We start from the raw sequence: 63261 nt of genomic DNA, 5'->3' as shown, positions 1-63261 counted from the left end.
TTTACCTAAATTTCAGTTTAACCCTTATTTTTTCAAAATTACACTTCGACCCCTGTACTTTCTAGAATTTCCATTTTTACCTTATAATGTTTGAGATTCTCATTTTTCCCTTATACTTTTCAAAATTCCCATTCTACCCCTAAATTCTTTCAACATTTTCATTTGCTCCTCAATCTTTCCCCATTATTACCTACCCTTAATTCACCAAATTTCCCATTTATCCTGATTTTTCTCAAAAATGCCTCTAAGACACAATAGTGTGCATGAGGTTGAGATGGAAGAGATGAGACGCAGGATACAAGAGTTGGAAGCTATTGTGAAAATGCAGCGAACTCTATTAAATAATAACGGAGAAAACTAGAAGTAGATTCGGGGAGCAGCAGTTTGTTATCCATTGACAACCGCCGCCGTCTATGACAACAATAATCTCGCCCTAATGACATCAAGGTAGACATTTCTAAATTCGAAAGAAGACTCCAGCCAGATAAGTTCGTAGACTGGCTTTAAACTGTTAAGTGAGTATTTGAATACAAGAAGATTCCAGATGCACAGAAAGTCAAGATTGTCGCCCTCAAACTTAAGAAACATGCTTTTATTTAGTGGGAAAACCTCATACAGAAGCGAGAACGTGAGAGAAAGTGCAATATGAGACCTGATAGAAAATGAGACGCTAGCTCATCAGGAAATTTCTGCCAGATCATTACCACCAAGATAACTTTCTCCAGTTATAAAATCTTTGATAGAGGTCTTTATCTATAGAAGAATATACTAGAGAATTTGAACAACTCATAATGAAGTGTGACATTAGGAGAGAATAAGGAGTAAACAATAGCTTGGTACCTTGCAGGCTTAAACACGAATATCAGCCGTCCAGTCCAGCTTCAGTAGTATTGAACTTTGGATGATGTAATCTGTCTAGCCATGCGTGTTGAGAAGCAGATGCCTAAAAGATTCTCTTTCTAGCCTTCTTCTTCCATGGGTTATCCAAAGCCCATAAAGTAAAATTTAGCAGACCAACCCCTTAAACAAGCCGTAATCTAGCGCTATATGCAAACCATCACCCAATGCTACTAAGGAATCTGGCTCTAAACCAATCAAATGCTTTAATGTGAAGGATTTGGCTACATTGCTGTAGATTGTCCTATTCGAGGGGTTGTCACTATTAAGGAAGGACAAGAGTATGAAGCACCTAAAGAAGATGAGGAGGAGACTGAGTTTTATGGCGCTGATCCTGTATATGACAAAGAGAGTATGCTTGCTGATCAGGGAGAAGTATTGGTGCTTAAACAAAGTTTGCATACAACTATAGTCAAAGAAGAACTTTAACTACAACGCAACATTTTTCACACTCATTGCATGACCTAAAAAAAGTTTGTAATGTCATCATTAACAGTAAAAGCTGTAAAAATGTAGTATTTGACTACATTGTAGAGAAATTAAAGTTACCAACACAAGATCATCTACAACCTTACAAGCTTCACTAGCTCATAAGGGGAATGAGGTAAAAGTTTCTAAACAATGTCTTATGACTTTTTATATTTAAAAACTGATATTATGATGAAGTTTTTGTGTGATGTCGTTCCTATGGATGCATGCTACCTTTTCTTAGGGAGTTTATGGTAGTATGATCAATATACTATGCATAATGGGCGAGCGAACACCTATTCTTTTACTAAAGATGGTGTTAAGTTCATATTAGTACCTCTATTGCCTAATGAGAATAGCCAATCTTTGAGGAAATCTAGTGCATCTAAGCTATTGGTGTCTCTGATGACTAAGGAGGAATTCAAGGTGTTGAAGTTCAAAGCCTAAATGACAATCCTTCCTATAGGATGAGTTCCCAGGAACATGTTAAAGTCTAACAGCAAGTTGAAGAGCTATTGAAGAAAGGGTTGGTTCAAAAAAGTGTCAGCCCCTGTACTATACCTATTCTTCTAACACCTAAGAGGATGGGAGTTGGAAAATGTGCATTGACTGCCGAGCTGTCAATAAGATCATGATTAAATATCAATTTTTGATACCTTAACTCAGTGATATGTTAGACCAGTTGCATTGTGCTGCTACCTTTTAAAATTAACCTTTATGGTAGATACCACCAAAATCAGAATTTGGCTAGGAGATGAGTAGAAGACTACTTTCAAGACCAGAGATGGCTTGTCTGAGTGGAATGTGATGCTTTTTGGATTAACAAATGCCCCTAGCACATTTTGATAAATTAGGTATTGAGATCCTTTATTAAAAAATTTGTTGTTGTATACTTTGATAATTATCTTATTTATAACAAAAGTCAAGAAGAACACTTAAATCATTGCAGCAGGTTTACGAGCCTTACAAGAACAGAAGCTTTATGCCAATCTCAAGAAGTGCACATTCCTCACTAGTAAAGTTGTGTTCTTGGGATACATCATTATCATAGAGGGTGTTCAAGTTGATCCAAGCAAAGTCGCAACTATTAACAGGTGGCTAATTCCAAAATCTATCCAGGAGGTTCGAAACTTCCATGGATTAGCTTCTTTCTACAGGAGGTTCATCCATAATTTAGCTCTATTACTACACTACTTATAGATTGCACCAAAAAGAGAGAAATTTAAATAAAACAAGTTCAGAAAAGCTTTGAGGAGATTAAAAAAAATTGATCGAAGCTCCAGTCTTTGCTCTTCCTAATTTGACCAAGTATTTAAAGGTAGTTATAATGCTTTTAATACTGGCATTAGTGCTATCTTAAGCTAGGAGGGCTATCCCATTGCCTTTTTCAGTTACAAGCTCAACGATGCCAGGCTTAGGTATTCTATTTATGAAAAAGAATTTTTATAATATTGTTCGAGCTCTTTAACATTGGCATCACTATCTCCCAAGCAAGAAAAAGTTTATACTCTTTTCTAATCATGAAGCCATCAAGTATTTGAATTCTCAGCAGAAGATCAATCGTAGACATGGCCATTAGAGTAAACTCTTACAATCTTATCCATTCCTTATCAAACATAAGGCTGGAACTTTGAACTATGTAGTTGATGCTCTTAGCTGTTGACATGTGCTGCTCATAACACTGCAGACCAAAGTTGTTGGGTTTGACCTTATCAAAAAGTTGTATCAGGATGATCTTTATTTTTGAGAAGTGTGGGAAGCAACTGCAAATCAACCTTTCCACCAATTCTACAAACATGACGGGTTTCTATTTCGAGGGAAAGCCTTATACATTCCATAGGGTTCCATAAGAGAAGCCATAATTTGAGAAGCTATATGATGGTAGATTAGCTGGACATTTCAGATGAGATAAAACAATTAACCTAGTGAAGAGAACTTCTACTAGCCTCGATTTGAATGGAATGTCAACAGGCATATATAAGATGTAAAATTTGCCACTTGGGCAAATCCAAGGGTTAGAATATTGGGTTATACATGCCTTTATCAATTCCATAAGCACCTTGGAAAGATGTGAGCATGAATTTTGTTTTAGGTTTATCACAAACTCAAAGGCAAAAAGATTCTATTATGGTAGTTGTGGATTGTTTCTAAAAAATAGCCCATTTCATTCCATGCCAGAAGACCAACAATATTGTTCAAGTAGTAGACTTGTACTTAAGGAGATTGTGTATCTTTATGACATTCTCAAGACTATCACTTCTGACTGTGATGTAAAGTTACTCAGCTATTTTTGGCGGATACTATGGAAGAAGATGAAAACTAAGCTCCAATTTAGCAACACTAGTCATCCCCAAATAGACTATCAAACTGAAGTTTTAAACAAGATTCGTGATAATCTTCTTTGCAGTTTTGTGAGGAAGAATTTAAAACAGTGGGATTTCTTCCTTGCTCAAATTAAATTTGCCTACAATAACCCTATCAACTAAACGACTAGGAAGTGTCCGTTCAAAGTTATTTACGGCACTCATCCCCTTAGTCTGCTAGACTTGACCCCTTTACTTGATAAGCAGCAATATAATTCTGATGCTGACCAAAAAGGACTAAGGAAGAATCAAGAAGTTGCATAAACAAGTTCATACACGAATACAGAAGCAGAACTTGAAATACAATACTCAACGTGACAAGAATTGAAAGTATCAAACTTTTAACGTGGGCGACTAGGTTTGGATACATCTATAAAAGAAACGGACTAAGGAAATCAAGAAGTTGCATAAACAAGTTCATACACGAATACAGAAGCAGAACTTGAAATACAATACTCAACGTGACAAGAATTGAAAGTATCAAACTTTTAACGTGGGCGACTAGGTTTGGATACATCTATAAAAGAACGATTTTCTAAATAACCAAATGCCAAGCTATCCTCGAGAGCTGATGGTCTGTTCAAAATAGTGCAAAAGATTAACAACAATGCTTATAAGGTGGAATTGCCTAGTTTTTATGGTATATCTGCCACCTGTAATGTTGCTGATCTATCTCCTTACATTAACGATGATGATGAATTTGACTTGAGAGCAAGTTTTATCCAACTTTGAGAGGTTGAAATGGAAAAAGAAAAGAGCAGAAATGGAAGTCATATAATGGAGCACAATAAACTCTTGTAACCTCCATAACCTTTCCTTAATTCTTGTAACCTCCCTTTTACCTCGTTTGCTTCAGTTTCAGGCTCATAACACTATAAATAAGATCTTTGTTGCCCATGTAAAGCATCTCAGATTGAAAAGAATAAACAAGAGATTGTTTCCCATTCAATTTCTAAGCCAGTAGGTTTATAGCATGTAGCTATATTTTGAAGATGAGCAATCAAGCCATGTATGTGTGTTAACTTGGTTGTGAAATGCTTATCTTTGTTCTTAATATACAAGAAAGAGTAGTTCATGCTCTTTATAGAATATACCCTATTACCCCACTAAAAAGATTTAAAACATACATGGTCAAAATTGGATATCAAATCCACACTTTACAAGAGAATAAAGAATGAAGGAAGCTTCCAGGTAACAAAATAGGCAAAGTGAAATTCACCAACATGCCAGATATAACAAAAGAAACTAGTTCTTCATAATATAATAAACTAAGATCCAAATCCTAAATTTAAAAAAGTGTCTACGTTTATTGGCTAATAGTATATAGAATAAATTGCTTCTAATAAAAAGACATAGTTAGCAATAAAAAAAGCCACCAAATAGGATTTGATCAAGTTGGATTACTGATTGAATTTCAATCCTGGAACTGAATCAAAAACAAAGACAAGCAATGCCCTCTTGAAAGCTCTCGAAGGTATGTGACAGATATATTAGCCAATCAACCATTTACCTCTTAGGACAACATTGACGTCCTCGGAACTTGCCATTCCAGTGACTAGACTATGCCCTGCTTGCCATGATTTCACATGTCACACTTTGTGGCAGACACACATCAGTGAACAATTTTGCAGGTTTCCTGGGATTCCCTTTATATCTGCCATTTTTATTTTCCTGAATGTTTAACACCTAAAAACTTTAAACCAATCAGAATAGATAAATCAGTTGAATATGCTTGTGTGTGTGTGTGTGTAAATATATAACCCTTTATGGTAAATTAGTAGGCCCAATAAACAAAGGGCAGCATCCATTAATAATCCGTATAGCCTGCCATATATGGTTGAGTATCATTTTGTTGGTATATATATAAATATAAGCTAGGGTTTATCACACTTACCATCGCTTGCCCATAAAAAAAAATCCAAAGAACATTGCTAAAAAGATGCACTCTTTTGCTATATATAGAATCTTCACAGCAAAGACAATTTAACATGAAGTTGCAAAGTATATATACATTTTGTAACATCCCAAAAAATTTTAAGACTTGGATTTATTTTAAAAAAATAAAATAAAATATCTATAATTAAATTAAAATTTAGAATAATTTGATAGAGGTTCAGAGTTTGAATTTTTTTTAGCAAAAGTTTGATTTATTTGATTTTTAATAATGAAAAAAATTATCAAAGTTGACCCGGGGTTTTGTGTTATAATAAAAAATGTTGGGCCCTTTATTATAATTTTCCCTAAAGTCTAATATCAGCGATTTGGAAGGGAAAACAGACGCGTAGAAACTGAAAAGAAGGAAGGAAAGAAAGAAAACGAACGTGAGAGAGAGAGAGAGAGAGGAAGAAGAAAGGAGAAAGAAAGGGAGTTAGGCTAGGATCTAGGAGGCTCTGCGACCATTGTGAGCTCGGCTACGTGATAGGTAAACTCCCTACTTCAATCATCTTCCCTCCCTCTTTGTTTTTCTCAATTTTGAAAAGGAAATTTCTGAAATTTGATTCAAAATGCTTTATTTTTATAAGCTTTAGTTTCCTTGGGTTCTAGGGAGGATGTTTTGAGTTTCTATATGGTGTTCTAAATTTTGAGTTGATAATTGGATGAAAAGAGGTGTTTTGGACACAAATCAAACCCCAAGAGGTTGGGTTTTGCTCTTCAATGATTTAAGTCTATTGATTTAGTTATAATTTTACCATTTGAGTCTAATAAGATTTAAATTAAGGTTTGGTTTTCACTATAAGGGTCAATGGGTGAAAGTTGGTGACACTAGGTGAATGTTTTTAATTGATTAAAAATTATATAAATTGAAAATTAGCCTAATGATGGCTAATAAATGATTTTGGTAGTTAAGTGATACTATATGAATGGTTGATTTAATATATGGACCATTATGATGGATTATGACTCATTAACCTAAGTTGTGGGTATAAGTTATAGTCTTTATTAATGCTATTTGTCATGATAAGTGATGTGGATCACTTATATATTGTAGGGATTGTTGGTGGAATTTGTTCGGAAGTTAAGGAACAAGCTGAGTCCTATTTTATACAAGAGAAACCCTTTTGGTACTAAAGGGTTGAGGTAACAGGGAAATTTATATTTCTTTTTACTTTATTTTAGTTATTTTTGAATAAATATTACTAGTTATCATGCATTATATGTTTTAAAAGATTAAATGTGCTTTATAAGGGGTTATAGGATACTACTTTGATTATAGTGCAAATATGTTTTTTAATTGTTTAACAACAATGTTTTTATGAAAACAAGATTTGTTACATGTATTGTAAGCATAAAGAATAGAAGTTGCACTTAAGGAAGTGTAACTAAGTAAGGTATCTTAGATAGGCTAAGGAACCGTTTAAGGGAGTTTTATAAATGTTACACTATCTTAGAATATGAAGTGGTCAATACTTGAGAAAGGTAGACACGAATAAAAATGTAACTAAGTAAGGTATCTTAGATAGGCTAAGGAGAACCGTTTAAGGGAGTTTTATAAATGTTACACTATCTTAGAATATTGAAGTGGTCAATACTTGAGAAAGGTAGACACGAATAAAAAGCATGATCTTGGTAGGAGTTCACCAATAAGAAGGTGTGGACTTTTGATATTATGTGGCACACTGCCAGTATTCAGTGTTGCTTTACGTATTGTGGGCTCAGTGCACTAAAGTGATTAGTGTATTGAGTGTTCGACACCTCTCAGTGGGAGAGGGAGTCTGACATATGAAGTGTGAGGTTGAATGCCTAAGCCAAGGTAGCCCTCACATGGAGAGTAAGTCGGGCTGACTCTGGGAGGGAGTTAGTTTTGACTGCTCAGGATTCACGTCGAAAGGGCATAGGCGGTTCGGTGGATTAAATCATGCCTAAATTATGTTTTGTGCCTGTGGAGGTACAAGTAGGTATAAGGTTTACCTGTGAGTTAAAGAGTAACCAGGGAGCATTCGTTGGATTGTAGGCTTGTGTATGAATTTTTATCTATTTGTAGACTTATGATTAGGAACTTGACTATGGTGTGTGGTTTTGATAGATTTTTTAGTAGACTAAGTTTTCACTATAAGAAAATATTTATTTTGGTATATATGTGATTTCACAAGCAAATGCAAAATGATTGCATTGCAAATGGTGTGTTATGGGCAAACAAAAATATACCTTGGATAGAGAGAGTGGGTGTGTGGGCCCCACCGAGATCTCTGAGCCAAGTGAAAATATTTAGCATGTGTATTCATATGTGTATATGATATTTGGAATAGTTTTTGGCCACTTTTGTGTGATTTGTGCATTTTGAGGGTTTAGGTCCATTTTGGAAATGGTACCCGAGTGGTCAAATTTTGGTATAAAGGGTTTTCTACCATTTAAATATTCTATCACATGTTTTTAGTCCTATTTGACGTGTCCAAAGTGTTCTCACAAGTTTGTAACCATTAGGATGAGATTTGGACAATTTTGAAAATGGTTTTTACCAAAAACCTGCACTTTTACATACGGGTGTCCAAATCTTAATCCGACCGTTGGATTTGTCTAAAATTTGGGTCACACGTAAAAACTTTTATAAGCTTCATGTGGGCTTTGAAATCACATTGATCGGATGTCGGACGGAGAAATGGTGTAATCCGGAATTTGGTCCGGAGGAGCTATCATGACAGCAATAATTGATAATGTTACAACATACACGAAATTTAATCTGTCCGATAGATCTTTCTAAAATTTGGTATGCTAATAGTACTATTTAAAAGTGACATGTGGGATTTGGAATCGCTCCGATCGAAGGTCGGATGATGAAATGGTGTACCCAAAAGTTAGTCCAGAGATGCTGTCATTTAGCTGTCATGACAACAAAAATAATCAATATTTTAACATGTCTAATTTTTAATCTGATCGTTGAATCTTTTTGAAATTTAGTACACTTATAGTACCCTTTAAATGTGACGTGTAAGCTTTAAAATCACTTCGATCAGAGGTTGAATGACAGAACGGAACCTCCTAGAAGTTGGCCTAGGAGGGCTGTCATGACAGCAATTTAATGCTGTCATGACCGCATCTTTTATTCCACTTTCGTCTAGCTTGTTTTCGTGTGCTATAGGTAGAACCTATAATTTTTTTAGGTTTTAAATGATTTATTTCTTAAGTTAGTTAGAGGATCAACTCCTTAACCACACTTAGTTTATTTAAATTATGTAATTTTTGGATAACACTCGGGGTAAGTGTTACACATTTGCTTTTGCAGAATATGGCAGAATATTTAGACAGGTGCTGTATACATTATTAATTTCTTCGTTTGAAGGTCTCTACTCAAATGGGCAGCATAGCTGTTCGAAAAACCAGCTTTTGTTCATGAAATGAGAGAAGCTAGTGGTCAGGATTTTTAAAAACTCAGATTTGTGTTGATATATATATTGATGGTGAGATATCACATAACCGTTGAAGGACCCTCCAAATTCTTTAGGGAAAATTTTCTTAAAGACACTTCTGAGGTTTTGTTTGTTACTAACTCTTTTTTCTTTTCTTAAAACTTCTCTCTGATGAACCAAGCTGCTATAGCGGCTGAAATTGAATCAAATGCAGACATGCAATGCTACTCAAAGATTAGTTGGCTTGGAATAATGGAAAATCTTGTTAAAAAAATCATAGATAAAAATGACTCATGTTTTTAGCTTTACAATACATGTATTACATTACTTATAAATTATAAACAGTGTCATTTATCCTTTATACTTTGTACAATATTAGAGGACTCATAAATGTCTGAGTTGTTGAAAGCAGAATAAACATTATACTGCATAAATAATGCTTTTAAAGACTGGCAATTCAATTAAAGTGAACCAAGTTCCGCCTAAAGCATAAAGATGTGATCTGCTTTAAGACGTGAGTTTTGAAAGCATGATCAACATAAACCGTCCAATGCATGTTGAGTAAATCAACAGTATCCCAAATCCTAACTGAATAGATTTTTTTTTGGTTTTTTTCTAGATAAACCATTACAAGACATAAAAGAGCCAAGGAAATCAAGAGTAAGATTTCCCAGGCCAAACCAAAAGAACACAAGGACAGGAAACAAATAGAAAATGAAAATCAGGACACTAGCAGAAAGTAAAAAGGAAGAGCAGAAGTTTATTTGCTTCATAAGAATTTGTTGGATCAATAATATTCTTCTGCTCAATGTCAAAAATGTGTGCTGAGAGTGATGAGATACGATGCATGTTATGGGAATAATATGTACTTATATATATATATATATATATATGGCACGGCCATTCTCAGAGATTGCTAAAAATTTAAAACACCTCTGTTTATTATTTTTAATTGCTTGTGGAATATCCTATTTTCATAGTGTAAAAATTAATTTTTATTATGATTGGATAAAAATTTATTACTCAATTAAACCGTACAGTTCAAAAATTTTCCACAATTTTTTATTTCTGATGAAAAGGACTTAAATCATTCAAATTCATTAGATAACTGTGATTAATTGGAGAGAATGACTCCATTTAAGTTCAGGTCCACAAAATTAATTTAATTTGGGTCCATGATGTCAGGCCATTGTTTTGATTTTGCCACATTTTTTTTGAACCCAGCTTCTTTTCCATTTTTTCTCTCTCTACTTCCTTTCCACTTCCCATCTCAACCTTTAGATTCATTTTTGAACGGTTGAGATTTGATGTTTCATAAATTATTATTAAAATGTAAAATTTTATAAAAAATAAATATAATAATAATTTATGAAACATCAAATCTCACCGTTCATAAATAAATCTGAAAGTTAAGATGAGAAGTGGAAAGGAAGTAAAGAGAGAAAAAATGAAAAGAAGCCAAGTCCATTTTTCTCACAAGAGCACAAGCTAGCTGTAAAGCCCGGCCCAACTCTAAAACCTTTGATTTCGCCCCAAAAAACACAAAAACAAAGAAACGAGCCGCAAACAAACACATACTTTCCCTCTGTCCCTGTTTTTTCTTTCTTCCCACGACACCAGACAGCTTCAAGTATTGAAAGGTTCGTCCACTCCGTCTTCCACATTTGGCTATTCTCTTTAGCTTCCCTCCTCTCGATTCCAACTTCACTCAGTTCTAAACCGGCAGGGCACAAATCACGCCATACCTAGATCTTTCACGGTGCAATTTCGGTTTTGGTGTTCTTATTGTTTTTTATTTCTGCAATTCCTTTTGCTTTTATTGATCAATTTTAGGAAGTAAACGCGTAACAAGAATATATTCTTAACATTGCATAAGAATTATTGTTTTTGGATATTGCGTATTTTTTATAATGAAATGCTTTTGTTGAAGCTCTAGCTCGGCAATTAGGGCTTGTCCGATCTTCTGGCAGAGAGGCCTGACAGGCATCCTTTATCACTTCGTCTGCAGGTCAACCTGAATACAAAACATGTCTAAGTCAGTGGTAGATCTTCCTCCCAAGGGTGGATTTAATTTTTTGACCTCTGCCGAAAGAAATGATATGCTTGAAAAGAAGGGTCTCAAACCCCAATCTTTTCTGAAGACTGGAACTACTATTGTTGGTTTAATTTTCCAGGTATCAATGCTTTCTTGTACCCGGGTTATTATTTATCTGGCCATTTTTGCTGTTATTTATTCCTACATTGGATATCTAGTAGTAAATAGTTTTCCATTGCTTCTATGTGTAATTGAATAGAGTCATGTGTTATATAGTTGTGTAAATTATATTACTGAAACCGCGACCTTCCATAATTCCATATCTCTCATTCAGAAACATCGTTAGGCTCTAGAACCTGGTCCTGATTTTGAGGGAAAGCAAAAGACATGTTTGAACTTGGAACCTAGAAGGGCTTACATCTGTGCATCTGCAAATTTAGAAATTGGTTATGGTAACTTTGAAATGCAACGTGCACTTTTCTGTATGCAGATTGAAATTGAGATTTTTGTTTTCCTTCTTTGTATTGGTACTAGGTGCCACTAGGAGTAAAGTGGCTATAATAAGTACGTGTATGTCACGATTCATGAATTTTAAATCTAACATTTTTTCATTGATGGACTACTTCATCACTAAATAACCCATAAAATAAAGAAGTGAATCATGCATCTTCCATGTTCTTAATGATCAATTGACTGCTAAATTTTGCTGCACTACCACTGTTCTAAATGAATTTTTATACAACTTTATTTTACAATTTTCTCTTCCTAATGTCTTATTTACAAAAAATGTTTCGATGTATTTTCCAAACATATAATACAGTAATATTTCACTCCCCCCCCTTTTGATTGAACAGTACTTCATCTTTTGTTAAATCATCAGGATGGTGTCATTCTTGGAGCAGATACAAGGGCCACTGAAGGGCCCATAGTTGCTGATAAAAACTGTGAGAAGATTCATTATATGGCACCAAACATATATTGCTGTGGAGCAGGTACTGCTGCTGACACTGAAGCAGTAACAGGTATCTGTTTGGACCCTTTATGTGTTGTTGTTTACTTCCTCTCTTGAGTAATTGTGGTTTTTACTTTTGATTTTCTCTCATATTTGCGGTCCCATGGCTTCTGTCATATGGCTGGTGGTAATGTTTTCTCATCTTTAATATTGCATAACCACCTAAGATGAAACGTGTTTGCTCACTGTAGACATGGTTAGCTCACAACTGCAACTGCATCGGTACCATACTGGTCGAGAATCAAGAGTTGTTACAGCACTAACCCTTCTGAAGAAACATCTTTTCAAGTTGAGTTTCAGGACATTCTTCTTCAAGTGATTTTATACTGTCAATCAGGCTATCAATCTGACTTTTTAACAAAAAAAAAAAAAAATTTGTCCAGTTACCAAGGTTATGTCCAGGCTGCTTTAGTCCTCGGTGGGGTGGATGTTACTGGACCTCATTTGCATACTGTGAGTCCATTGCTTAGAGCCTTTTACTTTTCAATGCATTTGATTTGATTTTCGTGTGACTTTTGATAATGTTTTGCTTTTTTCCCCAGATTTATCCGCATGGATCAACTGATCACTCCCCTTTGCAACAATGGGATCAGGTTCACTTGCTGCAATGTCTCTATTTGAGTCTAAATACAAGGAAGGCTTGACGGTATGCATATTATGGTTCAGAAGTCATGTTCTGTTCAATAGAGCTTTTTGTTATGACACCCTTTAAACCTGTTACGCTATCTTTGATGGTTCTGGCAAGTGGTGTATATAATTTAGCATGATTTTAAATGGTATTGGCATTACGTCCCAGAAAAGTGGAAAAAGTTATTGGAGATTTACATCTATGCTGTTATTATCAATTCTAGGTGCAGTCATTTTGCTGGCTTTTAATTTTGCATTGCCATTTTTATTTGGTGCAGAGGGATGAAGGGGTACAGCTAGTGGTTGAGGCAATATGTGCTGGTATATTTAATGACTTGGGAAGTGGAAGTAATGTTGACGTTTGCGTGATAACAAAGGTTAGATCTTTGATCCCAGATCCTACAAGTTATACTTCGAGATGGTTTTAAGTAATTTTCATTTCATTGTACATACTTCGAGATGGTTTTAAGTAATTTCATTTCATGTACACTTCTATTTGATACTGCACAGGGTCATAAAGAGTATCTCAGGAACCATCTCCTGCCAAATCCTCGTACATATGTGAACCCAAAAGGCTTCACCTTCCCTAAAAAGACCGGTTAGTGGCACATTTTACTCATTTATTGATAAATATACTTGAAGCTTCAATTAATAAATCAACGGTACTGTTCTGGGATGTGTTTCTTGGCTAGTCAGACTATCGGGGATTGGGCTGTGGACTTTAGGGGCAAGGTTTTGTGAAGTGCTGCTTGTGTTTTTACTCCATGCATAAGCAAGATAGATGTTATAGATTAGTGAAATCACTTGGATACGATAAAGTTGTTTTTATAGCTCGGGGTTGCCAATATTCAAAGATTGATTCTCAATTGTCTTCTGTGCATGCTTTTCTGTTAGCTTTGGTTTAATCCCATTTGGATTAAGGAAATATGCGGTCTCTAAAATACTTCTATCTTATTCTATCTGGTACAGAGGTCTTTTAACAAAGATTACTCCCTTGAAGGAGGCGGTGGAAGTGATTGAAGGAGGAGATGCTATGGAAGAGTAGCTTTCACTTACACAGGAACTTAACGTATCAGGCTGAAACTCGGAACGGTGGAATGTTGATGTAATTTGTATGCTTATGGAACCTTGAGCTGTTGCTTTTATCCCCTCAGATGATTTTTCATTAGTAGGGTTTAGTTGGGGCTATTTTTGCCAAAATTTCCATGATCTGGAAGGTGTCACTTTTTCCTAATAACATCGGCCACGAAATGCCTGACTGAACAAAATCATCAAGAAGCCAACTCGGCTGCTGCTGCATCATCACTTGGAATTGGAAAATGGGTTGAGCTTGCAGGCTAGCCTGTTTAACTTGTCAATTTTAATGGGTTGAATTGAAAAAATTAACTTATTTTATTTTTTAAATGCCCAATCCGTAAAATTGGCAAGTGAAAATGGGCTAGCTTGATGGCTAACCAGGCTGGCCTGTGGGCAAGCCTATTTTAATTAAAAAAATTAATTTATTTTTTAATTATGATATTTTTTTTAAATATATAATAATGATTATAGTTTTTAAATAGGTAATTTATGACTTTTAAATATGTTTTTGACATTTGAAAGATAATGTAAATTTTTTTATAATTGTAAATAAAATTATTATTATAGTTCGTAAATTAATGACTTATTAGTTTTTATAAAATATTATAAATATATATTATTTATTAATTTTATGAGATTAAATTAAAAAATTATATGTAATAATTTGTTGAAAAAAATATAAATTTATATTTAAATTTTTGTTTAAATAATAGTACATGTAGGTGAAAAAATAATTAATAGTAAAAATTGAATAATTTTTTAATGTTTTGGCTTTATTTTTTTATTTAATTCTCAATTCATAAAAGCAAATATAAATAATATTAAAATTACATTTAAATTTTTTGTGATACTGAAAATATTTTTAATTCTAATTTTTTTTTCTTTTATCAATTTCATATTCGTTTCTATTATTTAAGTTTACTTTTAGTGGAACATTTAAGGTGGAAAAAAAAAAGTTTGGATTCTAAATTTTTTTTTTTAAATACTGTGACTTTTCAAGAATGTACAATAGACCATTTAGATTTAAATAGGTGTTGAAAATAAATAAAGTTTATTGTGTGGGATTTGTCTAATTGAATTTAGATAGGGGTGATTCAATTTTTATGTGTCTATGTGTTGTTTATTATAAATTTAAATTATTTTAAAAAAAATTAAAAAAATAATTTTGCATTTTGTAGGCAAGCCCACGGGCTCACCAACTCACGGCGTGTGGATTTGATTGGGTTTTTCCAACCCATTTATCTTGGCGGGCTAGTCCAAACCAAGCCGCTAAAATTTTAACTCATGCGAGCTGGCCTGCATCTATTTGCACTGCTCTAATCACCATATGGTTTATAAACTTTCTCATGCGAAACCTAGTAAGTGTAAATTTGAATTATTTTATGTGGGTGGTACTCCCTAGTTCCTCTCTTCTTATATATGAGAAAAAAAATGTATTACATAATTTTAAAAAGTCAGTTAGCTATAATAATTACTTTCTCTATTCTTATATATAAGAATCTTTTAAATTTTTTATTCCTAAATATAAAATATTGTTAGTATTTTTTTTAATAAATGGATCATTATACCTTTATTAATTGAAAGAGAAAAAGAATAAGTATTTTCATTAATTTACTTTGAAAAAATATTTTTTTTTTATTTCAACACAATTAAAGTAAAATTGAAATGTTGTGCTTTAATTAGATGACAAACTTTTATTAATTTATATGATTTGGCTTAAAATATCTATATATAAAGGCCATGGAGTATGTCTAAAAGTAAAATAAGTGAACTAAAATATCATGTATTAATTAACATAAGTGTACCTTAATTTTTTTCATTGATGTAAATCATGAAGAATGATTTAAAAGATATATAATACTTATTGAAATTGATAATCGTACTTATAAAAAATATAATTAAAAGTGATTTTTTTTTTAATGAAAAAAATGAGGGAGTATAAGTGAAAGTATCGTGCAAGACATTTGCCTTGTGAAATTTGCAAAATGCAAATTCCCTATCATGCATAAGTGTTAAACACTCAAGTTTATTTATGAGTTTAACGTTTTTATGTGTTCAGCTTATAAAATCGTGTCAACTTACTCATAAATTCAACTAAATACAAACTTAGTTAAACTCGCAAGTTTACCTCTGAATTTATCATTTTTATAGTTTTAACTTATAAAATCATATCAACTAGTTTCATACTCAAACTAAATGCAATCTTAGTTAAATTTGTTAAACTCGTCATTTTTTTTTTGAATAAGTTAAGTATATATAGTTTGAAGAATTCAATTCATAAAAATTGTAAGACCTTATCCAAAGAAAAAAAATTAAAATATAAAAATAATATTAATAAAAAAGAAAACAAAATATTAAAAATAAATTGTCCTATTTTTTAAATTATTATGTCTTATATATGATAATTTATCAATGTAGATGGATTTAATTTCAATTATTCATATTTTTAATATATTTAAATTAAATTACAATAATATTTTAATGATTAATTATTAATAAAAGTATACTCTTATAATTATGATTTAAATTCATGATATGAATTTTATATTTTTGTCATAAATTTATTTAAATTTGTGAGTTTCACAATCTTATTTTTGACGTTTTATTTATAAGTTTACTTTCACATGGTTACGGTAATCACCGTTATTGTCCCAATGTCCAATGAGTTTTTAGCGCGGAATATTCGCATCGGCTATCGAATATGCGCAGGCGCAGCAGCCACCAGCCAGCTTTTTATTTGATGGACGAAGCACTAAATTCTCGCCAATAGCGCTTGTTCCTCGTCATTTGTCCCGGCCTCGTTTCAACCCTTTGTCCTTCGCCAATAGGTCTTTTCCACCGGTTTATAAAAGCAGCTGAACTGAACTGAACTTCGTGATTTCATTGGGTTTTTAAATCATTGTCCCCCATAACGTAAATCATGTTTTCTGGGCCCGTGATATGGCCTATGGGGTAGTTTATGTCAATGCTGGTTTTTCTTTTTCAGGCCAAAAACTTGTGCTCTTTTCCTAGCATGTCAAATTAGCTAAAAATCGTTTTTTCCTTCAAATAATTGCCCTTGATTAATTAACGAGATAAAAAGCTTAAGCTAATCAAAGGACCGACTTGTACCAATGTGATTGAGTTTAGCAAAAGTGACTATTGTTTCATAATGTAATAAATTTAAATTCAAATTTTTATTAATAAATGTATTCACATTTATATCTCACCTTTTCATAATAAAATATTTATAAAGAATAAAAAAAGAACTGTCTCATTTATCACTTGAAGAAGGAGTCAGCCCATATTGTGTCGGGAGTTGCATTCGGTGCTCATTGTTTGTGATGACCACCGCGTGCTCATCAGATCACGAGAAATCTCTATTTCAGCCCTTGTTTATCCTTGCTGTTTATTTAAATTAATTTTTTAAATATTTTTAATATTTCATTTATTAATATAAAAAATTAAAAAATTAAAAGTTTAATATATCTGTTTATTACCAATCTAGTCAGTACAGATTTAATCTAGCAATCTAATTTAATATGAAAAAATTATACTTTTACAATTTGATTATACAGATAGACTCTGTACAATTCAGATATAATTTAGATGACCTAATTTAATATTAAAAATTTATTAATTTTACAAATTAACCATTTAAATATATTTTAAATAGTCTAGATTTAATATTAAAATTTTTTTATATTTTTTATTTTAATAAATATAATGTTAAAAATATTTAAACATTAATTTAAATGAACGACAAGGATTAAATAAGGCTGAAATGAAGGGCCAACATTAGTCCTGGCCCTGATGAGCACACGGCTCATCGTTATGAGGAGTACTAAATGTGGACGCTATTGTGTTGATACGCGACAAAAAATTGAAAAATCAAAGCTGCAACCTCTTACTTCAGAGCAAAGAAGGAATTTAAATTTTCAAATATAATATTCCATCCGTCTCAAATTATAAGATACTTTTGAATGAGTTTTTTTATCTCAAATATAAACACTTTGAGTAAATTAATGTTTCATTAAATGTATCAATTTCAATATTACCCTTTTTTCCTCTATAATTAATTTACGTTTCTTCTCTTTTTAATATATTAAATTATGAGTGTTTTTGAATTTTATATTTTTGTTTTGAAAAGATAAAGTTGTTAATTGTATTTAATAATATTTATTGATATGTGAGATTTTATCTCTAAACTATCTTATAATTTAAAATGGAGGGAGTAATTAACTTTTTCCAACATAAAGTATGTGCAATTGTGTAAAAATATACCCTATGAAAAATTCACTGCCATATCTATCCTTATCGTATTGAGTATAACCTAAGGCATAGTATGTCGGTTTCATGTTTTTGTAGGATATAAAATAACTTGTATTATTCATTATTTATGAATAATATGGTTTTTTTAAGAAATTTTATATTATACATGGATATGGATGGATAGACGAATTAAAGGGTCACATAATAATTCACAAGTTAAATTAAAGGGTCACATAATAATTCACAAGTTATATAGAAAAATGTATTTCATCTGAGGTATGAACTTAAAATGTGGTAACAAAATTTTTCAACTTTAGAGTGAAAATTAATTTTCTGAAAGAGCTAGTTATAAAATATTTTTTATCAGAACCGAGTTGAAATGAAATACACATTCATAGAATAAAAATGATTTTATTTATCATAAAACAAAAAATTATTTTATTTTATTTTTGATACAAATAAAAATGATTTTATTCTTATTAGTCATTTCTTAAGATTTTCATTTTCTTGTAAATACAGCAATTAAGCTGATTAACGGTAACTAACTCTCCTTCCCCTTGTGTGTATATTTTTGGCTTGTATATTTGTAATTCAAATGTATAAATTATTGTTAACTGATTTACATTTAAAAAAAAATTTGTTAAAATTTTGACTAAAATTTTTTTTACATCTTTTTAATTGTATTATTGAGTATAATAAATATAATACTTAACTTATTTAAATATTCTCATTAATAAGTGTTTAACTAAATATATAAATATAATAACTACCAAGTGTCTGGGTTTTATACCTTAGACCAAATGTCTTTTGTAATTTAAATAATGAAAGTTTGGATCACCTTTTTGTCCCATGTAGTTTTACTAAAGCTTGTTACTTTGAGAGTTTTCTAAATTTTAGAATTAATTCTCAACCCTCTTGGAAGTTGGTCCAATGATTAAAAGCTTGATTAAATAATTTTTAAACTCATGAAAATAACCTAACTGTGTCTGATATTTTAATTTTTATACTTTCTTATTTAAAAATATAAGAGATTTTTAACTGAATCTCACCTCTTGATAAAATAGTTCCTTACTTTTAAATTAATCCTATCTTTTCATCTTTACTCTATTAAATACACTACAATTTGAAGAAATATTAACGAAGTTGATTTTTAAAGTTCAACTATTTTAAGAAGTTAGGATCCAAAAAATATATGTAAATAACAATACTTGAAAGCACCAATCATTCACTTTTAAAAACATTCCTTGTCTACCAAAATCGGGAAACTCGACCTTAGATGGAGGCATTCAAAAGACTTTCATTTTTTTGTTTACAAGAATATTTGGTTCTCAAATTAGCTATAGTGTTATTATGAGACTTGGCTTGTATAAATTATTTTGTACTTTCTCCAATTTCATTTATTTAAAATCACATTTTAAAAGATATATTTGATTTCATTTATAATTCACATTGCGGCTCTTTTAGATAATAATTTGAAAGATATTTCTAAATTTACTCTTGCGAGATAGAGAAAGTAATATGATATCACTTTTTTAAATTTATTATATAATGGCATATTTAAAAATTTTATATACTTTTATTTATTATTATTTTTTGCATGATATGATGAGGTTAGTAAAAACTGACTTGTAAAAAAGATTGGGGAAGTATTAAATTCAAAACTAAATTAGTAGAACAAAGTAACTTTACAATCTTTGAAAAAGACATAGGTGCTCTAGAGACAATATAGTGTAGTAGTTTTTATTTTTAATTTGAAGTTGTTTTTTTGATAAAAAAAATAAAAAACATTACATTTTGATTCTTACCCTTTGCCGGTGTTTTGTTATAAATACTTGCACTTTTTCTTATGTTTTATGTTCATCTAATGTCCTCATATTTTGTTAATTTAAGGACTTAAAACATTAAAAAATGAAAGTGTAGGGATCCAAATAGTGAAAAGTGCAAAGGATCTATAATTAAAATATGAGTAAAATTTAGGGACCAAAATGTATATTTTTTTCTAAAAAAATTACACCTTAGAGCAATCAAATTTTTAAAATGACTTATAAAGAGTAATTAGTATTCTCTTTATCCTAAATTATAGAATATTTTTAAAAATTTTTTTTTATTTTAAAATATAAGATACTTTAGTTAAATTAAATTTCGTTTTAAATGTACCAATACTTTTTTTCTCTATATAATTAATTTATGTCTCTTTTTTGTTAATATATTAAATGATGAGTATTTTTAAAAATTTATATTTTTATTTTAAAAAGATAAAATTATTAAAAGATATTTAATAAAATTTATTAATATATAAAATTTTTATTTAAAAATCTTTTATAATTTGATTACGGGCATAGTATTTAGTATTTAGTATTTAGCTACCACCGGACGTCAGCACATCCTTATGCTTTGAATTGAACGTCACACTAAGTCACCGACCGACGGCTTTGTCGTCTCTCGGCCCTTCTTGACGTGTGCAATTCTCGTTATCGTCCTCTTTACTCCACAGCTCGTTCTCCAATCTCTTGACTGCTTCGACCTCGGCTTTCCTCTTCTTCCTCTGCTCTTCACGGCGTCCTTTGTTCCTCATGTCCTCCGACTACCTCTTCAAGTATATTATTATTGGCGACACAGGTCTCCTCCTCTTCCTCTTCCAATCCCTAGTTCTTTTCTCAATTGCCTTCCTACTTTGAATCCCTGTTTTCGGATTTCTATCTGGCGCGACTCAGGTGTTGGCAAGTCATGCCTCCTCCTACAATTCACCGACAAGAGGTCCAGCCGGTTCATGATCTCACTATTGTGTCGAGTTCGGCGCTCGTATGGTCACCATCGATGGCCGACCCATTAAGCTCAGATTTGGGGACACTGTAAATCCATGCTGTCCTTCCCTCTCTTTTCTTTTTTTGATGAATTGAAGTCAGAATAAATTGAAAATATGTACTCATTGCCTAGCGTTAACCTTGGGACTCGGTGATCTCATCGTTTCTGAACTTGGAGCTTCAGGTAGTCCGTATTTTCGTCTTGGTTGCAATATGGAAAAATATTCTGCCTTTCTTTAAATGAAGAGGAGTGGGGACATTATTAGCCTGAAAGGTTCGTCCATTGAATATATTATCGAATTTGTGATCATTCGCCCAATTCAATTCAAATTCACAAATCTTAATAAAGCCACGTGTTGAATGCCATGAAATAATTGACCTTCAACAAACTTTTCGAGTTCCAAATATAGGGGAGTAATTTTAAGATTGAAACCTTATTAGAAGACGTCTCATAATCTATTATCTCTACCACATGCTCGGATTTTTTGGTCGATCTTTTTCTGCCGTGCTGTTTTTCTCTTCTCTTTCTTCTTTCCTTTTCCTTTGAAAACTTTGGAAACTACATAACCTTTTTTCTGATTTGAATACAATAAACAATCTTCAAGGCATTACGCATCTTTTGTTTGTTGTTTGTTTTTGTTTGGAACAGGTGAGAGCATCTTAATTTGATTAATTAGTTTCTTGGCTTTATAATCCCATATGTCGCAAGCTTCTCAAATCAATCTTTTTATTTTTTTTTTATTTTTGAACGAAACAGCTTCTCCAAATCATATCTGACACGTCTGTAGAATGATTCTAATTAAGAGATCTCTCTACAATTATACTTTATTAACGCCTAGTTTTCACGACCAAGAAAAGATGGCCTAGTTTGATATCACGCAACTTGTTCTTGTTGTAATTGTAATATTCTCTATATCGTGTCAAAGAAACCTCACATTTCCCAAGATTGAAGAAGCCTTTGTGTATAAATGCTAAGATGAGAATCGAGCAACTGAGATGAACCCCAAGAGAGAGTGACTGTGCTCATACATCGTACGTGAGTGAGACATGATATTGGGCTCTTTTATCAAATCAAAATATTTGCATTTTCAAAAATATTTTAAAGGACCAAATTCGATGTTCAAACCCTTAGAATTTGCAATTCATAATGCTGATTAATTATTCAAGTATTAATCTTTAGAACTTTGTAAGTAATTAATGATGACTTGTTCAAAACTCTAACCTTTCTAAATTTACAATTTACAATTTACAATGTCTATTGATGAGTTTCTTAATCTATTCAATGTTTAAGTGCTTACAAAACTCTAAAGGTTTTAATGGTGCCCAACCCAACATTCCTGTACATCTATTGCCCATGTAAGGCATGCTTGTGGAGTGTACAGAATAGATTGTCTTGAGCTTTTGAGCATGCCTCTTCCGTCTCCCAAGTTCTTCTTTTCCATGTGTGTATTTTTGTTGTTCTGGCACCCTCTTTTATATAGGAAGGGTTGTTTAATAGTTGCTGCATTCAACTTGTGTGGGGTAATAAGTCTCAAGGACAGTATCTTTAGGCACTACTTGAATCAGATTATCTAACAAATTCCCAACATTTCTTGCATGGCAGTAACTCTTAAAGGATGTGATAATGAGTGCTTTGATTGCATTTTTAGGACTGCCATGCAAAGTTGTCCTTTTTAGATTCCACTCACTAATTAACATATGAAACAGTCTTGATAGTGCTGAATATAGTTTTCTTTAGTTTCTATTTCCTCCAAGTTTCTGAAATTGTGATTATATATTTTGAGTGAACCAATTACAAACTGCCTGCAAACAAATTATTCTGTGCAGGGTGACGGTTTGATTTATTTGGTTATGTTGGGATCTACATGAATTACATTCTAACAGGTTGTGTAGGTAGCATGGTGTAACCCAAAATGATTTGCAATTACTTCAATGTATGTTTTTCTATGTGCTGAAGAAGGGTGTCTTGTTAAACTGTAGGCTGGGCAAGAGTCATTTAGATCCATCACTAGATCTTACTACAGAGGAGCAGCGGGAGCCCTCCTAGTTTATGACATCACAAGGTGGGGTGTTGATTTTATCACTTGAAATAAGGCATTCTCTGCATGCTGGAGGGTGATGCCATACTCATCACCCTTCCATATGCTCCCGTGTTGTGTGTTTTCCTCTTTGGAATCGCTAGCAGGATGCAGATTCTTCATTGCCTACAGGAGAAGTGAAATGCAGTGCAAATGTGCGGCATATGTTATTGTTAACAGACTTTTGGCAGCTGACCAAAGCTTTATGTTGCCTTTCCTTTTGCAATTGTTGATTCTCTTGTTCAAAAGTTCTTTTGCACTGAATCTAGAACATAGGTGCCTGTTGTCTGGTCATGCTTCTATTTGGACTATCTAAGATTATACATTCAAATTGCGCTGGTTATGCTCAAGCACTTGTGATTCAACATGCGTTTTATGATCTTCTGTATTTATGGACATCCAGAGCAGCACAATTTTATTCCATTTACAAAAACATGTGTAAATCACTATGCCCATTTGTGGGGGATATATATGAGGCTTTCTTTTTCTTTTGTTTTATTTCCTCTCTTATAGCACCAACTGACAACCAGAAGCTTGTTCTGTTGACCAGGAGGGAGACATTTAATCATTTAGCAAGTTGGCTGGAAGATGCCCGACAGCATGCCAGTCCTACCATGACTATCACGCTCATAGGAAACAAGGGTGATCTGTCTCACCGAAGGGCTGTGAGCAAAGAGGAGGGGGAGCAATTTGCAAAGGAAAATGGGCTTTTATTCTTGGAGACTTCTGCAAGGACAGCCCCAACACGTTGAAGAGGTGATATAATTTTGGTTACAAGTGCTATGAAGCCTCAAGATTATTGGCATTTTCCATTAGTGTACAATGTAACTTGAAGCATGTTCTGCAGGCTTTTATAAAAACTGCTGCTAAGATTCTTCAGAAAATTCAGGAAGGAGTCTTTGATGTCTCCAACGAGGTAATTATCAACGGTCGTTTTGATACCATGACTATCACGCTCATAGGAAACAAGGGTGATCTGTCTCACGAAGGGCTGTGAGCAAAGAGGAGGGGGAGCAATTTGCAAAGGAAAATGGGCTTTTATTCTTGGAGACTTCTGCAAGGACAGCCCAACACGTTGAAGAGGTGATATAATTTTGGTTACAAGTGCTATGAAGCCTCAAGATTATTGGCATTTCCCATTAGTGTACAATGTAACTTGAAGCATGTTCTGCAGGCTTTTATAAAAACTGCTGCTAAGATTCTTCAGAAAATTCAGGAAGAGTCTTTGATGTCTCCAACGAGGTAATTATCAACGGTCGTTTTGCATGTTTAAGTTTGTAGGATTTTATGAGTTGAGGTATAGGTTGGACCATTGACAATTTGACCATAACTAGCCCCATGTGGTATCGGTAATATAAATCTGAATGACATTATCAGACCGAAGATACTGACATTAGATTCTCTTAGTCGCTTCTTGAGAAAGCCAATTTTGTGCCCTTGTTTGAACTTCAATGGCTTATGGGAAGATGTGCCTATACGAAACTGGCTTCTTCTTTCTTTTCTTTTCTTTTTTTCCCTAATAATCAAACATTAGATGCATTGTGCTTCTGCTGATTTTCCTGGAAAAGAATGGTCATGGATGATCTTCAGCCGAAGGACCGTGTGAGTTGTGACTTGTGAGTGCTAATATTATTATGAATAATAATTCCATTACTGCAGTCAATCTGGCATAAAGGTTGGCTATGGACGTCCTCAGGGTTCATCAGGTGCTAGAGATGGAACAGTCAGTCAAACAGGTGGGTGTTTGCAACTGATTGGGAAGAAACTTTTATTGAATCATATCCCTGGTGTACATCCTTTTGTAACGTTACCATATTTGCTTGACTGGGACAGATTGGACTCCATATTTGCTTGACTGTAGTTCTAGGTAGAGACCGTTACGATATCTGTTCAATGCCCACATTTTCACTTACCTCTGTTGTTCCAGTATGATTTACCAGTTGCAATAGTAATATGCTTGTCAACCCTTTTACTTATCAAGAAGCAGCAGAAACATGTCCAATTTGCGCAGTGTTGGAATAATGGTTGAGTTTTGACTGGCAGTTATCAGTTTATTTTCTTGGCCTGTTAGGCTTTTGCGCCACCGTTCTACAATCTTTGCAATCATATCATATTCCAGAATCAATATTATAGTCATTTAGGAATATTGATTCATGGTTGCACTATTTTCACAATTTTTTATCATATCTGAATGGAATTAGATTACCATATGATTAGAAGATTAGGTCTTTATCTGCGCGGCTTCCTTTTTTTCTTTTTTCACTCCATGATTTTCGCGCACAGTGAAAATTTGAATTCAGATGTATGTACATCTGAAAATTGTCCTCGAGTCCTTGTAAAATGCTTATGTCAACGTTCTGTTTTATATGAATATCTGAGTAGATATATGGAGTATGAATTTAATAATAAACCAAATATTTTTCTATTAACGCATAACCAGGGGCAATAGGACCGAGGGTTAGATAGGGGGTGGTACAATTTTTTGAAAAATAAATAATTAAAAAATAATGGTTGGATCCTATTGCCTTATTGGATTTTGCTTGATGGGCTCCAACATAATAATGCCCTAAGTTGTGCATTGGCGTTGGGTTTTCATTCGTAGGAGGTTGCGAACTTAATCTCGCTGACTTTTTAACTGGTTTTAACTTGGCTCTTATGGAGAGGGAAAAAAGATATGGTGATTATGTGATCGCTTAATCAACCTAAACTATGAAAAAATAATTGTTTATAATCTATATATTTATATATAACATTTCTAGAATGTTTTATTGTTCATAAAGTACAGATATTGTAACGTATTTTAAATTCCGTGCAAAATGCATTGCTCTTTGTTTAATTACATTTTAATTTAAAAATGTATAAAATCTTAAAAAATAATTAACCATGAATAAAATAAAAAAAGAATTAATCATAATGAGAAATATTTATTAATAGAATAAAATAAAAAGTTTAATAATTAAATTATTTCACAATTATAAATTTTAAATAAATTTTATTGATATAGTAGGTACTTTTTTCATTAAAAAATGTAAGATATTTTTTAAGGAGTTAAATGTTAAAAAATAAAATAATTTTTAGTCTTTTGAAAAGTAAATCATTGTTTTTTTAAAAGTATTTTTATCAATAATAATTTTTATTTAATTATAAAGTGTTTAATAAGAATAAATATAAAAAATAATATTAATTTTAAATTTTAAAAATAGGTAATTAATTTATTAAAGGGTGAAATTTAATTAAAAATAATTTAATATTTTTAAAATGGAGGGAGTAAATATGGAACATTGGCAAAAGATGACACGACCCACATAATTTCAAACAAGAAATAGAAAACGACAACTAGGTTGGGGCGGGAAAAGGGGGGACAAGGCATGCGTTGCCTCGAATTTAAAAAAAAAAGAAGAAGAGAAAGTACAATGGATAAGGGCCAGCGTTGCGGATTAGCGTTTCATTTATTTTTGTGTCATTTTTTTTTTTTTTGTAAAATGAGACGTTCAATATCTTAGAAAACATTTGAATTCCCTTTAAAAATATGACTGCTACAATACTTACAACTTTTATATAAGATATAATTCTGCAAAATAATAATATAAAGACTTTGGGTCGTTCAGTTTTTATTTTCATTTATTATTTTTTAAAAATTATTTTGTAATACAGTTTTTTAAAATTATTTTTTAAAATAAAATAAAATAAAATTTGTTTAGTTATGTCAATTAAAAAATAATTTTTGAATCAAAAAATGAACTGATAGTGATAATTATAAACAGTTAATGATAATGATTAATATTTGTAAAGATAAGTATAATTTTTAATAATTAATATAGTATATTTTAAAAACAAGAAAAATAAATAAAAATATTTTAATTTTTTTTCTATTTTTGTTTTTAAACATAACCACTGAAAGTAATTTTGAAAATAATTCAATGAAAAACACTATTCCAATAAGTTTTTAAACCTTTTTGTTTTAAAAACAAAACATAATTCTTAAAAACAGAAAACAAACAAACCATGCTCTTTAATTCCATATTTACTATTGGTTATATTTTGTATAAATTTTATCAAAATTAACAAAACATAAATTTTAAAAACCCTAAAATACAATCAAAATTGCACTCTGAATTTGAAGAATTTAATTTTCCTCATATGATAAAAATTGTTAATCCAAAAAATCTAAATAAAAAAATATTTTTTTTGGGTCCTAAACAGTGACCTTCTTTCATGTCAATCTTGGGAGCATATGGGATAGAATCCCATTACGTCAGAACGAAAACTCTTGCATATGGAATTACGCAGTTGTTACCTAAAAAAAAATTGCGCAGTTTGCGTGTTTTGGTTGGATTTGGAGGCTTTGATCAATAAGCTCGTTTGTTTCAGATGCTCCTTCATTCCGATTCATAATCACTTTCTGACGTGATTTTTATCAGAAGGCTGAAATACTTTAAAGTTGGCATTCATCAGAATTACACTTTCAGTTCCTGGAACAATGGCGACTCGCATGATCCTTGGAGGTATCCGGAAACGCACCGTTTTGCTGTCTGCCTCACATTTTCAGTCACTCTCATCCGCTTTGACTTCTAGATATGTAATTTCTCAAACCACTTACTGGATTACATCTTCAAATAAGAATCTTTCGATTTATCTCTCTCTCTGTCTCTGTACTCAAATTCAATTTAGGTAAGTACACTGGTTTATAGCAGAGCACGAAGGTGGTGCTGTAAAAGCTCCTTCCATCAGCGCGGCGCGGTTGCGGCTGCCAAGTCGTTAGGTGATGATGCTTCAATTTCTGTGCTTTTGGCTGGTTCGGGTCCTTCCCTTCACGATGCTGCTTCGCATGCTGCTTCATGCCACCTTCAATCTCTCAGGCAAATCCCTTTGTTTTTCTTATTATCAATTTTACTCTGAAGTATCTGGTGTAGGATTTATGAATATGTTTGAAAAATGGGGAATACTGAAGACAATTTATTGGATATTTCTGGTATGCTACAAATGAGTATTTTTGATAAAGGAGATGGATCATTTGTCTGCAGAACGATATAGGAAGTGGAAAAAAGATTATGCTTTGGGATTTTGATGGTTGCTGGGTGCTATTTGTTGTTTAGGTGCTTGTGGCAGATTCAGATAAATTCAAGAACCCTCTAGCTGAGCCCTTGGCAAAATTAGTTCATTTGGCTCAGCAGAGTGGTGGTTACTCTCATATTATTGCCGCTTCAAATTCATTTGGGAAAAATGTGGTGCCACGGGCAGCGGCTCTTTTAGATGTTTCTCCAATCACTGATGTTATCGAAATTTCTGAATCTCATACTTTTGTGAGGTGCATTTTTTTCTATCTTCATTTTGTTTGATAGAAGAAAGTAATTGTTTACTGCACAAGTCGGTGCTACCTCCCTATCATGAATTGGAGCAAGCTAGATACTTAAGTGGCTCAGAATCACTATCAATTGTAACATACAACTAAATCGTTGTTGATATTATCATGCTCTCTCTCTCTCTCTCTCTCTCTCTCTCTAATAAACCAAGGTTCTCCACTGTGTCTAAATTTTTTGGGTTCTTATGCTATTTAACTGAGGGAGTCAATACTGCCTCTTCCAGCTTTTTCTTTCATAATTTTATGTTATGGATTTGTGGCTGATCTCTCATTTTCTGGGACCATAAAAACCCCCATCCCTGATTGCTTTATATTAAACTAATGAGATTGATCTTCGGGAATTTTTATGATGATAAAAAGTTTAACCATTGACAGATACAGTCATGATGTTGTCCTTTGGATTATGCAAGCTGTTGAGTCATTCCCCATGGACCTGCTTTCGACTTGGTCATGTCCTATAAAAATGTTAATTTCTTCATCTGACTGATAGCAAGGTTCTAATATCATATTGCAGGCCTATATATGCTGGAAATGCCCTTTCAACTGTTCGATATACTGGTGCTAACCCTTGTATATTGACAATTAGATCCACATCTTTTCCCATTTCCCAGAAAACAGTTGATTCAAAATCTAATCAGGCTACAATATCTCAGGTTGACCTTTCAACATTTGATGAAGGTCAGCTTTTTCTGTTTCTGATGCATAGAAATTTTTGTTTAATGGCAGTATGAAAATAGACAAGGATATAAAATCTGAAATGAACTTGCCCAATATTTGTTCATTGACTGCTGGATATTGTTAGAGACTTAAAAGAACTTGTTTAATATCATGGATAATTTTCTCGATCATTTTCATCTCTTAAATCAATTGTTAAACATCAGGTATTTGAAGTTATCCCAAATGGTGATTTTTTTTTTTTTGAGATTTTACAGATCTTGGCAAGTCTAGATACATATCTCATACATCTCAGGATTCAGAGAGGCCAGATCTTGGGAATGCACGTATCGTTGTTACTGGTGGTCGTGCGTTGAAAAGTGCTGAGAACTTTAAAATGATTGAAAAGTTAGCTAACAAGCTTGGTGCTGCTGGTATTTTCTCTGGATGATACTATTATACTGATTCATATGCATGGGGATTTTGTTTTTTCTCTTGTCACTGCATTTCCTATATGCTCACTGATTAAATAATCCAATGCCATTATCTCATAGTCAGATCAGACCAGCAAATCTTAGTCTCTAATTACATGCATTGACATTTTAGTGTGATTGAATATTTTAGAACCAGTAGGAAATTTTCGTTATTGTCACCTATACACCTATTATTTATTTTCTGAAAATCTAATTATTTAATTTTCTTTTGCTTAGTTGGGGCCACTCGAGCTGCTGTTGATGCTGGGTTTGTTCCCATGATCTCCAGGTGACAATTTACTTTCCTTTGAAATTGAAATTATTTTCAGGGGAATGACAAGTAAGGACCCCAGAAAAAAACTTAATGTCAAATTAAGACTTTTTTAACACTAAAATTCCCAAATTTAGTACCCCTTCTCCCATATTTCAGTATTTACATTCTTAATTTGACCTTAATTTTCTTACAAGGTCCGTACTTGTCATTCATCCATTATATTCCTCACCTCAACAGACAATGACATGCAAACAAACTGGAGAATGGGAGAAAAGTTTTTTTTTTTCCGGGCTATATTCTCTGGTCTTTACATCCTTTGCTTGACTACCTTTTTCTAAGAATATGTTCTAATTGCAATGTTGCTGGGTGAAAAGGGTACACGTTTTAAAAGCTAAGCCAAACAGCGACTCATTACTTAGTCAATTGGTGTAGAAGTTGAAGAAGCACATGAAAGTGAAACACAAATCATCAAAAATATTATCAATACCAATCTTCTATATTTTATGTAAATTTATAACAAGCTGTACTGTTTACAAATCACGAATAGTGCACATTGTCAATTCCCTATCTCCAGCACCAAAACTGATAACTCCAAATTAATCCTGAATTACCATGATATATTCTCATCTTGCATTGTTTATACTGTGATTTTTAGTCTACACAATCTTTTACATCTTCGGTAACATAGTTTGTATATGTCTCGCCAAAATAACATCAGATAAATTATGCTGGCAATGTCTGCCTGGTGCCGTATTAACACAATCTTTTTGGCCTTGGTATTGATTGCTCATTCAATGACATTTTTTTTTTCGGGTGGGTTGGGGGTTTTGGTCATGCATCTGATAGGCTTTGAAATGAATTTCAATATTATCCTCTTAAGCTGCATTTATTGATTCATCGAGTTAATACGTGATCCCACGCCTTTTTCCTTTTGTCATTTTGATGTGCATATATAGGTTGGGCAAACTGGGAAAATTGTTGCCCCAGAACTCTATATGGCATTTGGGGTGTCAGGAGCTATTCAACACTTGGCAGGGATGAGAGATTCCAAAGTCATTGTTGCTGTAAACAAAGATGCTGATGCTCCTATATTTCAGGTTATAGCTCTCTCTCGTTTTCAAGTAAATTTATGCTTCCATATTGATCCCTATCTTACTTTTGAAGTTTTTATTGTTAAGACAGAATAAACTTGTGTAGGCGTACATCCTATGGTTATCTTTACCATGTTTGCAATTGAATTTTACATTTTAATATGATATTGTTCATTGCAGGTTGCCGATTATGGACTAGTCGGAGATCTGTTTGAAGTGATCCCGGAGTTGCTAGAAAAGCTTCCTGAGAAAAATTAATCCAATAGCTTTCAATGATCAAAGTTGTATCGTTAGAACTTTGTTTACCTCATTTAAAAAAAAAATGAAAAAAGATATGTGGATACTAATTGGCGCTATACCAGTTAAAGCAATATATGACTTTAACTATCCAACAACGTAAACTATATATGCACAAAAAATCTCTCTTTTAAAGCTAAATTTACACCTTGAAAAATTCCAACTCCAATAAATTGTGGTTGAACGTACAACCTGCAATGACTCATGCCTGGGACCACTCCTACATGCCTAGAGGATCTATGATTAGCTGACTCATTTTAAGTTGGGTTAAAGGATAAAAATATTGCAAAATTTTTTTAAAAGGAGCAAAGTTTTTTTAAAAGGAGTATCCGATATCTTTGTTTTTCAATTGGTGTAATGTTGCTCAAAGCTTTTAAAATCAATTCAATCTCACTCTATCATTAAATTGTGGAGGGGGTCTCTTCTTTTTCTTCTCTCATTTTTCCTCCACTTCTTCAATCTTTACCATTTATTACTATTTTATTAAATATTTTTTTTTAAATTATAAATGAATGAAGGGTAAAAATTAGAGAAATGAAGGGAAAGGAGAGAAAGAAGAGGAGAGACTCCTCTCCCCATTAAATCTGGAGTTAGTTGATTGTTAAATATTTTTGGCTGACCAAAGATTTACGCAGCAACAAGTTTTAGGTTCGACATTTCTCCCCCCTCACTTCCTTGTCTTCTCCATTCAGACCCTTCTGCTTCCTCTTCTTCCTTTTCCTTCCATTGCTGGATAATTGACTTGGCCTTATCCAAAGCGAAATGTAAGCTTGGAGCATAGTGCCCGAACTGCTAACGCACAATTTGGCTGGGCAGATTCAATGGCTAACACAACTTGCGAAATTCTCTCAACAAAACTCCCAAGATCTAGACATATTGAACGATGCACCTGCACAAACAAGAAACCGGGCAATATATATATGTGTGTGTATATAATACAGTTTCATTTCATCAAATTCTCTCTTGAAGGTCTCTGCTCTGTGCTGTTTCTAAACCTAAATCGTAAAGTAGCTGAAGTTTAATGATTGAATAGAAGGCATCGATAGTAAAGGAAACATGATGGGGTACAGGGGACGAATCGATTAGAGTGTAAGTACCTTGACTTGAGAAGTAGGCGAAGGGTCCAAAGCTTTAGAGAGAGTAGTGTTGGCCATGGGAACTAAGAAAGCCGATGAATAAGCGAAGATGCTTCAACAATGGAGCAGAGTGGGAGATGCCTTATGATGAGTGCTCGTCTTCTGATTACCAACTTCCAACATTTCTGGCGCGCGCGAGAGAGAGAGTATCTTTTCTCTATTAAATAAATTGCGAAAAGAAGCCAATGAGTGCTGAAAATCCGGATCCGGTTTCGGTGCTAGCAGCTTGCTCAGCACCAACATGCTCATCGTTCAGGAAAAAATTTGCGCCATTTTAATTTAATTTGGATAGCTCAAATTTTTTAATTTTTATTTTTATATTTATAAAAATAAAATTTTATAAATTTTTTAATAATATATTCGACAGTATTAATTTAATTTAAATATTTAATTTAATATTATAATTTTTATAAATTAATTATCTAAATATATTTTGATAGTTCAGATTTAATATTAAATTTTTATTTATAAGATTAGATTTACAATTTTTTATTTTTATTTTAATTTAATTTAATATTTATTAAAATAAAAAATTATTAAAAAAATTATTATTAAATTTATTGTCCAGAGTGCATTTAAATAATAAATTTATAAAAATTATAATATTAAATTAAATTATTTATAATTTCGGATTGAATTAATAATATTCAGATTGATAATAAATATATTTATAAAAAAATTTACAAATTTTACTTTTATAAAATATAAAATTAAAATTAAAATTAAAAAATCTGAGCCATTCAAATAAAATTTAAATGGCTCAGATCTTCTTTGAGTGCTGAGCACCTCGGTGGTGAGCAAGCTGCTGAGCACCCAAATCGCATCCGCGAAAATGCACGAAGGAGGGAAAGTAGGAAACGAAAACCGGAGAGAATAGAAGCATTCGAAGCAGAGAAACGGAGGGGAAGTTTCTAAGCTCAACGTCCACGGGTCCTATTTTTGGGCCAAGGAAGTTTTTAACAATGAATTAATTTTAAAATTAACGGAGCGAGATTGCATTAATTTTAAAAATTCTGGATAACATTATTCTAACTAAAAGGTGAAGATATTCAGTACTCCTTTAACAAAATTTTGGAGATATTTTTAACTCTTAAACTTTTTAAGTGTACAAATACAAAGGACGTAGTGAGAATGACCCTAAAATATGATGTCGGGTCATATACTTTAATAATACTCGCTAAATTGTCTTCTCCCTATTTATATTCGAATTCACCATACGCTCATCCTTATTTTCCAAGCTTGTTTTTTTTACTTCACAGTATAAAATCAATAATCCCAAATATGAATAAAGTTGAATGGAATCTTTTTTTTTTTTTTGTCAAATGAATGGAAGCATGTTATGAGCAGCTGGGTTAGTTAAAATGAAACGAAATGAAGAATAATTGTTCGGATATAAAATATAATAAACATCATATATTCAAATTATTTTATACGAGAAAATAAATTTCAAAACATTTAGTTTTTATAATCTCAATTTTACTATAATTCAGTCTTTAAATTTTAACTTGACACAATTTAATTCTTATGATTTTTTAATTCAATTAAAACTTAATCTTTTAATTTTAACTCAATTCAACCCAATACTATAAATAGTTAAAACTATAAATAAAAATGATTGAATTATAAAGAATCAAGATTTAAGGATAATAAAATATATGGAGACTCAATTGGATTAAGTCAAGTTTAAAAGTTAAATTTTAATTAGGTCAAAACTCATCTCATGATTGATATTTTTTTTTTCTATAGGCTTTTCAACTTAATGTACCCGAAGTCCCGAACAAAGCTTCTTGAACGTCTGGCGAACATACTTACGTCATACCAAGTGGGGCAGATTTCAGAAGATATGTCCACACACTCTAAAGTCTCAACTTCATCAAAAATCACAAGTCAAAAAGTCTCTTATGACAGGTTTAATTTATAATTCTGTCCTGTAATTTCACTTTGTCTACGGACACGTAACAAAATCCTAAACAATAGGTAAATAAATGAAGGGTAGGTCCCACAATAGCTTATTATTAATAGGATCCATCACATTAAAAAGAAAATCCGTAATGGATCAACCTCAACACCCACCCACCCTTCTTTATTAGCATGCCACCTTCACAGGTAAGCTTTCAACTTCATTAGTTCTCACTCACACAACACTCACATCATTTTCCCCATCTCTTTCTTTTCTGCCTAATCTTATCTTCTCAAAACATCACTTAACCATCAAGCGAATCATCATGTTGCGAAAAATTCGGTCATTAATCTATTTTCAATTCCATGCACAGTGAGATTCAACCAGAGACTGGCTGTTTCTCTGTCATGAGATATATCTGGTTGAGAATTAAAGGCAAACCGCTATCTCAATGCTCGTCAATTACCCAACTCAATCTTTTATATTGATCAGTTTCTATGCAAAGACATATGGGTATCTTCTACATTCTCAGGTGAGGTTACATAGAGAAAAGAGATCATAACAGATGAAAGAGGAAACAAGGCATTAGCTTTTGATTTGGCAGGAATTATTCTATATAAATGTGATTGAAGAGTTCACACCAAAGCATGCCATGCCAAAAGAGAGAAATTAAACTAAACAGGAAAGAGTGATTTCCCTCTCAAGGTAGGCCAATGATGCGGGGTTGATCTGCATGAACAAGTAGTTGCCAGCAAATAGATCGCCAAAATGAACTTGACCCTCTTTCAATCTCTTCATCACTTTGGCACATGATCTTCTCATGGCAGACACCATCATGGCTTTCTTCCTCCACAGTCTCCTCAAGCTCGGAACTTTAAGCCTAAACCTTCTCCTGGTATGAATCCTTCTGAACCTGTGCCACTTCTTCGGCCTCACATTAATCACCGCTCTGTCTCTGGTTTCACCGTCAAACCCAGTTTCTGGTCTCAGCTTGTGGTAACGGAACTTGCCAGCAGAAGCCATTTCAATCAAAGACATGGTCGAGAGAAAGAAATGTTGCTGTATGTTCCTTCCTGATGATCTGAGAAATGGTAGGCCAAGGATATATATTAGAGAATGGAGAGAAGGTAATAAGGTTATTGGAGGAAGAAACTGTGGTTGAGTGCATTAAATGCAAGAGAGCGAGGTGACCACAACGCTGGTGGAAACGGTGGCATCACATTTATTGATATTTGCGATCTTTACATTTAGTAGAAAAGACGTTAATGAAGCACTCAATTTCTCGTCACATGGTTGGCAAGCTAGCAGTAATAACTTATAAACTGTCCACACCTAGTTGTAATCGATGTCGTTCCAAGGTAAGATTTTTTTTTTTTTTTTTTGGGTTAGGTCCTGCGTTTAATTAAATCATACTAGTATTTAGACTCTACATTTATTATAGCCTCTGCTAGTATCATTAGAATTTGGTGTTTTGTTTTGATTATTAAAAAAAATCATTAAAATTTGGATATTGTATCATACTCCATCCTATCCTTATTATAAGCATTTTCTAATAGGGATGAGTGATTCTTGTTATAAGTTAATTGATTATATATATGATACTTTTTTCAAATATTATTTCTATTTAAAATTAGAATGGGGTGTATAAATATGGAAAATTTTCATCAAAATTAATAATTTAATCACCTTTCTACATGATTAAAAATGTCTTATAATATAAAAAATGGTATTTGAGTTTAATATTTGGTTTCACGTTGGAAACTATAAAATCATAGTAGGGAAAATGAAACAAGCATAGATAAGCTTTACTCAAAAGAAGAAAATAGAAAATGATAAAAGTGGACGCGCAGAGCCCAATGAATATTATACTATATATAGAGAATATACAGAAACCTTAATGAATGTGGTTTAGCCGTGTATACAAAGAATGCCCTATAGCAAAGTACAAATATAAAAAATATATAGATAAATATACTGGAATCATTTATTGAGCTTGTATATATTGATTGGTCTTGTGTAAGTTGAGCTTCCTCCCTATTGTCTTGACAAGCATTAAGATGGGTAATCTGGTAGCAATTTTCACCCATCTAGTCCACCGACGATGCTGCTTGCAGTTAGAGAATATTGATTTGGCAATTCAGGATCTGGCTTGGCTTGTGATAAAGGGAATTAGAATTCCTACAAGTCTCACGTGGAAATATTTAAGGAGAGACGTGGCGATCTCAGAAACCTAGTCCAGTAATGGTGACCCTACATCGCAAGGGACTTTGTTGATCGGGAACACACCAATAGAAGAAAATGACATCATATACAAGCAATATAGCAATTGCACTTTCTTGCATTTGTTTCTTTAATTAGCGTCAAACAATTTTCTTTTTTTTTTCTTAGAAAAAAGAAAAAAATATTCAAGATTTATTTTCCCGTCTTAACAGATTTCATTCACGACTTGAGGAATTAATTACAGACTTGTTGGCACAGCCACACACAAAGAAAGTTACTGACGAAAATGTCAACCGCAACGTTAAAAGACGTGTATAAATATTCTTCCTGAAAACAGCTATATCTTGCCAAGTTTTATATCCCATGATTTACCAAATTCATACATTGAAGAATATGTGGCAGCGTGTGGGACTCTACTGTACAGAAAGATTTTATATATATAAATTCATTTACAGTATCAATTAAGATCAACCCGACTTTAAAGGACCAACTCTTTAAGGGTTAGAGCCTAAACGGGCTAACATTTTTAAACTCGATTATATCCCAAAATTTTATTTTTAATAGCCCGACCTTGGCTGTCAGGATTGAAGGGTCGGCCCTCAGGCCTCAGCTCTAATTTTTTTTTTTAATTTTTCAATTTAAAAATTTTAAAAAACTTTTAAAATTCTAACAAAGTTATTGCACATCATGTTAAATCTAGAAAAATAAAATAAAATCAATTTACATAACAAAAATTTTAAGTCTAATAAAAAAATAACATCCAAAATCAACTCCAACACCAATTACACGTTGGTAACATCATCAGTTAAATCTTGATGATTTTTATCATTATCGACATCAATATGATTTGATCCTTCTCCTCGTAAATCTTCATCAATGACAAATATGTTAAGCTTTTCATATTTCCTTCTTCATTCTCATTATCTGTAATAAATAATAAACCAAAATCATAATTTCAAGGTATTTAAAGAATGTAAAAATATTCAAGGTAAGCAAATAATAATATGCGTGGTTATTGTTTGAACCAAAGAGTGAATGCTGAGCTTGAATGATGTAGTATTTTCTTCTTGTTTATTTTTTTATGTTGTTCTCTTTTTTTTCAAAAAGAAAAAAAAAAGTTAGGTTAAAAAAGGCCAACCCTAACCCTAAAGGACCGGCCCTTTTATTTTTAAACTTAAAAGGCCGATTTACTTTTTTAAAAACCAAAGTAAAGGCCCGGTCTTTAATTTTTGCATGTTTAAAAGGATCAAGCCTGTAGAACCGGTCCTAATTAATAGCTCTAGATTCATTGGCTGCTTAATGAATGCCATCTGGTCTGTAAATATTAATCCAGGTCCAAACAATTTGTCCTCTGATTTTTATTGCTGCATATAAAAAATCTGCATGCCTGTATGTATTTGGTGACCACGCGGAAAAAAATATAAAAAATTATAAAGGAAAAAAATATAAAAAATTATAAAGGTAAATATGTTGGGCAAAAAAAAAAATGTTGTCTTGCTATATACAAATGAATAAAGTATGTTTGCTAAAATCAATTCAAGTTAGCTTGGGTAGTTGGAATTTTCATTATTTGTAATAATAGTTTGAGATTCGAATTTTAACCACTGTGTATGTAACTATTTAATTAAGAGGGTCTATTTTTTACCATCAACACCATAGAGAAAATAATATTTGCTGTCCATGATGTACTAGCCCAAAAAAAAAAAAAGAAAAGAAATGTGTACACTAAGAAATAATAATAATAATAACAATAATAAATTGCAAGAAGGGACGCACTTTCATCGTTTTGTACGGGTTGGAGGTAGGCCCATCTCATCGAGTGCCCAAAGGCCATATTTCATTTTACAATTACAACTGTGTCCAGCTTTCCAGCTTTTACCCCCCACTATGTGTATATGGGCCAACATTTAGGGATCACTTCAATTATCAATTGTAAGGAATTTATATTAAGTGAATGTAATACGAATAATAGCAATTTAAATTCCTTAAATATTATTTTAGGTTTAATTTTTAGAGGTGTATATAAAAAAATATTACTTAAAAAAAAATATTCCTTCCGTTCAAAAATGTAAGATATTTTTAACTGAATTTCACCCCAATAAAGTAATTACCTACTTTTCAACTAACCTTATCTTTTCATATTTACCTTTATTAAACACCCTACAATAAATATAAAATTATTATTAATAGAGATACTTAAAAAAAAAGCAATGACTACACATCAAAAGACTAAAAATATCTTACATTTTTAAACGGAGGGAGTAACTCTTTAAATAGCGCTCAGGTTTTTTGAGGGATTAATCTCATGATTGCCTCCTATGCGGATATCTCGGGTAAAAAAAGAAAAAAACGTAAGGAATTTGGAAAATAAGAACAATCATATTTTTAATGTTTAAATAGCATAGTTTTTTTTTATAAATTTTATATTTTACTTTAAATATTAATACTAATATTGATGATATTAATTCTGTGTTCTACATCTTAATGAACTCCATCAACTCTTGTTTTGTTTTTTATCATCTGCATGTATAATTATAAATGGTCCGTTTCATCATTTAGTGTTATAAATGAGAATTCTAAAAACAAAATAGTACTTCCCCAATTTATTTACCTGGGGATAAGTGCCATAATTCAAGAATGTTATGTTTTAATCACACCATAATGATTAAGAAAAAATGTTTGAATTTTGAAATATGTCACTTAATAATAAATAGCTCCTAAACACTTAATTTCATTTCATTTATAATAATAAATTTACTAAATGTCGTATAGTTACATAATGTTTCAATCACTAAAATTATAACAGAAAAAAGATAATTGTTCAGAGAATCAAAAAACACGGTAGTTCCATTTCCATGTATCCGGAAAATTTTAAAATAGCAAACTGTCTAACACACTACAAGCCGAAGTCACATGGTTTTTTCCGTCGGAGTATCTGCTCTACAGACCAGAGTAGATTGCCCAAAGCAAGCTTCTTCTACCCTTTTCGGGTCTACATGAATTAGCCTGAAATGCTCCACTAAAGCTACCACTAGTGAAAATGGGGCGAGGAAAACTACTGTACAGAGGCTTCTTCTTGATGATGACATGGCTTCTATGTGCCATGAGTATGGAGCTCAATGACTCGCCTCCTTGCTCTTTCCCTGCAATCTACAACTTTGGCGACTCCAATTCCGACACCGGCGGCATATCAGCCGCCTTTGTGCCATCCGTGAGCCATACGGCGGAGGCTTCTTTCATAAGCCTGCCGGAAGGGACAGCGACGGCCGTCTCATTATAGATTTCATAGGCATCCCCTCATCTTCTTTGCATGTTTCGAAGTGAGTATAGCATTTTATTGTTTCTCTGTGTCTGCTAATTCTGTTTCCTATGATGCAGCTGAGCAACTGAACTTGCCATATCTGAGCGCTTATCTGAATTCTCTCGGAACCAATTATCGTCACGGCGCCAATTTTGCCACAGGAGGATCCACCATTAGAAGGCAGAACGAAACCATCTTTGAATATGGGATAAGCCCTTTTCTCGCTTGACATCCAGATTGTGCAGTTCGATCAGTTCAAGGCACGCACCACTCAACTCTACCAACAAGGTGAACCAGAATACAGAGCGATAATTCTGCTAATTTGAATACTATCTGTCAGAACTCAGAAGTCTATATCCCTGTCCTTCATTTCACATATATACTTGCTGTAAATAGTTGGCCTGTAAACCCCGCAGGATTCAGAAAATTTTTAGGGGTTACCTAGATGTCTACGAAGCATATAATTTTACAATATTAAATCCTGCAGTAAGTAAAAATACTATTGTCACGCGCCATACATTTCTAGCCAATGAATTATTGTTTCCTGAAATTCAGCCAAGACCTCAATGGAGAGAAGCAAGCTTCCGGTACCAGAAGAATTTTCTAAGGCTCTATACACATTTGACATTGGTCAAAACGACCTGTCGGTTGGCTTTAGGAAGCTGAGCACCGATCAACTTCGTGCGGCTATTCCAGATATTGTCAACCAGTTAGCCGCTGCTGTTCAAGTAAGTAGAAGTGATTCTGGTTTCTTGTTTAGAAAAAATCAGTATTTGAACCCTGCAAAAGATAGTGGTAGTTTACTGTTATTTGATTGAAATGGAAATGATCAATAAGCCCCTTTCAGAATTTATACCAACAAGGAGGGAGGGCATTCTGGATCCACAACACAGGTCCTATTGGGTGCTTGCCTGTGAACCTATTTTACAAGCATAATCTACCACCTGGCTATCTTGATCAGTATGGTTGCGTGAAGGACCAAAACGACATGGCTATAGAGTTCAACAAGCAGCTTAAAGACAGGGTGATCAAGCTCAGGACGGAGCTCCCAGAGGCTGCAGTTACGTATGTGGATGTCTATGCTGCAAAATATGGACTAATCAGCAACGCCAAGACTGAAGGTAGGTGCCTATCATGAAACATCCATGTTACCGTATGTTTTCTGAACAAACAGAACTTTATCGTCTGTTACATTTCCCAACTATTTTGACAGGATTTACGGATCCGTTGAAGATCTGTTGTGGATATCACGTAAACGACACCCATATCTGGTGTGGGACAAAAGGAAGTGCAAATGGAAAAGAAGTGTATGGTGCTTCTTGTGAAAATCCTTCAGTATCTGTTAGCTGGGATGGGGTTCATTACGCTGAGGCCGCTAACCATTGGGTTGCTAATCACATACTCAATGGCTCTTTGTCAGACCCACCAATTCTAATCACCCAAGCTTGTTACAGGCATTAATAACGGAATGTGTCAGAACTATAAGTCAACTTGGGTATTCTTATGGGATGTTATAATTACACATTGAAAAGATGACTGAATTCTAGTGATGCGATATCTTGTGATATTGGAGGTCCTTATATTAAGAAATGCTGCGCGCGATCCTTTACCCTCGTTCCCATCCTCTTTAGTCCCTTGGCTTAAAGATATTGAAAATGCAGCTTCCATGATGGGATCAACCAGACAGGCCATGACTTGATGCATTTCCAATTCCAAAACAAGTCATTGTTTCAAGTGTAAACATATACATGTAGGTCTGTAGAATAAAACCAGATTAAAAGACACCAAGGGTTGAGAAGCATTATATGAGAGCTTCAAGTAGGGTCTTTACATCAAGGCAGTGTAGCTATTCTACTTTCTTTGTTGAAGAGGGAAAAAGAAATATTTACAATATTTCAGCAAGTTTACAAAAGTAGACAATGTAAGCTAAAGGCAGTGCTTCGTACACTAAATATGTGGCTTGCTGGATTTGAAGTTTGGCAAACACCCCTTAAGCAAACTGAGAAATTAACAGACGGAATCCTATATAACTTCCATAAATTTATCTCGAATGCATGCTAAGAAACAAAAACATAGCACCCCCACCGCAAACTCAGAGTAAAGACAAGTGCATACACCACGACAAAAACTAGTACTAGCATAGCAGTCCAATTTTGACAGTTTCAATCACCACTCAGACAAGCTTTTATGTACAAGTTTGTGAAAATGTTTGAAAAACACGAGATCTTTGCGCTACCTGATAGCTTCAATGGTTGACATCAATGCATGATAATGAAATTGTCAAAGAAAATGAAATGGTTGCTTCAGGGTGTTACACTCAAAATATTTTATTTAACCGAAAAGGACCGTACAATTCTTCCAAGCCAAAAAATGAATCAAGAACCTGACGTTTATTGTATGAGTAAATTTCACTACCTAACTCAATCCCCCAAACTCTTCAAAACTGCAAAGAACAAAGCGTTATTTCCCAAAAAAAAAAAAAAAAAAGAAAAGGAAGAAAGAGCCAATGACTAAACTTTTTCTCGTATGGTCCATGTGAGAGTCACTGTCTATGTTTCATAAATCTCAACTACAGATCTAAAAGCGTAGGACAATATCTAAGAAAATGGTACTTTAAAGTTCACTTTACTCACTTAGCAAAAATTTACAAGAGAATCATTCGATTATGGACTGGATGATTCCAGCTCCCACAGTCTTTCCACCTTCTCTGATTGCAAACCTCATTCCTTTTTCACAGGCTACAGGAAAAATCAGCTCTACAACCATCTTTACACGGTCCCCAGGCATAACCATCTTAGAGTCTTCATCTTTATCATTCGTGATTTTAGAGACCTTCCCAGTAACATCAGTAGTCCTCATGTAGAATTGGGGGCGGTAACCAGCAAAAAATGGTGAATGCCTACCTCCCTCCTCCTTTCTCAGCACATACACAATAGCAACGAACTTTGTATGAGGCTTAATGGCGCCGGGTTTGGCAATAACCATCCCTCTTTGAACGTCTGTTTTCTGAATGCCCCTAAGCAAAAGCCCCACATTATCACCTGCAATGGCTTCATCAAGTGTTTTTTGGAACATTTCAACCCCAGTAACTGTTGTTGTACGTGTTTCTTTAACACCCACTATAACTACAGAGTCTCCAACCTTGACTGTACCCCTCTCAACACGCCCTGTTGCCACAGTACCACGACCAGTAATCGAAAACACATCTTCAATCGCCATAAGGAACGGTAAATCAGTTTGTCGCTGTGGAATTGGAATATAACTATCAACGGCATCCATCAGTTCATAAATCTTATCCACCCACTGATCCTCTCCTCTCTTGATTTTCGGGTTTGCCATCAATGCCTGCAAAGCCAACAATGCCGAACCTGAAACAACAGGCACATCATCGCCCGGGAATTCATACAGAGTCAGGAGCTCCCGAACTTCCAATTCCACCAATTGAAGAAGCTCTTTATCATCAACCTGATCTTGTTTGTTCAAGAAAACCACAATGTTTGGCACACCCACTTGTTTCGCCAACAGAATGTGCTCTTTGGTCTGAGGCATTGGCCCATCAGCACCTGAAACTACCAAGATCGCACCGTCCATTTGCGCCGCACCAGTGATCATGTTCTTAACATAGTCGGCATGGCCCGGGCAATCCACATGAGCATAGTGTCTGCTCTCAGTTTCATACTCAACCGTTGCGGTGTTGATCGTGATCCCTCGGGCTCTCTCTTCCGGTGCCGCATCGATTTCGTCGTACTTCTTGGGCGCACTACTCCCCATAGAGGCGAGGGCCATGGTAAGAGCAGCAGTGAGAGTAGTCTTCCCATGGTCAACATGACCGATCGTGCCAATATTAACGTGGGGCTTCTTCCTCTCAAATTTCCCCCTGGCTGCTCTGACAACAAAGGGCCCACGACGAGTGGAGTCGACGGAGACCGGAGAAGAAAAAACGGAGGAACTGAAATTAGGGTCGCCGGCGACGAAAGAGGAGGGCAGGACGGATGGGACTTTGAAAAAAAGGGAATTGGGTTTTGTGTGGGGACTGTAGAGGAAGAGAGGGGTGGAGAAAGAGAGTGAAGAAGTAAAGAATTGTGAAGGTTTGAGAAGGACCTCGGAAAGAGAAGATAAGGGAGACGCTCCGACGATGGAGGCCATGGATTAAGAGAGAGCAGAACTGCGAAGGGTGGCGGAGTAAACGGAGAGTGGCGAAGGAACTTGGATCATAACAGTTTTGTCACGTACGAGTTCAATTTGTTCTCAACAGTCAAGCCCAAATGGCGCTGTCGTATTGTCTCTCTTCCGTTTTTAAGGTTGGTAGAGTATTACTTGTCAAATATTAATTTGGCATCTAAATTTATTAATGATCTAATTCAAATTTTTTAAAGAATTATTAATTCGTTTTAAGTTATATGTTTTTACTTTTTATTATAATTTCATATGCTCCATTCTTTCTTTCTTTTTTTTTAAGAAAAATTGTTAGTGCTCCCATAATGTAATCCATCTGCTTAAAAATATAAAATATTTTTTAAAAAATTGTGTTAAAAATTATAAACATTTTTTATATTTTGAGATATAATTAATGTGATTGTTTTTAAAGTATCTATAATAAATAAATTATTTTATATTTACTTTAAGGTGAAATATTTTATTAAATAAAAATAAACATGAAAAGATGATATTGATTTTAAAAATAATTAACTACTTTATTGAAAATAAAATTTTATTAAAAATATCTTATATTTTTTAATTAAAGAAATATTTGGCAGAGAATATCCATAAAATATCATTAGATTTATTTTAGATATTTAAAATGATTTTGTTCAAATCATTTGAATAAGGATAATTAGGATTTAATTATATTTCCTTATTATTATCTTTCACTAGATTATTTTAGATTTTATTTATTTTTAATAAAATAAAACATCTAGATAAATCCAGACCACGTGTTATCTTTTAGAATTAAATTATGATTCTATTTATTATTATTATATTAATATTTTCACGGTTTATAATTATAAATAGCCTCCTATCTCCTTTCTCTTTTCCTCTCTTTCCAGTTAATGAATGAACTTTAATCATCCCCTGATTTTGATGAAAATGTTCAAAGAATCTTATAAAAAGAATCAATAGAGTATTATCTTCCAATTTATTATATTTAATTATTTATATATTACTTCTTCCATTATGACATATAAATCCTAATTTTTACCTTCCCTTTGCTCCTAGATATAAGTACTAAGACAATTTTATATTCCCCCACGTCCTAATTATAAATTAAAATAAACTAACTCCATGTTTCTTAAGAAACGGTAATTAACATTTTAAACTCATAAAACACTGCTAAAAAAGGTTTCATAACTTGTTTGCGTTTACAAAAAAAAATCACATAATTAAGTTAAATGAGTAACCATTAATTTCAACCAAAACCTTGATTTGGTGTCGCCTTTTTATCGAAATAAAGACGGGATGAGAAAAGAATCCTTCAGATGTGTTTCTTTTGGAGCGTCCTGATGCAAATCCCACTTTAGAATTACATTTGTAACTGCTGTCTATTTTTCGGCTAATACACAAAACAGTAATGTTAAGGGGAACTCTCTGTCTCTCTAACTTAAAAAAGACACAAGTAAACGTCCTGTTTATACTGTTCTTTTCTTTTCTTCTTCCTGATGGCTGTGGGACGTAGAGAAGTGTGGAAGAATCTGCTTGTAGAATTACACAGGCCATCAACGCCATTCCCGTGCAGGCTCGAAAAGAGAAAGTAGGAAAAGGGAGGATAAATAGAACTTTGTTATACAACGGGCTCATAGTAACTTAGGCCAGAGTCTACTTTCTTTATTCACAGCTCGATTCATTGGCGATGTCCATCTGGCAAAGTAACCACTTTATGGAACGGCACTGTCCTTTGAGGTAAGGATCCATCTTCCTCGTCATCATCAAATTCCAGTATATAACTGCTCAATCAAACTCAGAAAGTGAATACTGTGAGAAGCAAACTTTACAATCAACTGCTACAACTATAAAAGAGATCAAGGCACTGAGAACACAAAGGGCAATAATCTGCAATGTTGTCCTCGCCTTTATGCCCAGTGAACTTAACTAGAGAGGTCGTATGAAACATCACATATGTTTCATAGTTGGAAGAAGAAAGGAAGGAAAGGAATTCAAAGAAGACGAAAGGGAAGGAATCTTTTAGTGGTAATTGATCTTCCCCTTCTTTAGAGAGTACTTTTCTCCAAAATTGCTCAGATTAGAACTAAAAAATATTGAAGAGGGAAGACTTGGAACTAAGGGTGTTCAAAACCAATCCAAACCGAAAAGACTAATCCAAACCAACCCAAACCAAAAGAAACCGATCAAAACCGAACAACAATCAAACCTGCTTCGGTTTTTATAATATGAGAATCGATTGGTTTGGTTCAAGTTTGGTTTTGAATATAAGAAACCGAACCAAACCGAGCCAAACTTGATTAAAAAATATTACTTATTTATTTATAAAATATATAACCATTTATCCACAAGAGGCATTTTGTTTTGAATTTTTTATAGGAATAAATAAACATTTTTAAAAGATTTGAATGTAAATGCATAATATTAAATAATTATAGTAATGATACTATGACCATCATTTAATTATTTGCAACTTGAAAGCCTCAGTATTCAATTTATCTACAAGAAGCATTTTGTTTTGAATTTTATATAATGAGTTTTTTATTATTTATTAAAATATAGATATATAGATAAACATTTTCAAAAGACTTGAATGAAAATGCATAATATTAAATAATTTTAATCTTAAAAACTTATATCAATTTTTAAGATTAATTATCGTTATCACATTGAAATTTTATTATATTTTTATATCTCTATTTATGAAAAAAAGGAGCCAAAAAGAATTAGATTTAATTTTAATATATAACACCATTATAAAGATAGAAAAAAGGAAAAAAAATTAAATAAGTGCATTGAAGCCCGATCTAGACCTTAACCAAATCGAATCAAACTGAAAATTAAACCAAACCAAACCGAACTCCATAAAAACCGATCAGGTTCCAATTATGAGTAAACCGAATGGTTCGGTTAGGTTCGGTTTTTGGCGAAAACCAAACCAAGCCTATGAAAACCCTTACTTGGAACATTAGGGGAAACAAAAGAAAACTTTCTCCTCTTCCTCTCCTTATAAAAAACTCTCAAACAAAAAGAAATTTCAATGAAAACTTTCTTTCCTTTCGCTTTTATTATCCCCCATCTAAACATGCTTGGTGCTTCAAGTTTTTCCCCCTTTTCGCAATAAAATTTTGAATAACTCTTGTTAAGGAGAAAGGGGTAGCTCTTCTTCCCTTAATAATCTTATCTCCCCTAGCCCAATGAGATTTAAACCAGAGAATTCCGCCTCAGAAGGAAAAAACTACCCCAACCACCTGCAAATGGTGAAGTTTGATATGTAAATATAGAGGGTTTGACTTATAAATGAGGCTGAGAAAATTATTAATTTCCTCATTTGGAACCTAATTGTAATTTTCCCCTTGGCCCTTTCCCTGATCAACAAGGTCAAAGAAAAGAGAGATTTGAGTGAAATTACAACTTACTTCTAAATGACAAGAAAGCAAGGGTTTATTTATATTTCTAACAGAAAAATACCAGTTAGAAAAGATTTGTGGAGATGATGAAGAAAAATCATGCATCTAAGCTGTCTTGGTTCTTCGAGCAACAGATGTATAAAATGAATATTGGTCAAGGGACATTTCTCTAATGCGTATTTTATATGAAAGATAAATATGATTCCACAGGGTTTCCTAAGATATATAGATAATAATCAGAACTGAAAATGAAGTCCAAAGGAATATACTCACTCATCTGTCTTCCTCTGCAGATTTGTGAAATGATGGAGATTACCCCAGAACACGTACAATATCAACAGTTCGTTTGATGTCAAAGTCAAAGATGGAAAAGAAGAAGAAGAAGAAGATTAACAGGTTACAAAATATTTGAAGAGGAAACCCAACCAAGATATAATTCTAGCACAACAATCAAATGACAGATTTATCACCTTGCGATAGCCATTGACTACTGTAGCTTTATAAAGTGCAGTTGTCCCAGGATAGACTGCCAAAACTTGCTTTCCATGAGGAAAATCTGGAGCACCACTAGGATCATTCCTCTTGGGAAAAGGAATGATATTTGCCATAGGCAGCCTGTATTTTCTGAATGCATAAACAAGAGACAAATTATACTTGGTACAACCCATTCAATGATTCAAACGGAATAATCCTCCATGATAGACAAATTAGGTAAAAACATTGAAACGTCTGTTTGTGTATGGGTATCAAGCATACGTTTCCCAGGGAATAGAGTAATTTTCAGTCCCTGAATACAATGTATGCATAAGGGGCACCCAACCGGAAACCTTAAAGAGGAGCACAACCTACTCTCAATTTGTAAACTGAGATCAGAAATAGTTGTATTGGTTTCATTTTCAGCCTTCACTCATAGTGGGGTTACAATAATAGTTTACAATCTTCTATGTAAAAGTGAAGACACAATGTGAAAGAAATCCTTATTCAAGTTTAAGTAACATCACGGGCATGTACCATAGAAAGAATATTTCAGAAAATTCAATGTAAAAGAACATCCAAATAGGATACCTTTGGCCACCACCCTCTTCATCATCACCTGGTTCCTCATCTAGCACTTCAAATCTGTAAAATTGTATTTGCAAAAAACTGAATAAGAATCTAAAAGGACGAGTAAAAAAGATTGATATCCCAGCAGGAAATCTCCTTATAGATTCTTTCAAACAATAAATACGAACCAATAGAAGAGCAAAGTTAACTTGAATAAATTGAAGATCTGAGCTAATAAGATAGAGTTATAAGTTGGTCCTATTTCAAACTCATTCAATTAGGCAGCCTCAAGCAGATTCAATCGGGACCAAAGGGCTTATGATTGACCTAAGAACTGAAAGCACAGGCTTAACCCAACGGAAGTAATTTGGGGGAAGTAGGCAGAACAGAGATCCATTAAGTAGAATCATCTGCCCAGTTCTTAATAGTCACAATCATCCATATCAACCATAGGCCCCTAGATTCAGAAGTCAACATCAGGTAGCTGATGCCAAAAATTAATATCAGTCAAACATTATTCCACAGCCAGTAATAACGTGCATTTCGAAGTTATAAATCAGAAGCAAACCAATGTTGCTATTATGAAAGATGAAGTATGCTTCATATACACTTGTTAAGACGCTTGGTTGGTGATATATTGCAATAATAACTTATTCATTAACTAATAATTCAAGGCATCAATACAGAATGAGCTTTTGTAATATGTGCGCATCAATCACTTTGATTGACATCATAATAATGAACATGTAAAGATTTAACCAACCAGAGTGGTTGTCTAGTGAAATGATGGAAACAGTGTCGTCAAAATCATGATTCAACACGTAAAATCATAAGTTTCATGACAGTAGATTTTGATTTCTTGTTAACTTATACTTAAAATCAAAACTCCATAAACTCTTGGTAAAATTGAATGAAATCATAAACACGTAGAGAGATCGCATTTTTACTGGCGACTTTGTTAGTTTTGCCTCCAATTTTAAAATTCCTGACAAATTCAGTTGATGACACTGTTCAAAAGAAAAGGCTATTTGGTCAAGAAGCTCTTAAATTGGGTAATTTGACTTGTTACTGTATATCTTGGAAATTGGATGATATATTTATGAACTTCTTTGAGGAGAAGGTTTTATTGGGATTTTAATGTTTAATAATACATAATGCCATTTAGAATAAGAGGACAATTTTAATTTAATTTCAATATTATAACTAATTTAAAATTTCTTGACAAAATAAGTTGAAAAACATAACTTTATATGCATAAAAAAAAACTTAAGACAAGGTATCAAGTATTTTGGTTATTGATTTATTTAAAATATTTGCATTAGTGTAATTCATATAACGTATAAATTGTGTTATTTTTTCATCAATTGAGTTTGATGTATAAATTATCAAGCATAAATATTTTAATCATATACTTATATATTTTTATAATATTTATTAATAACAGCAAACTTTTACATGTTTAAAACTTGAATTTATGATTCAAGTTCACCAAACGAGTTTATCAACCCATGCAAGTTTGTGTAAACTTGTGAATTTGACAACCTTGGATGGAAGCTTACTCTTTTGTTTCCTTGTCGAAATGCATCACTTTTACAACAAACCATTCATCTTTATCAGCATCATGTGGCGTGACCCTAGCTGCCACCTGAGAACACATTAACATCACAAATGGAGTTAGAAAACAATCATGTAAGAAAATAAGTTAGATTCATTAAAAAATAGCAGAGCAATCAACCGGAAAATGGCTCGTTAATAACTAATATTGATTGAAATTTAAGGCTATACATACCTGTTCACCCTTAAGATTGGCACAATTCTCAAGTTGAGTTCGCATACTAGGAGATAGCCTTGAAATATCTGAGTCAGTCTTTAACCGTTTCTTTTTCTGCTCATTACCTTCTGCAACACAAATCTTATCAGCCAGAAATGGTATACAACCGTCATCTTATCAGCAATGATGAAAATGCAATTAATATTCATAACTAAATCAGCTCTGGCTAAAAATTACATCTGCTGTTCTTACATATTTGCCTTTATTTTTATGTTCATTCATGTAGCTTGCATATCAACAACTGCATAATGTGAAATAGCCATTACCACACATTTTTGGGACAGCGATGCATCAACATGGATTAGCAGGTTGACAAAAGGATGCAAAAGCACCCATGTAAAAGTTATAATTCTGCCCCCACCTCCCCACCCCCCAAAAAGAAAAAAAAAAAGAAAAAAAGAATTATCATTTTGAATAATCAGCAACTTCAATATGCTAACTCTGCAAGAATACCCAGCATTGGATTCCACTCTCCTTCCAGCATACAAGAGGAGAAGGATTAAATTTAAATAAGAAAGGATAAATTAAACATAAAGTTGCAAGTTTTGCTTAAATTCACACTCGACTACAATGCCTTGAACAAACTACTTGAAATGTGTGTGTCTGTCTATATATATATATATATAATCAACCCTTCCCTCCCCTATTTTTCACCTTCTTCATGAAGCTTGACTATACATGAATGACCAAAATGGCAGGAGAGATGCCAAATTGCCAACTATATTGATGAGTATCCAAAGCAGTGGACTTTACCTTTTCCTGGAAAAGAGAAAAGAGAAAAAGAAAAATCTCAAAAAACCAGAAATTGCAACCACCTCCAACAGAATAATGGAATTTTGACATGCAGTCGTCATATAGATAGTCAGGCATATTATCTTCCTATTCATGCATTTCCTTTCTCTTTTTGTCTTTTTCCTTTCTCTGTCAAGGTTGAGCATAATGCTTTAGATACTTGAACCTCTTATACAATTGTGGTCAGACATAACAAATCAATCTGACAATCTGGCTAATCTAATATAGATAAGAAAAAGACTGAAGGACTGGTTTGTAAAGCAAAAATTTTAATAAGAAAATAAATTGAATGATTACAAAGATGAGACAAACCTATTCTTCTTCGTGGTTGCCCTGGCGGTCCAGGTGGCAGCAGAGCTTCAAGTTGGCTGACAAGTGAGTTCGAAATGCTGCGACCAATTAACAATGTTGAGAACCATATAAGGCATAGAATGTCCATCTTGGGTAGAGATTAAGTGACCCATTCTATTGTTTAAAAGGAATGGTGAAAAACTTGATCATTTCCAGACAAAGTAGAGATGAGGGGGGAAAAAAATCTAAACTGATTCTAAGTTACAGGCTAAACATACCTTACTTCAGTTTCTGAAAGCTCTTTTGCACGAGTGTACAATAATTTAAGTCTCGCTAATGAGCTATCCCCAGGCTTCTCAACCACCTCAGGAGCTGCATTAGCTTGGGAAAAAACCATCAACAAACAGCAACAGTGGTATGTGTTCTACCACAGAGAGATAACACATGGGAAAATAGGAACTCATATCAGGTAGTTTTACTTCTGGCTGCCAGAAAGCTAAAAACTAGCGACAAACAAATCTCTCCGCTGTACACTAATTAATTCTTACTATTACTCCCTGAACAAAACAGACCAAAAAAAAAAAAATCCTCAAGATGAGGTCCTCTGCCCCAGATGTGGAGACATTCAGAGCAGCATGAAAAGTGTAGAGAACACAAAAAATGATAGCAAATTAAGTTCAAGATGGCTAAGGGTGTAAAGAAGTTTCTTTGAAAAGCAATGTGCGAGAGTAGCAAGGTTAGAGTTACACTATTACAAGTAGCACTTATTTCTTGCTTACTCAGTGAACAGTGGATTGTTATTTCCAGGGACAAACGAAGGCATGTAGATCATGCTGCTTCCACCATATGATATCCTTCTACATCTATAGATTGATGAGATAGCAAGTATTTTCTGAGAAATGACAGCATCACTGGGAAATAACGATAAGAGTAGTGAAAGTAGTCTAACAGCACGACGAGTATTAGATTCGTTTAATTTGAGCCATTCCAGTCTATGAACTCAAATGACCGACAATTACAAGATTCCAATATCAGACAAAGTAAGATTTCAGAGCTTGAATAGGCAAGTGGCAAGTAACTCTCAAATCATAACGTTTAGAACATTTCTTCTCTTCGATTCGCCAATATCACAGCAGGAATTGTTCATTTAACTTGGACAGTAATCCTAATTCAAAAACTGAAAGTTCAATGGGCAGTACAAACTTGCCCCAGCTTTCCAGTTTTTATCTAAGTGAACATCGCTCCCCCACCATAACTACCAAATCACTCTGAAATATGACAAAATTACTACGTAAATCTGTCTTTGAAACTAACCTAGCAAGAGTAGCTGAAATTTAAGCCAGTTCCAACTATAAACAGCTCAAAACAGTTTTTTTTTTTTTTAACAAAAAACAACAAACTAAGATCGCATTAATTTACTTGCAATGTGACAACAATTACATCGTTCAATAGCACACAAAAAACAACTTTAAACAACAACAAAAAAAGAAAGTCTAGAAAAAGATCAGGATGGAGCATAAGAAAAGGCAATGATAGAGAGACACACTTGTTTGAAGCTTCTTGTGCATCTTGTTGATCTCGATGAGCACATCCTCTTGCTCTTTCCTTAACTGATCCAGCTCTTTCGAATTGTCCAAGATGCCAGCAATCTCCGGTGACGACATCGTTGCCCCCTCGACAATCGAAGTTCGATTCTGCCTACAATTATTTTCCTCCTACGTCCAATTACTTCGAGAATGGAATTTGACCAAACAAAGAGAATAATGCAGCGATATTTTGATTGAGTCTGTGATTAACCCACAAAAACACGTGATATTACTAAGAAAGCAGGAAGATAAAAAGACGACCGTATTTGAGTAATCGGGAAAGTGATGAAGTGACGTCGTTTTTTCCTTTTTGGTGAGAAGTGGAGTTGTTAGTCCTCCGCTGGATACGGTAATTAATAAATGATCGCCTCTGAAAGATTAAAATATGTGAAGGAGTAATAATAATAACACGAAAAATTGCTAGAAATTATAAAAATTAAAATTTGTAGAGGAGTAATAAAAAAAATAAAAACGAAGGTGCACAGAGTGAAAAAAGATTTGAAAAAAATGCATGGATTCTAAAAAAAAATGTACAGCTCTTTATAAAGTTTTAAATAGTTATTTTATGTTAAACACTAAGATAATTGTGAGTATTAAAAAATGGATAATTATGAGTACCAACGTTATGGGCTGAGTTACAAAATAAATAAATACGTGACCAAAATTGAAAGACATTGTTTTTGTTGAGGGGGGGAAACGCTTTTTTCTCTGGGTGTTTTTTTTTTTTTTTTTAACTTTCATTTGGGTTCAGTATAATTACGATAGCATTTGGATTTATATATTTGAATTTGAATCAAGATAGCGTTTGGATTGATATATTTAAAATGTTTTCCAAATGCCACACTATAGATTGTAAGAAGTAAATTGTAACTGTTCTTGACCCTACATCCACCATGCAAATTCTTCATCCTGATAAATTTATCCCCAATATCAAAGAACAAGAACGAAGTTCCCATGATATTAGAGCTCACTTGGTTGATGAGAATAAAATTAATTACAGAAATAAAGATAAAAAATGATTAAAATATGGAGTGGAGATACACCAATTATATGTGTAAATGTGAAAGGTAATTTAGTTTGTGGGATTTAAAACTATAATTTATAAGATTTTGTGAAGGATGTAGTAATTCTTACATTTGTATAGCAATATTAGATTTATCAAACTTACAGTGAATAAGAATAATTTAATTTATTTTTATTTTTATTTTTTAAATTCATTGCATTATCATCCTTTATGGTGATGGTCACATTGGTTTTTCCATTGTAGCTATGAAAAATAAGGAGTGAACTAATTGCCTATTCTAAACAATGTGGTTTTGATTCAAAAGGTTAAACACTTAAATAATATTATTTTAGTTATATTTATAAGTCATTTTTAATATATTTTACTGGAACTAAAAAAAATTTTAAAATGCTTTAACTTTGTTTAAAAATTTAATAAATCATTAAATTTATTCTTATTAAATATATACATTTTCATAATATATTTCTCTTTCCAACATTCAATGGAAAGTAAAAGAAAAAATTTATAATAAAAATTTAATGATACGACTTATAAATAGGATAAAAAAAAATTTCTTTGATTTATAAATAGAATCGAAGGGAATATATTTCATTAAGTAGATTTCTTTCTTTCTATAGAGGGACATGCTTCCTCAAATCTCTTAGAGCCTATTTGTTATGATGGAATTAATGATTATGGAAATCAAATTTTAACTTGTTTGGTATTCAAATCTTAATTTCATATGGAATTAAATTCCACAAAAAATGCTTAAATTGATTTCCATCACTTGGTCGAGGAAGTTTTGAAAAAATCCATAAAAGTAAGATTTATGACATTTTAAACCTTCTTTCTTTATCTCATCATTCGACGAAACTCTATCACCAATGATAGCTTCTTTGATCTCAACCTTAATCACTATCATTGGACGCAAGATTGAAGACGATAGCGATAATGAAGTTGAACAGCAATGATGACGAGGTGATGCTAAGGCGTGCAAACAACGAATCCACAAAGAAGTTGACAATGACAAATATTGTTTGAGGAGTGTGGATTTAGTTTTTTCTAATGAAAGGCTTCAATAATCTCAACTCATCCTAATGACAACGATATTCTCTTTACTAAGCCTATAACTATTTTAACTCGCAATTGATGGTGATGACCTATTCTAATCACTTCTATAATAGCCTGAGAAATTTAAGAGAAAAAAATTCTATGATAAGATATTTTAAGAGTATTTTTATTAATTTTGGAGTAGATTCAACATAAAGTACTTGGTGGTTCAGTAGTAGTAATCTTCTCGCTCAACACCTTCTGGTTTAAGGTCCGAATTCTTTCCATGTTTATGTGAGATATTTGATTTTTCTTGCTCAGCCTCTCAAATTTTTTGTTTTTTCCCATTAAAAGAAAAAAAAAACAATAACAATAATGATAAAATAAATAACACAAAACTAGATTATTTTCCTCACTCCTCATTTTCTATATTCTTGCTCAAAGTATCCCGACCAAGAGAGGAAGAAAACGTGTGCCAGGGGTCCAAAAGCTTCAGGTTCATTTTCTCTCTCCCTTTGTCATCCTTCTCCTTTCCTCTTTTAATTTTCCAGTGTGCGTGTGCTTGGGCTACTAATCATTTACTATTGTGATGGGTTTTGTCAAACTCACTGCTTCTTCCTTCTCTATTTTTGGCATCCATTCCACTCTTCTCTCTTCAATTACTACTTCAATGCCATTCTTCTTTTCGCATTCGTGATGCCTTTGTCCTAGTCACTGAGCTTGTTCTTCCTTCTCCTTCCTCTAGCATAATTTACTATGGGGTCATTAGAAGAAGAGAAAACTTGATTAAATTTGTAAGGAAGGAGATTAAGAATTTGGTGGCATATCAAGTAAGTAAATAACGTTTCCAATGAATAAAAGTAGCAGTATTTCACTTACCTCATTATCTTTTATTTTGAATATATTTTCTTATTTTACTTTTATGATTAGGTTGATTTAAAATGAAAATAATTTACTTATCATATGAATTGATTTGTATAAATTTTCTTATGGTATTTTATTTTCCTAAAAGTATTATACATGCATGGACTAGATAAATCACTTTGAAAATATCATTTACACCTTACAAATGGAAGAACTACTTGAGCTATGAGGACCTTTAAACTCCATGCATGCCAAAAAAAATTTATATAGGATTGAAGTGTAAGCCAAGTTCCACCCCTTTCTAATGACTTTAACATGGCCAAAAGGTGTTGTTTTAAGTTCCTAACCCTTGGTTATTATTAATGGTAAAGGTTGGTGCCATTAATGATAGGTTTAGATTTAACTCTAATACTAAATAATTAAGTTTAAACTAATGCTATGGGCTAGCAGAGTTAGTTGAGCTTAATAAGGGTTAAATGAATTAATGAAAATAGTAATGAGGTTGATTTTGGTTGGTGACTCTTATTAAGGGAATTAATTGTATTTAGTCATGATTAGTTCCTAATGGCAATTACTGTGCTTGATTTTAGAGTTTGGCTACTCTCAAATGCTTGAGTTTAATGGAGGCTCTTGAGGTCATCAAAGTATACCCTTGGTTTGGTAAAACTAAGAGTTGAGGTAACTGATAATTGATTTTTCCTTTATATTTAAAATTGTAAATTTAATATGAGATTAATCTTTGTTTGATATCAAATGAAAATTTATACTTAGCTATATAGAGAGCTAAATGTATGAGTTGTGAGATTTAAGGCTAGGACTAAAGTTTGTAAGAACTACCCATTGATATTATGTCCTAAGCAATTAAAAAGGCATGTCAATGCATAAACACATATTTATGCCTTGGAAGAAAGTGTTGACTAAAAGAAAAAGTTGCTATATAAATCATTAGGGCTAATGCCCTTTCCAGTGCATTGAATTTAGTATGAATATTCCGTGGTGTCATAATGTGTATTACCATATTGTGAATGTATGATTCAAATTTTATTGAGCATGATAAGGTGAACACAATTTTGTTAAGCATGGATAAGACTACACACACACGCACACGCGTGTGTGAGATTGTCATGAAAAGATAATTTATTTTGTATAATCATAGCTTCTTGTGCTTGAATCGTGTATGTATGAATCTATGATAGTTAGGACTTGCAAGTGCATGATTTATTGAATTAATTAAATGTGGAGATGAGTATGTCTATACATATAAATGTTGAACTTACATGATTATCGATGGTTAAGAGTTTACTCAAGAGATGGTAAGGGGGTACTATTGGAAATCCACATAGTGAAGCCTCTACTAAGTTTGCTCACAGTAGATGGCATATTCTTTACTAAAAGCACTTAGTATTATCAATCTCTTTTGAGAATTGGCATGAGTCAGGCATAATGCTCAATATCACTAAGTCCAATGGGAATGGTATGGGTTGGGCAACTATTGACACCTCTACAATTTAAAGAAGGGAGAATTCATAGTTTGAGAATGAGTATAAAAACCTAGGCCAGGTAACCTATCATGATTAAAGAACAGGGCTAATCCAATTATATGGGGTGGTTCTACATTTATAATTGCACATGGCTTCGGTCAAACAATATAAGGAGAGTAATAAACCCACCTGAGTGGGGTGGGATAAGGACTATTACACTTCTTACTCTTGAACCATAAATTCCTCTATTTGAAACTCATGAGGTGTCACTACATCCAGTGTAGGGCATTACCTAGTCTAAGGTAAAGATCAAGAACAAAAACACCTAAGCTTTGAAGTACTGGTGAGTACCACATGAATTTTCTTACCAACCTACTCTCTCGGGTGAATTGTCACCCATATGTGATTATGCAATATGCTCATAATACTCAATGACATAACATATATGCAAACTTAATTAACTTAGCTTATAATCAAGCACATCCCATCTGGCCATGCATAAATAACCACTACTCAAACTTCATGGCAACATTATAAACTTATGCTCAATGACATATCATCATCATATACTTTAACATATTGATCATGCACAAGATCACCCATTAAGTTAGGTATCACTCAATTCTTAACATTGCACCATAAACATTTAATCACTTAATCACACATCCACATTTCTCGTTCAGAAATTTCATATTTCACATGCCATAATCAATACTTATTAAGATATTAACCATCATAATACTATATTCGCATTGTACTTAATAACCAAATTAAAATTTGTTCAATCATGTCATATAATCGATGCCATCATCATCTTGACATGACAAAATCATACATTTCTAGTCAAATCAATTGTTTCAATTTCTTATTAGCTTAAACTTAGGCATTTAGCATTAAGATTAACTCTGTACTCTTTATAAATGATTTTTAAAGCTACCAACTATCAAAACCCAAGTGTTGAAGCATTTAATAATGTCCAAAGACTTTGTTAGCATCTTAGGAATGGATGAGACTTAGCCTTAGGTTTAGATATTTACTTCCTAACCTTAAAGATAGTAGAAAATGCATAATAGAAGGTAGAAGAAGAGTACACGAGGCTTACCCAAGACTTTAAAGGCTCTAAAAGCCTCTAAAAATACTCCATAACAAAACCCTAGTATAGCTCCAATGCCCTTCTCTCTCTCTATCTCTCTAAGTTCTCACTCAAACTCTCCTAAATTTTATCATTTTGAATGACAGAATTGAGTTTTAAATTTCTTTTGCGCTCAATGCAACGAATAGCCTAAAACAGGCAGCATGACTTAAGCCTAATTTTTAGGCCTAACTCAAACCAATAACCTCTAATACCCTACTCTAAACCCATTAGAGGATCCAATAGGCTTAAATGGCCATCCAAACTCAATTATTAACCTCTACTCATCCTAATTAATTAATTAAACTACTTGATTAATTAATTTAAATTTTAAATAAATTTAGGATGTTATAATGCACATTACTCAGTTTCACATCATGCATTACTAACCAAAAAAATTTTAAAGGCGAAAGTACATTGTTATGTTTAGTGATTTATAACTTATGCATGTGTTTAAATTGTTGTATCTTGATTACTAATATATTGTATCTTACTCCCTATTGTCTATTTAATGTTTTAAGGAAGAACCACAAGTATGGCTAAAGGAGAAGAGGATCAAGCTGAAAACATTTATGATGTATTTGCTTATACCTATGTGTAAGTTTGAGTATAATGTTACTAACTAGGGTTACTTTTGCTCTATAAGACTTCAATGCATTTGGATTTTGATGCTGTTGGCATGATAGACTGATTTGTATAGATAATTGGTTGAGTTTGGGTTTTTGTGTCATTTATTTATTAGGAATTTTAGTTAAAGGCTTGTTTATCATTCTAGGTGTCCAAATTTACTTGTTGATGTTGAATGGGGGCCAACTTTATAGTTGTTAACTAATTATTTAATAATTTTTGAGAGTATACTTGGTTCACCTTAATTATTAGACATCTTAGAGGTTGAAGTCTGGGCTTCATCCTTATTGTTTGCTTTGTTGCTATAATAGGGTGTACATCATGGCGAAACATATGATTGGCTATGGCAAACATGGTAGTAGCTGTTAGCTATAGTGAAATAAGCACCTGCTTGAAAGAAAAGGCCTGGATGTCACAAGCCAAAGCAAACTCTTTCTTGGGCCACCAAAGACTATTTTACTTCGCTGAATTTAACTCTTTTACACCTATTTTAAATGCTTAACCTTTTGTCTATGTTTTCGTACCTACTTTAAACTTTGATTTTAATTACTTTCTATGGGCCTAGCTTGAAACCTTTGTTTTTCAACTTGTTTTATGATTCCATTGTTTTACTTATTATTTAAAATATTCCTTGAACTATTTCTTAGCCAAACTAATCCTTGTAGTATTGATTGACTAGACAAGTTTTAATTGAGTTAATGCATATGGTCATTATAACCAATACATATGGAATAAAAGAATGTAGTTTGACATTTGTGGATATAATCCATTCCTATTATTCCTAAGTTATTAATTGCGCCTGTTTTTCATGGCTTCTCATCATGTCGGATTTTACTTACTCTAGTGGATTGTGCGTCCATACTTGTTACTTATTTTGTTTAAGTCTTAATAGAAAATGGGATTTTCAAGTTATATTTTCACTTTCAAGAATTGTGTTTTACAATTTTTTAAAAGATAAATTCTTATCTTAGTAGTTATGATTCTCCATGGTCTCTTTTCTAGTTTTGTTACTCAAGTATTAAACATAAATTATGTTGTTATCTTTTAATACCATCAATAATAAGAAATAGTCATTTATTTCAAGATTTACATCTTCATGATTATCATTTATTTTTATTATTATTTAGGAATGTTATTTACAAGAATAACTTTGGTATTTAGATAATACTTCCCTTCAGTAAATCTCAAGGGACTCTTAGAGGCAGAAGACAAACACTTTGTCGCCATTTATTACCTTATGAATTAATGTACATATTTAAAGTATTTTATTTTTTTTAAATATCTCTAAGTATCCTAAGTATTTTGTTGCTCCACTATTATGGAGTAGAGCTTGTATGCCATCTAGATATTCTTTTTGGCAAGTTGTAGAGATTTTGTGAAGTTTAACTTATATGAGAGACTCTTTCAAAATTTTTACAACAAGTTTGAATATTTTGTTCCTTTTAACTTATACTTATTATTCATATAAATTATGATAGTATAATAAATTTATACTTAATATATTAGGCATTATATGAGTTCAGGGTTTTGAAATATGATTTTCATTGTATTCTAGATAGTCGTGCTTTGAAATTTTAGCTGTGTGACAACTTTAAATGACCAAGCAATTGCAAAGATGAAGGTTTGATGACAACAACCTCCTTTTCCATCTCCTTTATTTATTTAATTAAACCCTTCCTTCCTCTTAGCAATGGCAATGGCAACCTTTATTTGCTGCTTCGATTTCAATAATGGTTTTTAAGATGTTGATTATTGTTATGAGTTTATTGATAATTATACTATTCTGGGCTTGTTGATTTTTTTTTTTGCTATTGAGCATATTAGTCATTTCATATGTTAAATGTAACAATTAAAAATGAGTTAAGTTTATTTTTATCCCTAAAGTATTCTTTGAAGTACCAAATACCTTAACTATTGATTGGAACAATTTACCTTTTAAGTAATTAAAACAAGACATTTTTTACCCTTGCTATTAAATCCCTTAAATCAATGTTGAAATCCTAGTTAACATTTTCTAATAGTTAATGTTGAAAATTTGACGGTAAAGACAAAAGTGTTTCATTTTAATTATTTAAAGGACAAAATTGATTTGACCAATAGTTTATGGTGCTAAGTACCCTTCAAAGTATATTTTAGGAATAAAAATTCATCTTTACCAAGGTACTGAAAATTACACCGGCCATTGAACCAGCCAAGGTCAGGGGTTCAACTGGGGGTCAACCCTGAATTCAAACCAAACATAACAAAATAATATGATTTAAACAAAAACAAAATCTTCAAGACTTAATCTCTTATACAATACCACATACAAGTCTAACACAATCATCAAAACATCATAAAAACATAACACATTAAAATATTTATTCTTACAATCCTTCAATCATCAAAAGTCTAAAGCTAATAATAATCACACCAAAATCTTCATTAATTTTATTCAAATCTCTAGAAGTAGGAATTAAAACATTAGAAGATGACTGAGAGAAACCAGAACTACTTCCAACATCATCATTTAAATGTGGACGCTCTAGAATATTCATATCTTCTTCACTTATTTATGACAAGAATTAACATTAAATATTGTGTAAAAAATAGTTATATATTATATAATATAGACATGTTAGTAAGTAAGAACCTTCATTATCTCTCTCAAAAGCTGATGGAGCTACACCATTTTCATTATGCATAGCACTTTCCAAATTAGTGACATCATTAGCATTAAACTTTGGAGTTTGTTTCTTATTCTTCTTCAGCAATCCAAAGTCCAATTTGTCAATAGATTCATAATCGATAGGATCAAAACTTGTCTTTTTCTTCAATTGGATCCTTTAATGAGATCAAAAAAATTAAATACAAGTATATACCTACCATAAAATAGCAATAAAATGGATTCATTCAAAACAAGCTCCACTCACAACGAGAAGAAGAAAAAGTTTGGCTAAGAATACACATTGCAAGATTTTTGCAATTCTGGAACAAACTTTCATAGAATGATCATCATTCATATGCAAATAAAAGACAATTAGTTATATGTTATATGACAAATGAAATTACCATGACCATGTTTAAATATTTACACTTTTAAGGGTTTAGTTTCTGTGCTACTTTATGACATGAAACTTTATCAAAAGATTCTTTATGATCACGATACAAGTTCAACTACTTTATTATCACAATATAATCAACATCTTCATTTTTAGTTACTCAAACAGTGAAAGCATTGTATCCATTAACCTTCTCTTGTGAACAAAGTCATCATTATACAAGAAGGTAGCGTTCAATAATATGCTGTTGCATGAAGATTGGTCTTCAAGTACTTATCCCATTAGGCTTGAATAATATCTGTATAAGGCTTATATTGATCTTTCTTATTGTGGACGACTGCCTTAATTGCTTTTTTTGCCTTTGCATGCCTTCATAAACATAAGGCAAAGAAGGCTTCTCATCTAAATCAAAAATTCTCAATAACTTTATGAGAGGAGACACAATCTTCACACACTTCAAAACATTCATTCCAAAATGATTATCTAATATGATGGCACTAACAATTATTTCGGCTTCGGTCCTTAATAATTTATGATCTACAAAATGCTTATCAGTAATTTAAAGCTTGCAAGCCATACTTGTGCATATATATGCTATGCAATGTGATAAATGTTATAGCTAACTTTGCCGCACCTGGATGCACAATTTCTTTTCAAACCCTTTCTTTTCCTGAGCCATGACAAGAAGACCATATGATAATAAACAACACAATGATCTTTGATGCCTTTGTTGTAAGTTAGACATGCTTGTAATGTCTTTCTCAAAGTGAGATTCACAATAAACAGCACAATGTAACCAATAAAACAATACTTTTATATTTCTCTTTAATCAACTTGCCATATGTTACATAATTAGCAGCATTATCAGTTATCATATGCACAATATTTTTAGAACCAACCCACTCAATCACTTCAGAAAATAATGAGATAAAGTCTTGGCTTCTTTCATTAAATTAAAAAGCATCAACAGATTTCACAATAATATGCCATATGCCATATGTAGAATAAACAAGAAAATTTATCAAAGTTTGTTGCATCACATTTGTCCAACTATCAGCCATGAGTATATATCCATAGGTTTTCCATTTAAATCGATAATTCTCAATAAGAAGCTGATATTCTTTTTTCCAATCATTCAATAAGTTGACTCTAGATTCATAAGCATTATGACCTTTAAAACCCGGCCCAATTGAAGCAATAGCATCCATAGCTTTTTAAAAGAAAAGGCAATTTAATGTATTAAATAGAATATGATTGATGATAGCCCATTCAGCAATGACCATCTT

At 32.8% G+C, this 63261-nt stretch overlaps 8 protein-coding genes across 11 annotated transcripts; 4 read left to right on the top strand and 4 right to left on the bottom strand.

Annotated features, from left to right (window-relative positions):
* The first annotated feature begins 10632 nt into the window (after nucleotides 1-10632).
* On the top strand, nucleotides 10633-14015 carry LOC129306550 (proteasome subunit beta type-7-B-like). Its single transcript, XM_054947211.1, is given in 10 exon segments — nucleotides 10633-10832; nucleotides 11082-11247; nucleotides 11989-12130; nucleotides 12312-12408; nucleotides 12504-12573; nucleotides 12663-12684; nucleotides 12687-12766; nucleotides 13026-13124; nucleotides 13258-13345; nucleotides 13719-14015. Coding segments are annotated over 9 exon segments (819 nt in total). The 5' UTR covers nucleotides 10633-10832; nucleotides 11082-11100; the 3' UTR covers nucleotides 13793-14015.
* A 6465-nt stretch (nucleotides 14016-20480) lies between these two features.
* LOC129304590 (ras-related protein RABB1b-like) lies at nucleotides 20481-23896 on the top strand. Its single transcript, XM_054944298.1, is given in 7 exon segments — nucleotides 20481-20694; nucleotides 20790-20831; nucleotides 20834-20857; nucleotides 20860-20927; nucleotides 22860-22942; nucleotides 23508-23713; nucleotides 23805-23896. Coding segments are annotated over 6 exon segments (465 nt in total). The 5' UTR covers nucleotides 20481-20648; the 3' UTR covers nucleotides 23710-23713; nucleotides 23805-23896.
* A 3326-nt stretch (nucleotides 23897-27222) lies between these two features.
* Nucleotides 27223-31212, top strand: LOC129306965 (electron transfer flavoprotein subunit alpha, mitochondrial). Its single transcript, XM_054947797.1, is given in 10 exon segments — nucleotides 27223-27525; nucleotides 27643-27716; nucleotides 27719-27815; nucleotides 28052-28265; nucleotides 28834-28997; nucleotides 29252-29407; nucleotides 29684-29719; nucleotides 29722-29735; nucleotides 30677-30817; nucleotides 30992-31212. Coding segments are annotated over 10 exon segments (1062 nt in total). The 5' UTR covers nucleotides 27223-27437; the 3' UTR covers nucleotides 31070-31212.
* A 3394-nt stretch (nucleotides 31213-34606) lies between these two features.
* Nucleotides 34607-35332, bottom strand: LOC129306963 (uncharacterized). The gene has a single exon (XM_054947791.1). It carries the CDS (start codon nucleotides 35180-35182, stop codon nucleotides 34814-34816), a length of 369 nt encoding a protein of 122 aa, XP_054803766.1. The 5' UTR covers nucleotides 35183-35332; the 3' UTR covers nucleotides 34607-34813.
* Nucleotides 35333-39236: 3904 nt separating this feature from the next.
* On the top strand, nucleotides 39237-41278 carry LOC129306960 (GDSL esterase/lipase At5g14450-like). The gene is given in 7 exon segments (XM_054947787.1): nucleotides 39237-39570; nucleotides 39573-39653; nucleotides 39743-39882; nucleotides 39884-39953; nucleotides 40221-40393; nucleotides 40513-40786; nucleotides 40879-41278. Coding segments are annotated over 7 exon segments (1152 nt in total). The 5' UTR covers nucleotides 39237-39404; the 3' UTR covers nucleotides 41127-41278.
* Nucleotides 41279-41967: 689 nt separating this feature from the next.
* On the bottom strand, nucleotides 41968-43963 carry LOC129306956 (elongation factor Tu, chloroplastic-like). Its single transcript, XM_054947782.1, has one exon. It carries the CDS (start codon nucleotides 43809-43811, stop codon nucleotides 42321-42323), a length of 1491 nt encoding a protein of 496 aa, XP_054803757.1. The 5' UTR covers nucleotides 43812-43963; the 3' UTR covers nucleotides 41968-42320.
* A 1201-nt stretch (nucleotides 43964-45164) lies between these two features.
* On the bottom strand, nucleotides 45165-50381 carry LOC129305542 (SAGA-associated factor 29 homolog B-like). Its single transcript, XM_054945544.1, has 7 exons — nucleotides 50375-50381; nucleotides 50067-50221; nucleotides 49837-49922; nucleotides 48299-48352; nucleotides 47704-47857; nucleotides 47507-47520; nucleotides 45165-45607 (listed from the first exon to the last, which is right to left on the bottom strand). Exons 1-7 carry the CDS (start codon nucleotides 50379-50381, stop codon nucleotides 45505-45507), a joined length of 573 nt encoding a protein of 190 aa, XP_054801519.1. The 3' UTR covers nucleotides 45165-45504.
* Nucleotides 50133-53032, bottom strand: LOC129306964 (SAGA-associated factor 29 homolog A-like). 4 transcript variants are annotated; one of them, XM_054947795.1, is made up of 5 exons: nucleotides 52738-53032; nucleotides 51470-51615; nucleotides 51213-51289; nucleotides 50763-50867; nucleotides 50133-50176 (listed from the first exon to the last, which is right to left on the bottom strand). In XM_054947795.1, the coding sequence occupies exons 1-4, from the start codon at nucleotides 52780-52782 to the stop codon at nucleotides 50827-50829; spliced, it is 309 nt and encodes a 102-aa protein (XP_054803770.1). In that variant the 5' UTR covers nucleotides 52783-53032; the 3' UTR covers nucleotides 50133-50176; nucleotides 50763-50826. The 4 variants fall into 4 exon arrangements, with proteins under 4 accessions (XP_054803770.1, XP_054803767.1, XP_054803769.1 ...); XM_054947792.1 differs by having other exon boundaries at nucleotides 51470-51572; nucleotides 52738-53029; XM_054947794.1 differs by having other exon boundaries at nucleotides 51470-51563; nucleotides 52738-53016.
* Nucleotides 53033-63261: the final 10229 nt, after the last annotated feature.

Source organism: Prosopis cineraria, unplaced genomic scaffold (genome assembly GCF_029017545.1).
Source record: "Prosopis cineraria cultivar Desert tree isolate PC_DT_omini unplaced genomic scaffold, ASM2901754v1 PC3, whole genome shotgun sequence".
NCBI classification, from domain to species: domain Eukaryota; kingdom Viridiplantae; phylum Streptophyta; class Magnoliopsida; order Fabales; family Fabaceae; genus Prosopis; species Prosopis cineraria.
Note: the sequence above shows the minus strand (reverse complement) of the source record. Positions and strands in the feature narration are given on the sequence as shown.

Bases quoted from the DNA above. Each gene is read 5' to 3' on its own strand.
- LOC129306963 (XM_054947791.1), bottom strand. From the start codon at position 35,182: ATGTCTTTGATTGAAATGGCTTCTGCTGGCAAGTTCCGTTACCACAAG.
- LOC129306964 (XM_054947792.1), bottom strand. From the start codon at position 52,855: ATGTCGTCACCGGAGATTGCTGGCATCTTGGACAATTCGAAAGAGCTG. The intron at 51,573-52,737 runs GTGTGTCTCTCT...TTTTTTCCCAAG, and splicing joins GCACAAGAAGCTTCAAACAA to CTAATGCAGCTCCTGAGGTG. The intron at 51,290-51,469 runs GTATGTTTAGCC...AATTGGTCGCAG, and splicing joins CTTTCAGAAACTGAAGTAAG to CATTTCGAACTCACTTGTCA.
- LOC129306956 (XM_054947782.1), bottom strand. From the start codon at position 43,811: ATGGCCTCCATCGTCGGAGCGTCTCCCTTATCTTCTCTTTCCGAGGTC.
- LOC129305542 (XM_054945544.1), bottom strand. The intron at 49,923-50,066 runs GTATGTATAGCC...ATGTGTTCTCAG, and splicing joins CCAATCTTAAGGGTGAACAG to GTGGCAGCTAGGGTCACGCC. The intron at 47,858-48,298 runs GTATCCTATTTG...TTATGCATTCAG, and splicing joins GAAGAGGGTGGTGGCCAAAG to AAAATACAGGCTGCCTATGG.